Here is a 72089-nt window from a genome sequence, read left to right as displayed (position 1 = left end):
AATCCTTCTTTGTCATTCCCTTTTTCTGGTTGCAATGCCTCATAACATGGACAATGACCTGCTTCAGACCCTTATCGTCCCCTTTTTCTTTCATTAGTCACATTATACATTTAGGATTAGTAAATTAATTTCAATATAAATGATATAAGGAGTAAATGACTTCAGGAAGGGGCATATGCCAAAGGAAAATACATAGTACCCCTATCTCTCTCCCTACACTATCCAACACCTCTAATATATCTACAAAAGTGAAAATAAAGAAGTATATAAAAAATTAAAAGGCACCCCTTCCCTACCACTCCGTTGTTCTTTCAGGAAAGGTTTCACAGAATAGTCTCTTCTAGGTCAAAGTCGTCTAGTTCGTCCAGTCCAGGGCCCACAGTGTATCCGTGAGCATATCCAATGTCAACTCCGGTTGGTTTTACTGATATGCTTAGCATCTGTTTGGCTGCAGCACTGGCTAGCATGGATCTGATGAAAGGTATAACACAACAAAACAGTACAAAAAACACAACAATAGCAATAGCTATTACGATGCCCACCTTAATCAACCACCCTTTCCAAGACCCAAAAATTGAATTTAACCAGTCTCCAATCTGCAGATCTGCTCCAGCATTCAAGGTCACTTCTTCTCTCAGATTTTTCAGTTTGTCCATCGCTTGGGTGAATGATCCATCTGGCGCTGTATTATTTGGGATATAGGTACAACAGTCAGAACCAAACATCACACAAACTCCCCCTTTCTCTGCCAATAGCCAATTCAACGCTTGTCTATTTTGCCATGTCATTTTGCTTGTTGCATCTAATTGCTCTCCAAGAGCACTTAAGGCATCATTGGTGTAATTAATGAACCTCTGCTGATTATAGTAAATGTAATTAATCCATTCAGTGTTTTTGTTGGTGGCTATCCATATAAGTATAGACTCAAAGCCAGACTTTACCTCACTTCTCGCTTTAAATTTTTCTGGTATTCCTCTAGGTTGGCCAATTGCATCTAAATATACATCTGGATCTGGAGCATACGCTCTCTTTGCTCTGCTTCCTTGTGGTTTGGGGTTCTTTACACTATCTATGTCTCCTTCAATTATTGTTATTCCTTGCAACAATCTTACTCTGGTACAGATACCTTTCCAATCTTTTGGGAGTGTGGCTCGCAATCTTTTTCCTCCACACATCCAATAGTAATCTGCCACTGTTTCCGTTTGATCCATTAAATAATAAATAACAGGAAAGTGAATTGTAGCTGCTGCACAATTGTCTATTAATCTCACAATTGTCATATTTGTTTTTACAGTTGCGGTAGCATACATTATACTATCGAACTTGACTACATGTGGATCTCGAAACATAAATACATCCATATGCCAAGTTACCGCACAGTTGCCCCTAAATTCTCCCACATTCTGTTTTCCGTTGGTTCTGTTGAAGCATTCAAAATCTAATGTGTAATCAATATCATAGGCTGATGGGATCTCTCTTTTATTTTCAGCAACTCTAATGTTCATCTGATTACACTCTTTTCCTACTCTTATTTTGCCAAAATCTCTATAGAGGCCCTTATTTCCTAACATAAGTAAACATTCTGCTGGACAATATGTGGCATTTAGATAACGTACCCCTTTAGCTTTGGTGTCTTTACAATATTGAGAATAATGTTTACCACATTGGATGAAATCATAGGGACTTGGCACTACTGTTAATTTTTCGAGAGGGGATGGAGAACAAAACACACAACTAGCCATTCCCGCTCCTTTTGCAGTGAATTCTGCCCATTTGAACCACTCATTGTCATGGGCTGCTCCTAGCAGTCCTTCTTTCTTTAAATCTGATGTTTTGGCATTATTTTCATTATCGTGAACCCTCCTTGCTGATCTCTTTCTAACATGTTCGTTTGCATAAATACCTGATTTCTGATCAGTCACTCTAAGGGAATAGTTCAGCAATGGTGTTTGGATCAAGCGTGAGGAATTCATCAGGTTGATATCTGGGTTGAGCACTAGTTGATGGCTGTGGTTCGAATGGTCTTGTGGATTGCCCCGCGTCTTGGGCAATCTCTGCAGCAGATATATCATCACCAAGATCACGATCAGTTTCACCCTGACCTTCATGTTCCACTTCTGGAGGCTGCACCCCATCTTCAGTCAGTGCTGCGGCCTCTGCGCGCTCTGTTTCCCTGAAATGAGGTTCATCAGCATTACTTTCTTCCCCCTTGCCATAACTTTCAGGACTCTGCTCTCTTGGAGGGGGTTCTACTTGCCCATTTTCTTCCTCATCTACTATCTGTTCTTCTCGTCTTCTAGGTCTCAATCTGGGTACTCTAGTACAATGATTTAAATGGTACCAAGTTGTGCTACCTTCCACCTGTACTGCTGTTGGGGTTGCTCTTTCTACAGTGTATGGTCCTTCCCTTCTTGGCTCATTCCATTTTCATCTAAAGACCCTCAAATATACCTGATCCCCAGGTTGTATAGCACTAGGTGTTTCCTCTTCATCTCTTGGACCTCTATTCTGTTCTTGTGTATGGATGGCTTCATGAATTCTCGTCAGTTGTTTCATATATGCCTTTAACTCCATTTGCAACTGCTCAAGGGGCGGTCCCTCATATGGACCTCTCAGATATGGGACTGGCATTGGTCTACCTGTCAACATTTCATGTGGGGTTAAGTTTGTTATCCTATTTGTTTGCATACGGTAACTCATCAAGGCCAAAGGTAATGCATCTACCCAATTCAATTTTGTATCAGCGCAAATTTTGTTAAATTTTGCCTTGAGAGTCCCGTTAACCCGTTCAACGATCCCTTGCGATTGTGGATGGTAGACGCACCCTAGACGTTGCTTTACTCTTAACTGTTGTATTACTGCCTTTACTGTTCTTTGAATGAATGCTGATCCATTGTCTGAACTAATTTGGGATGGTATTCCAAATCTGGGAATTACTTCTCTGGTCAAAAATTTAATCACTGTTTGAGCCCCTTGGTCTGCTGATGGAACAGCTTCCACCCATCTACTAAATCTGTCAATTATCACCAGTAAATATCTTTTACCTCTGATAGTTCTTATCATGTCTGCATAGTCCATTACAAGATGTTTGAAGGGCCCTTCTGGGACTGGAATGTGACCTACTGGAGCCGTTGTTCCCTTTCTTACATTATTTTGGGCACAGACGTCACACTCAGACAGATACTCATCCACCATTGCTTGTAAATAAGGTGACCAAAAACCTTGGCGTTTTACCTTTCTAATCACTTCCCCCCTCGCGCAATGGTCAAAACCATGCGCGTCAGAGATCAGGATTGTAAGCAAAGGTGTAGGAGCTATCATCTGTCCTTCATGTGACCGCCAAAGCCCATTTGCATCTCTTGTCGCTCCTCTCTGTTGCCACACACTGAGTTCATATGGGGTAGCTTGTTGTTGCATCCGTGCTACATCTGCTAATTGAGGCTGAGGTTGAATTAGAACAGAAGGAGCCATTATTGCTGTAGTGCAACCAGAAGCTTGTCTAGCATATTTATCTGCTTCATTATTGCCCCTAATCACAAAGTCATTGCCCTTCTTGTGTGCCTGGCATTTAATGATGGCCAATCTCTTTGGATGCATCATAGCTGTTATTAGATCAATTATCTGATCGCCATGTTGTATTGGTGTGCCATCACTTTTCCTAAATCCCCTTTGTTTCCAAACTGCTCCAAAAAGATGACATACACCATGAGCATATGCAGAATCGGTATAAATATTTGCTGATATGCCTTTAGCTAGTTTACAGGCTTCAGTAAGAGCTTTCAACTCTGCCAGTTGTGCTGAGCATGGTTGTTCACAATGCTGCACCACCACTGGAATAAAGTTATTGCTGTCATGTCTAACAATTGCAAATCCAGCATGATTACCTAAATGGTCTCTGAAACATGATCCATCCACAAAGTAATCAACATGTGCCTCAGAGATGGGTGTTGACTCCAAGTCTGGTCTTAATCTGGTGAATGCTAAGGAGTCAGCTACACATTCGTGAGGTGTTCCCTCATCTTGCAAGGGCATGTGATTGGCTGGATTGACTGTCGTGCATCTCTTTATCGTTATATCTGGAAAGGTCAATAATGTTGAATATGCCAGACACCTAGAAGGGGTAAGAACGAATTTACCCTGTTCCCACAATTCCACTATCTTATGATGTGTATGTATTATGACTGGATAACCCATAGTTATTGTAGAGGCTTTTTCATATGCAAAGTATACTGCCGCTAATCCTTGCTGATAACATGGTGGGTATCCTTCAGCCACACTGTCTAATTTTGTGCTGTAGTAGGCAATTGGTTGTTTTTTCCTCCCACTACAAGTCTCTTGCATAAGTACTGCAGATGCATAGCCATCTTTTCTGTTTGCAACATATAAATGAAATGTTTGGTCATATGCTGGAGTTGCTAATGCAGGTGCAGTCTGCAATTCTCTTTTCAATGATTCAAATGGTATTAATGCATCTGTTGTCCATGTCAATGGTGCCCTAAGATTCTGATGACCCATTTGTTTCATTAAGGCTCTTAACGGGGCTGTCTTAATGGCATAGTCTTCAATCCAATCTGAACTAAAACCTGTCATTCCCAAAAAAGTCATCATTTGCCCTACTGTTTGGGGTTGGGGCACTTTGCTAATGCCCTCTAATTGACTAGGTGATATCGCTTTCATCCCATGTGATATTGTGCGTCCTAAATACTCAACCTGTGGCAGACAATATTGGAGCTTGTCTTTGGAAACCTTATGTCCTCCCTCCGCTAATTTAGTGAGCACTTTAATTGAGTCCTGATGACACTGTTCCAGAGTTGCAGAAGCAAGAAGCAAATCATCTACGTACTGTATTAAGGTACTATCGAGTCTGAGATCTTCTAGATCTATCTTCAATACCTGATTAAAAATATGGGGCGAGTGTTTGAAGCCCTGGGGCATTCGTGTATAGCTTAATTTTTTACCTTGATAGGTGAACGCAAACAATGGTCTGCTTTCCTCTGACAGGGGAACACTGAAAAAGGCAGAACAAAGATCAATCACAGTGTAATAATTAGCAGTAGATGGAACATTGGTTAGCAGCGTATGCGGATTTGGAACCTCCGCAGGCCAGTCCTCCACAATCTCATTTACTGCTCTCAGGTCATGCACCAGACGCCACTTGGATTTATCTACTTTAGCTACTGGCAATATTGGAGTGTTGCTAGGGCTATTGATTTCAATTAGTACTCCTGCTGTCATTAACCCCTCAATTGTCTTTTTTATTCCTTCTACAGCTTCTGGTTTCAAAGGGTATTGTTTTTTCCTAGGTACTGTAGCTCCAGGCCTAAGTATTATTCTAATCGGGTTGGCTGACTTTACTAGCCCTACATCAGTATCATGTTGTGACCATAGTTCTGATGGCACTTGCCTCTCCATTTCTTTTATTAATTCAGTCTGTTTTGTTTGATGTTCCTCAACCTTTGGTTTGTTTTCTGTATTTACAATCATTCTAGGACCTCCCATCATTGGAGTTGCACATAAAATCTTAAGATACAGGTTATCTGTTGATTGAAATATTAGAGGATTTTCTGTAGCTTCCCATTCACTTTTTTCTGCTTCTTTCATCATGGGGCCTAAGTCTTTGGAAACACAGTCTTTATTTACATACAGAGTAACATGGGGAACTGAATTAGGCACGTCAAACCATTCATCAATGAATTCTTCTCTATCTATCTGCAGAGCTGCGCCTTTTGGTCCTATCACTATATATTGTGACATCATGGGGATGGTTAGTCCTTTTGTGTCTTTCAGCCATCTTTCTTCAAATTCTGGGTCTTTGCTTTCATCATACTTCATAGTACAATGAAATTCAGTTTTTGGTAGACTTGGTTCACAAAGTTGTTCTCTTATGTATCTTCCCCATTTGCTAAGTGTTTTTTCTACGTCTTCATTCAAATCCCCTAACCAATATATGTTAGCACATGGCTCTTGTGTTTGTTGTAAATCTGTCAGATTCATTTGTCTCACTGCCCTATCATTTATATAAATTCCATCTGGAGTACACCATATTTGCATTTTTAATTTACATATAGCATCCCTACCCAACAAATTGACAGGTGTATGTTCTGAAACTAAAATTGGTAATCTTATTTCTGTGTCTTCTAAGCTTATGCTTACAGGGGCCGTCATAGGAAGTAGCTGGGTTACTCCCGAGAATCCTACTGTCTTTATATATTTTCCAGACATGGGGAGGTGCGAGGCATATCTTGGATTTAAGCACGAGTACGATGCCCCTGTGTCAAGAATGAGAGTTATTGGTTTTCCTTCGATATTAACTCGCAACATTGGTTCTTGATCAGCATCCAAAGATATCATTGGAAGTTGGTTCCTCCCCTCAGGATTCTCTGGGCAGCCCTAGTAACCTTGATCAGGACCACGCCACGGGTTGACAGGTCCTTGAGCTCGGGTCTGTACTGGTTGTTGTTCATAATTAACCCCTGATGTCATCAGTTGGTCTTGCATCCAAGGATTGGAGGGACAGTCTCTTTTAAGATGTCCAGGCTGATTGCATCCCCAACATATTCCTGGTCTCTGTTGATTGTTGTTAAATCTGCCTCTACCACGTCCTCCTTGTTGCGGTCTGTTCCAATTCCTGTTGTTTGCTTGTTCTGGCTTGAGATATATGACCACTGGTGGTTGTCCTTGTGGTGCATTCCCTGGTCCAGCAGGTGGCGCCTGTGCTGTCACAATCTGATTTGCTGGTGCAGCCACATTCATTGGTGCTGGTGGATTAACTGGCACTGAAGTGTTGACAGGTGCCATAACAGCTGAGGCGTCTTCCTTTTGTACTGCTTGGATCTTTTTCTTCTTGTTCAGGAGCTCTTCAAGTTGCATTTGGGTCAGCTTTCTTTTTAGTTCTTTTTCTTGGTTTCTCATCTTCAGTTCTTGCTTTCTGTATTGTTCCACAGCATGAACCACATGGTCTCTGAATTCTTTGTGTGACTTTGAATTCAGACCTACCACATCTTCCAGCTTCAGCTTTACTGATGCAGGCATGGCTTCCACAATTGCAGTCCTGAAGAGTGCTGTCAGTACTCTGTCTTGTTCAGGATCTCTTTCCAGTTCTTCTTTCCATCGTCTCAGTTGTTTCTGAATGTAAGTGGTGGGATTCTCTGTTTCTCCCATTGGCTCCCCCTTCAGGCAGCTTGGGTCAGTTTGCATTGGGTACTCAGCTCTCAGCACCCTCCAAATATCACGTCGATGTTTGTCAAAGGAGGTTCCATCTGCTTCAGGTCTGTCCACTGCATGCAGAAGGCCAGACTGCTTTAGGATGTCATTCATCTTGGAGGCTCCTAGGCACTTTACAAGCAATGCGTTGATGTCACCCAGTGCCAAAAGCTTTCCAGTTGTTTCTTCTTCCACTGTTTTGATCCATTTTCCTTCATGAATATCTGGGAGGCGGGATACTAGAGAGGCCAAGTCTTGACTTGCCCAAGGTATATACTGGGCATGCCCTTGCTTGATGAGAATAGGGCACTGATGCCTTGATTCACCATCCTTGGCTTCTTCTGTTGTTCTTGTTGGAGATCTCATCGTCCGTGCTGATCTGTATACTTCTTCATTCCTTTGCCTTTGCACTTGATGCTGATCTTCCAGTGGCTCTATGTCTTGCATGGTCAGTATCCCCTCAATTTGTTTGTACTGTTTCCGCTGGACAGGGTAACGTAGACTTGAATGAGGCTGCTTTGACTGAAGATGCAGTAATTCATCTGCTTCTTGTTGTAGCGATCTCTCTACTTGATCATATTCTTCTCTTGTCATGTTGATAGCTTGCTTGATTTTCTCTCTTGTCCTGTTGCATCTTTCCTCCATCTCAGCCAGTTGTTCCTGTATGGAGTCAGCAGAGGGCGCTCCTCACTCAGATGATCTTTCAGACTCACTCTCCTCACTTCTCTCGCTGTCTCCACCTGCTGCTGTTTCGTGCTTATAACGCTCTTCCATATCCTTTAACATTGCTTTAAGATTACGATGTGTGAGAGGCTCACCTGATTTCTTTTTCTCCTTGTAGTCTCTGGCCCCCCTTCCTTCAATTCTTGACTTTTCTTTGTAGGTTGCTCTCTCTTTCTCTCGTCTTGGCTGTGGCGCTGGTGTAGATGTCCACTGCCCCTCCTCCTGTGGCTCCAGCCCCTCCTTCACGACCCTGCAAGCATATTCTTCCTCCCTACTTCCTAATGACAATGGTTCTGGGCAGCTCTGCTCTTCTATTTCTTCTTCTGAGCTTGTGTCATGTACATACCCCTCAAATTCTATGGGCCCTTTTATATCTATTTTTCCCTGTAATAGAGGCATCTGGTTAATAACCTGGTCACAGCAAGGAGCATACGGAGGTGGTCTTTCTTCTTTTAATTCATTCTTTTTGTTTCCCCTTTCCAATTTCCATAATTTAATTCCATATTGTTTGAATAAATTCAACACCCCTAATTCTTGTTCCCTTTTTTCATTTCGTTTTTTAGATTTGTCATTGGTCTTGTGATTTTTAATCAGCACTTCCATTTCTTTACACATAGCCACATTAAATGTTCCCTCCACCGGCCACTTGGTGGCCAATTTCTTTGTTCTCTTTGCCCACTTTTTTGAGAGCTCCCCTATTTTTTCTTTACATGCTGGATTTTCAGAGGCCAATAACTCTACTCGAGTAGACATTATGAAATTTTTCCCTATCGATTTGTTTAGCAACTTGTTTTTATCTAATTATTCCTCTCTTTATTAGGTGATTTACCTCTATAATCCCAGTGGTTCAAAACTTAATAGCTAATCTTCACCAAGCTCATCAGACGAGGACCACTAAAAGTATCCGACCCCTGATTACACCTGGACTTGTACTGGGCTGAGGACTTTATCACCTTTTTAAGAAATCTGGTTAGTGTGTCTCAAATATTTTAGAATAATCACAATGTGTTTTCGGGTTAATGGCTTAAAAGGTAACCCAGAGCCCTTTGTTTCTTTTATCTGAAGATTGGTTTTTGTCCAAATGATGTGTTCCCCCAAGCTGAAAGCTTCAAAACTCCACAGTCTCCTCTCATGAAATTTGCGACCTGTTGCTGTCAATCCTCCTGTCCAAATTGAGTAATTGAGAGATGGCATTAATTCTATACAAAATTCTTCTATCCTAATTATACTGATATTCAATTCATTTCTTGTGCACCACATTGGATACAGGGGTTCCATGTAATCAATCAATAAGCTTTTTTCCTGCATTGTTAAAATTTTTCTACCTCTTTTTCCCCTTCTCTTTTTCCCCCTTACTTCAACCTCTGCCATCTTTTCTTCTTTCTTATCTTTTTTCTAACTTAATTGAGTGTTTTTCTTAGCAATCCGTACTGTGATGACTCTGCTTTCTCCTGTTCCCCGTGAATCTCCACCCACACGTGACGAATGCACTGAGGCTGAAGCCTCTGCTCAATCGTCACTAGTAGACGTCTCAGAGTTCTGCCAGTCACAAAGAGCGGCTGCGCACTTCCTGTCTCTGGCGACCCGAACAGCACTCTGGACGTCCAAATTACCTCTCTTGTCTCAGCTTCCACTCTGAGATGGATGTTATCAAGGATTGTAGCTCCTTCTTCGAGCACCGGCCAGGGTGCCCAATTATTTTTAATATAAGGTGCTACAACTGATTCAACTGGAATGTCAATTGCATTTAACTCAGCTCCCATCCAAGGAAGAGCTGCATCCCAAAGTCTAAACAAATTGTATTTCAATTGCCGAATCGTTATGTGCTTAAATACCACATCTTCCCACTTTATTCCTGGCCATTCAGCTGATTTTTCTCCCAAATTTGTAATCTTAATCAATTTTCTGAAGAATACATTTTTCTTGTATTCTGTCAATTTTTGTTCCTGCCCATACAAATCAATAAAACTGGATTCCAACCAAAAGTGGTTGCGAATGCCTTGTGTTTGTGCTAACACTGCCTGAAATTGATTTTCTCCTTCAGTGTCAGGGTCATTTGATTCAATATGTCTCGTCTTCTCCGTTCGTTTCATACTTTTTGTATGCGACAGGCTCAAAACAACAGAATCCCTCTTTCTCTCCTTCCTTCTCACACACACACACACACTGCTCGAGCACTCACATACACACACTCTTATCAGTTCACACAGAAAGCCCCCACCTTTGCCGCTCTCCCTCTCTGCTGCTTAGCAGTGAGAGTCAAGAGCTCAAACTGTCTCCTCTCTTTCCCCAAAGATTAATCAATTCTTCTTTCTTTTTATCAACAATTTAGTTTCACAGTTTGGATCACAGCGTCGACACTGTGGAGAATGTCCAAACAATCGACACAGCCAATTCCTTGGAGTATTTTTTGTTCTTTCAATTTTTAATATCCCATTAACATACTCCATTCAATATGCTCTCTTTCAATTTTTAAAGTGATTTTTCTCTGCAGTTTTATCAAATAACCGTGCAATTGCAATTTTAGACAAACATATATTGCTCAAGCGTACCAACACTCACATATAACATATAACGAACAAAGACTAACAGTTTCGCATTGAAACAACCTGTCCGAGCAGCACCCTCTCTCCCAGGGCCGGTAACCACAGGTCATATGCCTCTCAACTAGGCATTTGCCGGCATTTGGCGTCCTTCTTAACTAGACGCACACAGTTGCCCTTCTTCACTAGGCTTTTCACTGCTACTTTATATTGGCACCATCTGTGCTCTTTTAACTAATGGGCGTATTCTTTAACACTTGAAACTCAATCAATCTATATGCACCTTTTTACTTTAATATTCTTAAATTCGTTGATTGGTGAGGCCCTATCCTAAACCACCATCACAGGCACAACCCTAGTCAACCACGCAAACAATCTTATATCCAATATATATATAAGCAAAACTTGCTTACCTGAGGCCTCTTAATTTCGGATTGTTTGCGTGTCAACCCAGGCCTGCAACGGCCCTTCAGGACGCCGGGCCCCAGTCCAATCCTGTTCGTGACGCCAAGCTCTGTCGTGGCACGCCGGAGTTGTCTAGTCTGGATCTCAGTTGGTGCAATTAGAAATGCTCAAAACAGCAGTGTTTCAAATGTGAAAGAAAAGACTTTATTAATAACAAAGCCGAGAACACAGCCGCCACATCAAACTGCTTCTGAGTTTTCAAGTGTTGGTACCTTACTTTATATACCTTTCTCTTATCTATGTTAGACCCTTCTATTTTTTATTTGCTATACCTGGTCGGTTTGCCACCATTATCTCATAGCCCACTTTGCTTATTATCTAATTGTGGAATATGGCTGCCGTTGCTCTTTTTTAAAAACATGCATAGCCTTTATTATCTTGAGGTGACTCAACCGTCAACGGTCCTAGTTTTACATATTCTTCAAATATGGTATGGAAATTTCCAACTAGCTCTCCCTCTTTCCAACTAGCTCTCCCTCTGAGTGCCTCTCACATGAACTTATTATGAACTCACTGCACATAGACAGGCATTCATTCTCAGGCTATTTTAACACAGTATTTAGTATGTTGATTGCTTCCATGATTTACTTTTTCTTGTTAGTATAACCTATATTCTAGGGCAAAATTATACAATAACTTCTGTGGGCTTTAACGTCCGCATGACCTTTCTGCACACTTTAGAGCTAAAGGCACATTCCCACTCCCCTCAAAGTCTAGTGTCGACCTACGATGTGGAATATCAACCAGGCTATATCACCCACTGGGTGCTCCTTTGTGGTCAACCCGTCAAAGCTAAATGTAGAAAATCTTTTAGAGGAAACACAACGTGCCAATCAACAATTCCCTTCAAGTCTAAAAGCACGTTCCCACTCCCCTCAAAGTCTAGTGTCGACCTACGATGTGGAATATCAACCAAAAATTCCCTTCAAGTCTAAAAACTATTTCTCTGCAAGGCTCTCTAAAAATCTGTTTAAAAGATGAGTATTTCAGAATCTTGACGTCAGTTGCACTCTTGCACATAGTGATGGGCGCTTTTGAAGCACTGATTTGTGAAGCTTGGAAACCTTTGTGAGTCATTGGTTTGGAACCAGTGAATTGGAGTACGCATCAAACTGGGGAAGTCACGAAATTTCAGGAAAGGAGCCATTGCTGCTTCATAACAGTTCCGAAATCTTTGGAAATTTCAATGATCCGCCGCTAGGGATGTTCGCTGTAAATCCATGAACCAGTGTCTGCTTGGGCTTTACCTGATCTCAGTTGAACTGGTTAATTTTATCGAGATTTCAGACACATTTGTGCTATAAAAAAAATTGTAATAGTTCATAGTCTCTTATTGTCCTCATCAACCAAGCTCTCCATACGAAAAAAAAAATAAACAATAAATAACACATTATGCATACAAGTAATATTTTTTGCTTTTAGATGATTTGTACATTGCAGTAATAGATTGCACTTTCAAGCAAATATTTGCCACTAGCGTGCAAAAGGTGTTTCCAGGCACGTTTGAGCTGACTTTCAGTTGCCTTTACACCACTCTGACCAGCAGCTGTCAACACCGTGCAAATATTTTTAACAATTTATTTTACGACGCAAATGGTTTAACTCATTTAAAGTTTCAAAAAGCTTTGTCTGAAAGCTAATTGGTATCTGAAACAATGTTGAGCTTTGATTTATGATCTGAAAAAAAGCTCTTTGTCACACCATGGAAAGACTCTCATCAATGTTTACAATCAAAATCACTTCTACTATAAACTGCATTAATACCACTCAGATCATACCCCTTTCGTCAATATTGCAAAAAGCAATAGAGAACGATCATCAACGACAGAGCTTGAAACCAAAGCCACAGCTCTGTCTTTGATTCACTCTCAGAAAGGAGCATTACAGCTCAGCATCGTGGGTTGGGAGACAAATGCTTTCGAAACACATTTCCAAGTAAAGAACTATAGAAATGATCCCTGAAAATATAGTCTTAAACTTTGATTGCAAAACAAACATATTTCTATTCTGAAGCGCCAATCCTCTCAGATGGTTTTGTTTTGTTGACTTCTGTGGGCTTTAACGTCCGCACGACCTTTCTGCACACTTTAGAGCTAAAGGCACATTCCCACTCCCCTCAAAGTCTAGTGTCGACCTACGATGTGGAATATCAACCAGCCTATATCACCCACTGGGTGCTCCTTTGTGGTCAACCCGTCAAAGCTAAATGTAGAAAATCTTTTAGAGGAAACACAACGTGCCAATCAGCAATTCCCTTCAAGTCTAAAAGCAGGTTCCCACTCCCCTCAAAGTCTAGTGTCGACCTACGATGTGGAATATCAACCAAAAATTCCCTTCAAGTCTAAAAACTATTTCTCTGCAAGGCTCTCTAAAAATCTGTTTAAAAGATGAGTATTTCAGAATCTTGACGTCAGTTGCACTCTTGCACATAGTGATGGGCGCTTTTGAAGCACTGCTTTGTGAAGCTTGGAAACCTTTGTGAGTCATTGGTTTGGAACCAGTGAATTGGAGTACGCATCAAACTGGGGAAGTCACGAAATTTCAGGAAAGGAGCCATTGCTGCTTCATAACAGTTCCGAAATCTTTGGAAATTTCAATGATCCGCCGCTAGGGCTGTTCGCTGTAAACCCTCGAACCAGTGTCTGCTTGGGCTTTACCTGATCTCAGTTGAACTGGTTAATTTTATCGAGATTTCAGACACATTTGTGCTATAAAATTTGGTCACACTTTATATTAGGTGGCCTTAACTACTATGTACTTAAATGAACAAATATGTACAATGTACTTACTGTGGTCATATTGTATTGCAACACACTTTTGCTGCCATTGAGGTGAGATATGGGTAAGGTTAGGGACAGGCTTGGTGGTATGGGTAGGTTTAAGGGTGGGTTAAGTTGTAAGGGATGGATCAACAGTGTAATTATAAATGTAATTACAGAAGTTAATTACAGATGTAAATACATATAGGTTTTTTTTTTTATATAAGTACAATGTAAGAACATATACGTACTCAATAAGTGCATTGTATCAAATTATTAATTTATATGTAAGTATATAGTAGTTAAGGCCACCTAATATAAAGTGGGACCAATAACACATTATGCATACACGTAATATTTATTGCTATTAGATGATTTGTACATTGCATGTAATAGATTGCACTTTCAAGCAAATATTTGCCACTAGCTTGCAAAAAGTGTTTCCAGGCATGTTTGAGCTGACTTTCAGCTTTACATCACTCTGACCAGTAGCTGTCAACATTGTGCAGAAAGTTTAAGCAAATTATTTTACAAGGCAAATGGTTTAACCCATTTAAAGTTTCAAAAAGCTTTGTGTGAAAGCTAACTGGTGTCTGAAACAATGTTGAGCTTTGATTTATGATCTGAAAAAAATCTCTTTGTTACACCATTGAAAGAGTCTCAGATTCTCATCAATGTTTGCAATCAAAATCACTTCTACTATGAACTGCGTTAGATGTTTTAGATGTTGATCTAAAAGATGTTTAGACTTTAGATGTTGTTTTAGTTTTGTTTGAATTACCATTCTCAAGGTCAGTGTTTCCTTTAGTTGGGCTCTTGACTCTTAACTTAAAATATTACAATTACTTTGGCTGGTATAGCTGTGTGTTTGTTTAGACATGTTAGTTATGGCAAAAAAAGCCAAGAGAAAATGTAATCAGGTGTTGGTTATGTTTGAGTAAAAACATAATCAGCACATAGTGGCTTGAGTAACTGATTCAATTAGAAATCTAATCTCTGGTAAATGTAGAAGTTAATTTTGTTATTGATCTTATGATACACACTCACTGGCCGCTTTGTTAGTTACACCTTTCTAACACCGGGTTTGACCCCCTTTTGCCTTCAGAACTGTCTTAATTCTTCGTGGCATAGATTCAACAAGGTGTTGGAAATATTCCTCAGAGACTTTGGTCCATATTGACATGATAGCATCATGTAGTGACTGCAGATTTGTCGGCTGCACATCCATGATGCGAATCTCCCGTTCTACCACATCCCAAAGGTGCTCTATTGGATTGAGATCTGGTGACGGTGGAGGCCATTTTAGTAAAGTGAACTCATTGTCATGTTCAAGAAAACAGTCTGAGATGATTTGAGCTTTGTGACATGGTGCATTATCTTGCTGGAAGTAGCCATCAGAAGATGGGTACACTTAGTCATAAAGGGATGAACATTGTCAGCAACAACACTCAGGTAGGCTGTGGCATTTAAACAATGCTCAATTGGTACTAAGGAGCCCAAAGAGTGCCAAGAAAATATCCCCCACACCATTACACCACCACCAGTAGCCTGAACCGTTGAGACAAGGCAGGATGGATCCATGCTTTCATGTTGTTAAGTCAAATTCTGACCCTACCATCTGAATGTAGAAATCGAGACTCATCAGACCAGGCAACATTTTTCCAATATTCTATTGTCCAATTTTGGTGAGCCTGTGTGAATTGTAGCCTCAGTTTCCTGTTCTTAGCTGACAGGAGCGGCACCCGGTGTTGTCTTCTGCTGCTGTAGCCCATCTGCTTCAGGGTTCGACGTATTGTGCGTTCAGAGATGGTATTCTGCCTACCTTGATTGTAATCGGTTACTTGCGTTACTGTTGTCTTTCTATCATCTCTAACCAGTCTGCCCATTCTCCTCTGACCTCTGACATCAACAAGGCATTTTCGCCCACACAACTGCTGCTTACTGAATATTTTCTCTTTTTTGGACCATTCTCTGTAAACCCTACACTGTAAAAAGATTACTGTAAATTTTACAGTAACTTACTGGCAGCTGGATGCCAGTAAAATACTTTAAAAAGGTTTACAGTATTATTACTGTAATTGCATTTACAGTATAATAATGGATTAACTGTATTTTCATTTACAGTATTATTACTGTATTTTCATTTACAGTATCATTACTGTATTTTCATTTACAGTATTATTACCGTATTTTCATTTACAGTATCAGTGCTGTAGTGTTTATTTCCATGTAGTTTAAACATTTTTTACCAGTAAAAAAACAATCAAATTGTGGTACAGCACTGTAATACATGCTTTTTACCACTCCATAAAAATCGCAATAACTCATGAGCATTAGTTCTGATAATATTCTTTTTAATTGTTGAACATTTTCTTTTTAAAAGTACAAATTACAAGTCATGGTCTCTAGGATGAACTAGCTGAAAAAAGGGCATCCCCACAGCCCCCTGGGCACTTTGTATCATGGCAAAACATACACATATTGAAAATCAAAACAAACAAGTACACTAACAGTCAAAAGTTTTTGAACAGTAAGATTTTTTATGTTTTTAAAGAATTCTCTTCTGCTCACCAAGCCTGCATTTCTTTGATCCAAAATACAGCAAAAGCAGTAATACTGTGAAATATATTTACTATTTAATATAACAGCTTTCTATTTGACTAAATTTAAAATATAATTTATTTCTGTGATCAAAGCTAAATTTTCAGCATCATTAGTTCAGTCTTCAGTGTCACATGATCCTTCAGAAATCATTCTAATATATTTACATTTACATTTAGATATTTAGCAGATGCTTTTATCCAAAGTGACTTACAAAAGAGGACAATAGAAGCAATCAAAACCAACAAAAGATCAACAACATGCAAGCCATATGACAAGTCTCAGTTAGCCTAACGCAGTGCAGATAGCAAGGTTTTTTTTTTAAGAAAACAAGTAGATAGAATACAGAATTTTTTTTTTTTAAGTAGATAGAATATAAAAAGCTAGTGTTCATTTTTAAAGAAAAATTATTTTAAATAAAAAAGATGACAGATAGATAAAATAGAATTAGAATAGAGAGTGATAGAGTTAGAGGGTCAAATAAAGATGGAAGAGATGTGTTTTTAGCCGTTTTTTGAAGATGGCTAAGGACTGCTTGGATTGAGTTCATTCCACCAGGAGGGAACAGTTAATAAAAAAAGTCTGTGAAAGTGATTTTGTGGCTTTTTGGGATGGCACAATAATGCGTCGTTCACTTGCAGAATGCAAGCTTCTAGAAGGTATAGATCTGAAGTACTGAATTTAGGTAAAGGAATGCAGAGCAAGAGGTGGTTTTGTAGGCAAACATCAATGCCTTGAATTTTATGCGAACAGCTATAGGTAGCCAGCGCAAATTGATGAACAGAGGTGTGACGTACAATCTTTTCGGTTCATTAAAGATTAATCTTGCAGCGGCATTTTGGATTAGGCATGCTGATAAACATTTATTATTATTATTATTGTTATCATCATCATAAATATTTAAAACCATTGAGTACATTTTTCATGATTCTTTGATGAATAGAAAGATCCAAAGATCCAACATTTATCTGAAATAAAAAGATTTTGTAACATTATACACTATACCATTCAAAAGCTTGCATTACATTTTTTTGGGGGGTGGGGTATAGAAGTTATTACTTTTAGTTAACAAAAGGATACTTTAAATTTAAGATAAAGACATTAATTACAAAAGATTTCTATTTCAGATAAATGCTGTTCTTCTGAACTTTCTATTCATCAAGTAAACCTGAAAAAATTAGACTCGGCTATTTTCAACATAATAATAATAATAATAGTTTTTTTGAGCAGCAAATCATAATATTAGAATGATTTCTAAAGGATCATGTGACACTGAAGACTGGAGTAATGATGTAAAAAAATCAGCTTTTATGACTGGAATAAATTATATTTTAAAATATATTCAAATAGAAAACATTTATTTTAAATAGTAAAAATATTTCAAAATTTTACTGTTTTGCTGTACTTTGGATCAAATAAATGCAGGCGTGGTGAGCAGAAGAGACTTCTTTAAAAACATTAAAAACCTTTTGACTGGTAGTGTTAATAAAATGAAATAATACAGTAAAAATGAGTTTGTGTTGTTGTGTTAAATTTCAGTCATTTTGACCGTCAAAGTTGACAAGCTCTCCGATGAGAAACAGCAGGATGGGATTCAGGCAGATCCTTTTTCTTTGCACCCTCTTTCCAGAATTCCAACTGATCTGTGACTTTCAAAGAATTTGGTGCCACAAAGATTTACTGTCTGAATGAACCTGCAAGCACAAGAAAAAAAAAAAAACATTATTTTTTTTAAAGCAGTGTTTATAGAATTTGCCTCAACTGTCAGACTTGATGCTGTATGCACTTTGATGTTAATAAAAACGTTATATACTACATCTGAACGCACCTACAAGGGAAAGTACATAATTAGTTGATAATCCATCACATTCAAATTATTAAAGCTCCATTTTTTTTACAATGCATTCTCAATCAGTAGAGCAAAGTACTAGAATGCTGAATTAATGGGTTTGATTCCAGGGGCGGTTCTAGGGTTCTAGGGTTCCGGGGGTTAGCCCAGAGACTTTAATTTATGTATCAGAACACACGGGATACAAGTGAAATAAAAGTACAAGTCATGGCAGCAAGCCACTGTCTTAATGACTGAGCCATTTATTCAATCAGTTCATTAAAAACTACTGATTCATTCAGGAACGAAGAAACTGTTTTTATGAATGGATCAACGAATCACTGATTCAAGGCATTCAAAAAAAGGTCAATTCTTTCAGTAATGAAACACTGTTGTGTGAAGAGACGCACAACATGGCTTTGTTTAGAGCCGTTTTTGCGAAATAGAGCAAAAAGACAATATTTTCTTCACAATTTAAATCACTTAATATTAACTTCTTGTTTATTGTATTTGTTGCCCTGACATTTAGTAAAGTCTGCCACAGACCATATTAAATGCTAACCAATCTGTTCATATTTTCTAGTCATTCTAAATGTGTGTGTGTCCTAGAAAATCAGTGCTTATAATACCATGACTAAAAACATATTTGTTGCTATACGGTAACAGTAATCTAATTTTGTCAGATGGGGATATCGGTATTATGAATTTATAGGCTACAGTAAGTTAAAGATACCTAAAGCAGCAGCATTTTGCTGTTCAAGTGCTGGTTTAATAGAAATAATTGTAATGCGCATGACAATTCAATCTTTATGCGCACAAGGCATGGTAATAAAAACATTCAGGGCTTCAGCCCCCTTAGCCCACCCCTAGCGCCGCCCCTGTTTGATTCCCAGGGAATGAATAACTTCATAAAATGTGTAGGGGAGCGCAGGGCACAAACTTACATTGGTTAGTTGTAACACACATGGTTTAAATATTTCCACACATGCTAGCATAACCAAATTTACAGTATTTACTAGCTGCCATATCAACACTATAAAGAGAATAATGTGCACCAAAATAAAAAAAATCTTTTGAAGATGTCGCTGAATATTTATTCTACCAAAGTAGAAGTAAATTTCTGGCTAAAGTAAATTTGTCATCTCAGTTTTTAGTATTCATTTAAAATTAGACAAATCTGCTATTATTTTAATCTCCAATCTGTTATTTATCAGTTTAGATAGTTTTGTAATGCTTCGCTAACTAGCAGAAGACACTAACCAGTTTTAAATTCAAGTTGCACAGATGGGGAACGTTATAACACTGCGTTACTATGTGCCCTGCTATTATTAAACTATGCTATTCTATGATTTTAGCCATGCAATTTACACCATTTACTTTTATGAGTTTTAATGAGAATCCACAAGAAGCAGGTCAATAAAGACTGACAATCGATGTTTAATGTTCAGAAATTATTATTTTGGCTTGTTTATGTGTCTCATGTCCTATGACAGCTGTGTGTGGAGGGATCATTTATGAATGTGTTTATTCATCTGCACACACTGTTTTGAGCTACACTGTATATGTAGCTGTGTGTTGCGATCAGGGCCGTCCCAAGCATGGTTGCAATGTGTTCAGTGTCAAACTCCAAAATTAGATTATTTTTCATTTTTAAAAAACGTCATTATTTTATTTGAAAAAATTAATGATTTTATTTTATTGACAAAATATTTTAGTTTGTCTTGTATATTTTTTCATTAGACCCAATAATATTTTAAGCTGTCATATGGTTATGTTACAACATGCCCCTCACATGTTACAATGTACCCCACCTTTTATTCTTACTATTTCCTTTTGTTTTGCTATTTTGTTGTGACTTTTAGTAGCATGTTTTGGAATGTTCACAGTTGATCTGTTTATCTGAATATGTTGATTGTCACCATTGTTGAGATTCATTCGCTGATTCTTGATGTCTGTATGATAAAGCAGCTTTAAGATTTTACTGCCGATTTACTTTTAAAAGTATTTCAGATTAATCTTAAAACTGTTGGGTTAAGCTTTATATTCCATGTGAACAACATTAAGTACTAAACAATCAATGACAATGCTCTGAGTGAAATCAGGTATGAAAAGCATTAAACGCTGACGACTTTATTGAAACAAAACCATCAACACCCGATTGCCATAACTAACATGTCTAAACAAACACAGTTACGACAGCCAAAGTAGTTGTAATATTTTAAGTCAAGGGTCAAGAGCCCAACTAAAGCAAACACTGACCTCGATAATAGTAGTTCAAACAAAACTAAAACATCAACATCTAAAGTCAATCTGGTTCGTAATGCGTGAAGCTGGTAATGCTGTTTGTGGAGTAGTTTAATCATCTTCTGCCGAGATCTTGCGAGATTTAATGTCTTCTTTTATCTTGTGTTGATTTCATCTAAGGCTGTGGCTGAAGTCAGTTGTAGTTTTTGTATTTCTGCTCATCTAGTCTCTTTTTTTTTGTTCTTTTTCTTTCAACGGTTCAGTTTGTTAACAGCAGGTGTTCTTCATTAATGCTCAATCATCACTTAATTACTAAACTAATTATCTCATTAACTTTAACACTGCTTCAGTCTTACTTTTTTAAAACTCTGAGTGTGGATTATATATACACTGGGAGTGTTGATTTAACATTGGGGGTTTTACTGTGTACTAGTCATTTTCAGCGTGTGCAGCTCAAACCAGAAATGCAGAACATTAATAACTGTCATATACATAACATTATAATGAGAGCACTATTGTAAAAAAAACAATGTTGTGAATTCTTAGGGTTTCGTTGATGTTTATCTTTTAATCAAAACCTAAAACATTATTTACCCCGGTTGTATCTGCGAGTTGTCCGTTACACATTTTTCCAGTGTGTTAACGTCAGTAATTATGGCTGTGTCTGATTTGACTCTTGGTAATGTATTTTGCCCTGTCCCCAAACATATGATTTGACTCGAATATCGGCGAGATTAGAAAATTCTGATTTGACTTTGAAAATGTTTAGACGGGGACACCCCTACTGTTTTTAGTCGTTTTAATTCTACAATTGATTGTTTCTGTTGACCTCATTTGTAAGTCGCTTTGGATAAAAGCGTCTGCTAAATGACTAAATAAATAAAGACGCTATGCCTCATGTGAAGGGACTGGAAATACTGAATGACTGTGAGGAGAATAGGAAACTTGTGAGCAAACTTCCTGATTGGGCGGCTGCCTGCTGGAACCGCCAGGCCACACAAACACTGAGTGAAACGCAAGATTTTGCCCATTTCATGTCCATTGAAGATGAGGTAGCCTGCAACCCAGTCACTTCCTTTCATGTCCTTCATGATACTGAGCTAATAAGGAGAAACATAATCTCAAGGTTAGTGTTACGACCTGTGTTAGTTTGTTTTCTATTGCTTGTGTTCTTTTTCTTTTCTTGATTTCTCTAATCCAAAACAGGTTCTCCAATCATGGGATGTAAGCAGCCATTGGTTGCCTAGTCGGGGCGGGGTCTTTAAAAGGACGCTGCTGACACTCATCGAAGAGCTCATTCTTGGTTCGGTCGCACGTGGGTTGAGAGCTCCGGAATCCCTCCTCTGGCCGATGATCAAATTGTGTTTTAGAGATTTTGTTTTTCGTTTTAGTAAAATGTGCATCTTGTGTAAACTTCTGACCCGTTCTCCTATGTCTAAACCATTTTAACAATGTGGAGCGTAGGGGTGTCCTGCCTTGTTTATTTTGAAATTGTTTGATCTCTGTTTTTGGGCAATGAGTTAGGTAAGATAAATGTATTTTCTTTTGGTATTTAATTAGGTTATTAATTTTCCCCTCTTTTCTTTTTATATTCGTTTTGTTTGTTATTTTGGCCTTTTGGACACCCTGAAGATTTACTCTTTATTTCACTTGTTATTCTTTAATAAATTAATTACTTTTTGCTTCAATTTTGTGCATTTGTTTTTTTGGTTTTCGACCGGAGGGATGCGTGCTGGGATTCCATTTCCACAACCCAACCAATTATTTATTACGCCTCTTCAGTGTTTTATATCTTCCCTAGAGGCGGGGCGTAATAATTGGGGGCTCGTCCGTCCAATTCTATTTGTTTGATTTGGAAATTTGCCCGATCCAAATTGAGAAGTTTTCGGCTTTGCTGGTGAGTACCATTTATATATTTTTATGTTTTGATTGGCAGTTTTTTCATGCGTATTGGGGAAGTGGTAGGTTAATAGATGGAATTTAGTATGGAGGCGTTTAGACAGGCTCCTTCGTGTGATGTTTTGGAGTCCTGCCGGAAAATTGATTTATATTTAATCGCTGATTTCTATGATATTGCGATTAGTAAAACTGATAGAAAGAAGGAACTGAGAGACGTAATTCAAGCTGCACTGATTAAGCAGGGTATTTTGCAGTCTAGTTCTAACGTTGAGGTAACTGATGAAGATAGCGTTGATGTTGCGAGTTTAGATCCCGGGTTGCGCTCACTTAGTGGTGTAAACTCGGAGGATTTAAAATTAGCTATTCAGTTAAAGCAATTAGATCTTGAAATAAAACGTCAGGAACATACCACTCAATTGTTACGTTTTAGGCAGTGCGAACTAGAAACGCATGCTGATGATCGTCGTTCCAGTTCAGTTAAGACTCATTTTGATGTATCTACTAGTGTTGACTATCACTCACCCTCTGTGCCTTTGTCTGTGGCTTCTGGTCATCCTGCTGATTTTGATGTTAGTCGTCATCTAACCTTGGTGCCTGCATTTAGAGATAGTGAGGTAGATTCATACTTTGGCGCATTTGAGCGTATAGCTGCTGCGTTGCGCTGGCCGAGAGAGGTTTGGTCTCTTTTGATACAGTGTAAATTAACTGGGAAAGCCCAAGAGGTTTGTTCTACCTTATCTGTGAGTGATAGTTTAGACTATGATAAATTGAAAGGTGCGGTACTAAGGGCGTACGAATTAGTGCCAGAGGCGTATAGGCAGAAGTTTCGTGCACATGTTAAAAATGCCTCTCAAACTTATGTGGAATACGCACGGGAGAAAACTGTGCTTTTTGATAGATGGTGTCATTCCAGCAGAGTCGTTAATTTTGAAAGTCTCCGTGAGTTGATTTTGATTGAAGATTTTAAAAATTCATTGCCAGACAGAGTTGTTGTCTATTTGAACGAAAAGAGAGTTTTGACTCTTGCCGAGGCTGCAGTCTGTGCAGATGAGTTTACTCTGACTCATAAAAATGCGTTTGTTGTACGTCGCGAATTTAATTCTCCGTCTTCAGAGAAAAACCTTAAAATTTCGAAAGTAGGTTTGCCTAAGCAAGCAATGCCAGTTGAAGCCCGTGAATGTTTTTACTGCCACGGACTTGGTCACTTGATTGCGAATTGTCCTTCACTGAAAAATAAAAATAAAGGGAGGTCAGCCAAAAGTGTTGGTTTTGTTAAGAAAATTGGCAGTCAATTTAGTTCGAATATTGATGCCGCGTATGATCCTTTTGTGTGTCAGGGGATGATCTCTCTTAGTGGATCTGAGCGAGACTTAGTTCCTGTAACTATGTTGCGGGATACAGGGGCCAATCAGTCGTTTGTGCTGGCTAGCATGTTGCCATTTTCTGAGAAAAGTTATTGTGGATCTGATGTTCTCATTCAAGGAATTGAGTTGGGGGTGTTGAAAGTACCGTTACATAATGTGTACATTCGATCCGGTTTAGTAACTGGTTGTGTCAAATTGGCAGTACGGCACAAGTTACCTGTGAATGGCGTGGCCTTAATTATAGGTAACGATCTCGCTGGAGGGAAAGTACTCCCATTTCCCGAGGTCATTGAAAATCCCGTGTATGATTCCGTTACTTCCGGTGAGTTGGCATCAGAGTTTCCTTCAGTGTTTGCGGCGTGTGTAGTCACGCGGGCTCAATCGCGAAAATTTGGTGATTCGATTGATATTTCGGATACCTTTTTGGCAGCTGAGGACCAAGTTAAAGGTGAAGTTTGCATTGTACAACCTGAGCTGTCTGATCCTGAGTCGCTGTCCGCGACTAGTAGTGCTGAACTAGAATCAGCTGATTTGTCGTTGTCCATTAATAAAGATGTGATTTCTGTTGAACAGAAAAAAGACACTACTTTATTGCGTTGCAGGAATGCAGCGTTTAATTTAAAGGAGATTGAGAATAAATCGATAGGCTATTTTTGGGACAACGAGGTGTTAAAGAGGAAGTGGACTCCAGCAGGGTCTGATGGTTTAGGTTGGGATATTGTTTTTCAACTGGTCGTGCCTAAATGTTTTCGAAAACAAGTTCTGAGTGTGGCCCATGATAATGTAGCAGGACATCTGGGTATTACCAAAACCTATCTTCGCATTTTGCGCTATTTTTTCTGGCCTGGAATTAAATCTGATGTTGCGCGGTATTGTCGCTCGTGCCACGTGTGTCAGGTCGTAGGAAAACCTAACCAGATTATACATCCTGCACCACTTAAACCTATCCCTGTTATGGGAGAGCCATTTGAACGAGTAATCTTGGACTGTGTTGGACCGCTACCGCGAACAAGATCTGGACATGTTTATCTGCTTACGCTTATGTGCGCGACAACTCGCTATCCGGAGGCAGTTCCGTTGCGTTCATTAAAAGCGAAGGCTGTGGTGAAAGCCCTAATCACGTTCTTCTCTACCTTTGGCTTTCCACAGGTGATCCAAACGGATCAGGGGACTAATTTTATGTCACGATTATTTAAACAGGTACTGTCCCAACTGAAAATTAAGCACATTACATCTAGTGCTTATCACCCAGAGTCCCAAGGTGCTCTCGAAAGGTTCCATCAAACTTTGAAGTCCATGCTGGGTAAATATTGTGTCGAGTCAGAGAAAGACTGGGATGAGGGGTTACCTTTTCTGATGTTTGCTGTCCGTGAGAGTGTTCAGGAGTCATTAGGATTTAGTCCTGTAGAACTGGTTTTTGGACACATGGTAAGGGGCCCACTCAAAATGTTGAGAGAGAACTGGCTGACTGAGCAAAAATCGGATTGTAATCTACTAGAATATGTCAGTGCTTTTAGAGAGCGATTACATAATGCTTGTAAAATGGCTCAGACTGCATTGGAAAGTACCCAAGTGAAAATGAAAAAGCGTTTTGACAAGAATGCCGTTTCTCGTTCGTTCTCTGAGGGGGACAAGGTCTTGGTTTTATTGCCAATCCAGGGTGCCGCATTACAGGCTAGATTCTCTGGTCCGTATGTCATTGATAAGAAGCTGAATGAGACGAATTATGTTGTTCGGACTCCCGATCGGCAAAGAAAAACTCGCATGTGTCATGTAAACATGCTGAAGCTGTATGTGAGTCGTGGGGAAGATATGGAGTTAAAAACCTCTGTTATCACTCCAGTTGCCTCGATCGTGAATGCTTCTGACAGTGAGGTTGATGAAGATGGACTGAATCTACAGAGTACCCTGATGTTGGGTGGCAGATTGAATAATTCCATGATTTTGGAGAATTTAAATTCTCATCTGGCGCATTTATCTGACTCTCAGCGCACTGATATAGTAAAGTTGATTAATTCATTTTTGGGGTTGTTTTCAGACGTTCCTACCCGCACTCAGGTACTAAAGCATGATATTGACGTAGGTGATCATTCACCTATTAAGCAACGTGCTTATAAAGTGAATCCAGTTAAACGTAAAGTTATGGAGGCCGAGGTAAAATATTTAGTTGCAAATGGATTTGCAGTTCCGAGTTTCAGCGCCTGGAGTTCACCCTGTTTATTAGTCCCGAAATCGGACGGAACACAGCGGTTCTGCACGGATTATAGAAGAGTGAATGCCGTGACAAAACCAGATTCGTTTCCCCTCCCGCTTATGGAGGATTGTATTGATAACGTAGGGTCTGCGCGCTTCGTCACGAAACTCGACATGCTAAAGGGGTACTGGCAAGTTCCCTTGACGGAGCGCGCGGCCGAAATATCTGCGTTTGTTACTCCTGATGATTTCCTGAATTATAGGGTGATGGCGTTCGGACTGCGCAACGCTCCGGCTACGTTTCAGCGCTTGATGAGTCAAGTGCTGGGCGGGGTTTCAAACTGTAAAGCTTACCTCGATGATATTGTTGTTTATTCGAATACATGGGATGAGCACTTGACAACGTTAAGTACTGTTTTTAATCGTTTACTGGATGCATCTCTCACTCTTAATTTGTCTAAGTGCGAGTTTGGCAAAGCGACAATTACCTACCTAGGGAAACAGGTGGGGCAAGGGCAGGTTCGACCTGTTGCTTTGAAAGTGCAAGCGATTACAGAATTTGCAGTGCCTCGTACGAAACGTGAACTTAGGAGATTCCTAGGAATGTCTGGCTATTATCGGGGATTTTGTAAAAATTTCTCAGATGTTGTGTTGCCTCTAACAAATCTGCTTCGCGTATCACAAGTTTTTGAGTGGACTGAGGAATGCCAGACTGCATTTGATTCTGTTAAAAACTTTTTGAGTAGTGGTCCTGTTTTAACGGCTCCAAATTATTCATGTGCATTTCAGTTGGATGTTGATGCAAGTGCTAATGGTGGTGGTGCTGTCCTTCTGCAGGATGATGGAAATGGGATTGAGCATCCTGTTGGGTACTTCTCAAAGAAATTCCTGAAACATCAGTTAAATTACAGCACCATTGAGAAGGAGGCGTTAGCCTTTTTAATGGCTTTACAACACTTTGAGGTGTACATTGGTTCTAGTTCTATTCCGGTAGTTGTATATACAGACCACAACCCATTAGTTTTTTTGTCTCGGATGAAAAATTCAAATCAACGAATTATGCGCTGGTCTCTCTTTGTCCAGGATTTTAACCTGGAAATTCGCTTTAAGAAAGGCAAGGATAACGTGTTGGCTGATGCACTGTCACGGTCGTTTGATTCTGAGTAAATCTACTGTACTTTACTGTATGTAGATTCTTTGTGTGTGAGGGTGTTACGACCTGTGTTAGTTTGTTTTCTATTGCTTGTGTTCTTTTTCTTTTCTTGATTTCTCTAATCCAAAACAGGTTCTCCAATCATGGGATGTAAGCAGCCATTGGTTGCCTAGTCGGGGCGGGGTCTTTAAAAGGACGCTGCTGACACTCATCGAAGAGCTCATTCTTGGTTCGGTCGCACGTGGGTTGAGAGCTCCGGAATCCCTCCTCCGGCCGATGATCAAATTGTGTTTTAGAGATTTTGTTTTTCGTTTTAGTAAAATGTGCATCTTGTGTAAACTTCTGACCCGTTCTCCTATGTCTAAACCATTTTAACAATGTGGAGCGTAGGGGTGTCCTGCCTTGTTTATTTTGAAATTGTTTGATCTCTGTTTTTGGGCAGGGAGTTAGGTAAGATAAATGTATTTTCTTTTGGTATTTAATTAGGTTATTAATTTTCTCCTCTTTTCTTTTTATATTCGTTTTGTTTGTTATTTTGGCCTTTTGGACACCCTGAAGATTTACTCTTTATTTCACTTGTTATTCTTTAATAAATTAATTACTTTTTGCTTCAATTTTGTGCATTTGTTTTTTTGGTTTTCGACCGGAGGGATGCGTGCTGGGATTCCATTTCCACAACCCAACCAATTATTTATTACGCCTCTTCAGTGTTTTATATCTTCCCTAGAGGCGGGGCGTAATAGTTAGTTAGAACAAGGCCAGTGTCTTACGAAGATAGTCACACAACATGAGAATCCAAAGCCCACTGGTAAAATCACTAAACCATGTTTGTTCTGTCAAGGCAGTGAACATCAAATTCATGATTGCTCTAAATTCTCTGCAAGATCTCCTGAGGAGCGAAGACAGTTCATAAAGGATACGAAGCTGTGCTACTGATGTTTGAAGCTCGGTCACAGTGCCAGAGACTGTTGCTCCAGACATACCCAGGTTAAAAACAAGTACCCTTCCATAATGTACTTAATGTGCTCTATTTTCACGTACTACTTTTGTACTTGTAGGGAAGGTGTAATGGGTTATCCCATCCTTTGGGGGGAGCTGTGTGTTGTTTCCTATTAGGGGAGTGAGCCCTTCTTTTCACTCACAGTTCTATTTTCATTGTGAAAGTTAAGGAGGGTTATCATGTTGCTCCACTATATCCATTAAAATGTATCTAATTATAGTAGCCATCCATGTTATTAGGAGAAATATATTGTTGATGAGAGGTTGGTTTATGCGTATCAGACATTATTTTTGATAGGTTGTTGTGTATTTCTGATATTATTGCACATTTCCTATGTTCCATGTGGCTGAGCATATTTTCATGTGTATTATATTGTTTAAGGCCTACTTGTATATTTTATGGTCTAATTCTCCCCATTTTGATTACATCTAGCATTTATCTTTGTCTGTCATATGCTGTAGTCTATCTTTCCTGTGTTTTAGTGAGTTTGTGAATGGTGCACTTACTATTAAGTTAGCTGCAGTCTCTACTTCATTATTTCCTGTTATAAATCATTATGTATTGTAATTTTGAGGTTATTTGAAATGAACACAGTTCTATTTTCATTGTGAAAGGCTGTCACCATTCTGTTATGCTGTGAGAGTGTGACTGTGTAGAGAAAGGAGCCTAATAAAAGGAAGCTGCTCTGTTTGACTCAACGATTTTGGTGTCCTCCTCATTTACTCCTCACCTCAACACAACGCAGAGACATTTGGGGGAGCACACCGACGAAGAGGGTTACATCTTTGGTGCCGTGACCCGGATCGTTGTTTTTTTCACATCAACGGAAGTAAGCTTTTGCATAAATAGTGTGAATAGAGTGGAGATAAAGTAAATTAAAAAAAAGAAAAAAAAAAGAGGAAAAAATTATAATAATAATTACTCCACCTCGCCTTTCTTTTGTTTTAAAGTGGCATTGTTAAATGTATTTTTGGACTGAACTGAGTTTTGCTTAAGGAGTATTTTTTTCCCTTTCTGTTTCTGAACTCTTGATATTGTGCAGTAGGAGTGTTAATTTGTTCTTCTGAGCAACAAATATGTAAGTTGATGTGCTTTTTGAAACCATATCCTTTTTCTTGTGCATTTGATTAGTAGTTGAGTATATTTAAAGTGCTTAAAAAAAGTGGGTAATTTTTTTTTTTTTTTCTTTTATTTACCTTAATTCTCGATAAAGCGCTTTGTGGATAGAGGAAAAATAAGAAACAAGTAACGCATACACTTGCTGCATTAATTTGCATTTGTCTACATTTTTCATAAAATTACCTTTGATAACATTGCACATAGTGCATTGCACACTACATACACATTGTGTGTTGCACAGGCAAAAAGAGTCAAAGAAGTGAAAAGAGAAATGCAGATGCTTCCTGAAACCACCCCTCATCGACCACCTCCCCGTCCCCAAGTACCACTAAGGCAGCCCTTCCAGGCCACCCCATGGTCACCAGTAAAGCAAGACAAACTCCAACAGTTTGAAATAAGCATGCCTGTCAATTTGAGCATTGAGACTATGTCCCAGCCAGACAATAGCTCTCAACAATCTGTCAGGCCAAAGTCGGAGCAGTTAGTAGCGCACACATAGAATGTACCTCCATCTGCAGTGAGCTGGCATCAGTTGGGAACCTGTCCCACATCCTCCGCTCAACATCAGCCCTCAGCTCATCCACAAGCCTCTGATAACGCCCCCTCTGGACTTCCAACCACTGTGCACGTCTTCTCTTAGCCACCACCCACCTAATGTGCCAAATGCCTCATCACAAACTAACATGCATGACAATGCCACTACCATTCATGTTTCACCAAACATGGCCAGCAGAATGCCAACTGACACTCCCACTTCTCCAAATGACTCTCACATGCCCCAAGCATCGACTATGCCACCTAAAGCCCACATTCCTACTTATCCCGACATGTACTCATCTCCATATGGCCTGCATATTCCTGCTGCAACTGTTGTCTCATCCAAAACTAACTTGACTGGCCATCCAATGACTGTTCCGGCCCCTGTATCTTCCTGCTATGGTATAACAAATGCTATGTACTCGAGACCTTCTGACTCATTTCTGCCGCCAGCACCTCCTGTCTTGTCTGGAACCAGCTTTCCTCACGAAACAGCACACCAAACCTTCAATGATCAGCAGCACATTTTACATTCAAGTTGTGCCACTATGCCAACCCCCCCAACTCCTGTGTATGCTCCTATGACAGTGCCGTTATATCGTGGTTCAAATATGTATACACAACAACCGTTCCTCAGGCAACTACCTCAGATTGCACCTCCACGGGTGGCTTATCAGCAAAACACAATCTCCCATAGCTCTGCGATGAACATGCCACAACCCAGTTTTACACAGACACACCAAGTAAGAGATGTGCAACTATTCAGCGGTGGTCCTGACTGCAGGATACTTATTGAACACTGGATACGGGATATGCAGTATCTACTTGATGCTGGAGGGATGCCTGCCAATCTGGGTTTTGCTACGGTGGTGCGACATTTGAGTGGCGAAGCCAGGAGGCTAGTTCTGAATCTCCCACCTAATGAGCAGACTACTGGCAGGGCTTTTGAAGAACTACGGGCTGAGTATAGTGATATGCAAACTTCTCTGGACCCATTAGCAGACTTCTATGAGAGATGTCAGCGCCATGGTGAATCAGTGTGTTCATATGCCATCGCCCTGGAGGCCACTTTACGTTCAGTAGAAGAGGCACAGTATGGAGGCCAACCTTTTCCAGACCGTGATAGCAAACTGACTCATCAGTTCTTGAGGGGATTGAGTCATGAAGAGGTTTATCATAGGCTTGCGCCAATGAAGCCGAGGCTTCTAAGTTTTCGTGAGCTTCAAGCGGAACTTCGTAACCTGACTCGGGAAACAAAGAAGTTTCAGTCACAGCAAAAGGCTAAAAAGACTTATGCTCAGTCTCAGTTTACAACTGTCAGTTTTGACCAGAGTGGAGAGAACGCAAGAACAGACAAAGCAAACAAATTGAACTCAGATATGTCTGAACTCACAGCCATGGTAAAGAAACCGATGAGTTGCCAAGAAGATCAGATCAATAGGCTGATTCAGTTAGAGGCTCGAGTTGGAGCCTCACCACACGCTGTACTTCCTCAGCCCCAGAGATCTCAAGGGAGTAGTGACACTGAAGTAAGGGGCGTAGTATGCTATCGTTGTGGAAAACCTGGACACATTGCACGTCTGTGTCGGACGTTGATGATGGATGAGGTGGCCCCAGCTGAAAATGGAGCAGAGACCAGGCAGGATTTAAATGTGTAAAGCCTGTGGTTACCGGGGCAACCACAGGCATGCAACAGAGTCCCCAGCAACATGAGATGGCCACATCTAAACCAGCTGACACACCGCTGGTAGGTCCGTGTAATGAAGGGGTGGTTGAAGTGAATGGAGAGATTTGTAAGGCTCTCATTGACTCTGGGTCTCAAGTAACCACAATTACTGATGCGTTTTGGCGACGGCATCCTGTCCTTTGTACTCAGGAATTTCAGCCATCAGACGTCCCCATTGAAGGTGCCGCTGGCCAACCTGTATCTTATGTTGGTGTGCTTTGGATCAACCTAAAGTTTTTGGGAAGGGTCTACTTTAATGTTCCTGCTTTCGTTGTCCCTGTGACAGAGTACCGGTCCAGTGTTCCATTGCTTATTGGGACTAATGTAATAAGGGTTTCCAGAAATGACCTTCAAGCATCATATGGCAAAAAAAATCTGGCCAGAGTAAAGATGACTAATCCTGAGTGGCACTCCTCATTCTTGGCTGTTCGTAAAACTGAACCTGTTGGAGCTGAGGGTAAAGTGGGTCAAGTACAGTATGCTGGCCACAGAATAAGAATATCTGCTGGTAAGGAGCAGGATGTTGTCGGCAGAGTTATGGGTGGACCAAAGAGAGCACCGTACACAGTTCTGGTGGAAAGTGATTCTTCCAAACGGCTACCAGAAGGCCTTATAGTTGCCAGGCTGCTTGCTAATGTGAAGGAAGGTTGTGTGCCAGTCCGCCTCTTGAATCTGTCTGAAAAGGATGTAGTCTTCAGTCCAAAGACACTACTTGCAGATGCTTTCCTCGTCAAGAATGTTGTTGAGGAAGGAGAAAAGTGCCAAATGCCCCGTCAGAACCAGTTCATGTGCCAAAATCAGTGTGGAAGTTCAGTGACGGTGTCTTTTCAAAGTCATCAGCAGACTACTAGCGTTGAGTCTGATGGTATGATTTGTGGAGTTGATCTTGGTGCTGCAGCAGTGGAAGGTGAGGAGCAGTTGACATTGCTCCAGGATTTGTTGAGGAGAAATGTGGATGTCTTCTCCAAACACTCTATGGACTATGGACATACCACCACTGTGCAACATGAGATACCCCTCATAGACCCGAAACCTTTTCGCCTCCCTTATCGGAAAATACCCCCATCTCAGTATCAGGAGGTACGGAAGGCCATATCACAGATGGAAGATGCTGGAGTCATTCGTCCAAGCAAAAGCCCATATGCATCTCCGATTGTTGTTGTCTCAAAAAAAGATGGCTCCTTGTGGATCTGCATGGACTACAGGAAACTGAATTCCTGCAGTACCAGAGATGCTTTTCCTCTACCAAGAATAGAGGAAGCATTGGAAGCTTTGGGACAGGCAAGGTTCTTCTCTACTCTAGATCTTACATCTGGCTATTGGCAGGTTGAAGTGGCTGAACATGACAAGCACAAAACTGCATTCAGCACACCGATGGGGTTATATGAGGCCAACAGGATGCCGTTTGGCCTGCAGAATGCCCCATCCACCTTCCAAAGGTTGATGACCTGCTGTTTTGGTGATTTGAATTTTGATAGCCTCCTGATCTACCTTGATGATATAATTATCTTCTCTAGGACCTTTGAAGAACACCTTGAGCAGTTGGAAGTAGAGTTCACCCAGCTCCGTAAACATGGTTTGAAGCTGAAGCCTCCAAAGTGCAGTCTGCTGAGGAAAGAAGTTCAGTATCTGGGACACGTTGTGTCTGCAGAGGGTATTCATACGGATCCTGAGAAGATAAGTAGAGTCAGGGACTGGAAGCAGCCGTCGAATGTGAAGGAAGTGCTGGGGTTTGTTGGTTTTGCAGGGTACTACAGGCGGTTTATCAACGGATACGCAACATTAGTGGCACCCCTGTATAGACTTACCTCTGGTGACCCAAAGAAAAAGAAAAGAGGAGTGAGAGGAACTTCTGGACCTGCAAAGCCGTTTGAGTGGTCAGAGGAATGCGAGAAAGCATTTGAAGCTTTGAAAGAGAGATTAATTACGGCACCAGTTCTGGGCTACCCCAACTACAGTTTACCGTTTGTACTGCAAACTGATGCTTCAGGTGAGGGTCTTGGGGCGGTCCTTGCGCAAGTTCAAGATGGTGTGGAAAAGGTGATTGCTTACACAAGCAGAGGTTTGAGACCTCCTGAAATCCGTTATCCCGCACACAAGTTAGAGTTTTTAGCTCTAAAGTGGGCGGTTACAGAAAAGTTCTATGACCACCTCTATGGACATACATTTTCTGTGCTGACTGATAACAATCCTCTTAAATATGTGATGAGCACCGCAAAGTTGGATGCCACAGGTCAACGCTGGGTATCACAACTTGCTATGTTTGACTTTGACATTGAGTACAGGCGAGGGAAGTCTAATGCTAATGCTGATGCACTCTCGAGGATGTCAAGGCAAGAAGTTACAGAAACTCTTCAGTCATGCCCACAGTGTATTCCCTCCACTCAGCAAGTCCAGTCCTGTGGAGATGATACAGGGGGAAATGAAGCAGATGTTAGTGAGCAAGCGGAGAGAACTATTGCATGCAAAGAGGGAGAGTTTCTGGACAGTGTGCCAGCTTACCCATTTGATGGAGCGGGAACTGATGCACTGCCTGTAATGACAAAATTAGAGATCAGAGGATGTCAAAAAGAGGACCCTGTCATTGGGCCTGTCTTGCACTATAAAACACTTAACAGAAAGCCAAGACGTGGAGAAAGATTGGAGAAAGGTAAAGATGTGCTGCTTCTATTAAAAGAATGGAGGAGGCTGGTGGTCAAAGATGGGATTCTCTACAGGCAGTTTAAAGATGTTAAGGGACAGTTTGTTGCTCAGCTGGTCCTACCAGAGAAAATTAGGCTTCTGATTAAAACGAGTCTTCATGATGATTCTGGTTATTTAGGATTTGATCGTACCTTGAATCTGTTCCGGGAACGATTCTTTTGGCCAAGAATGCATAATGAAATAAAATCCTGGTGTGAGCAGTGCGAAAGATGTTGTCTGAGGAAGACTCCCACAGCTGGAAACAGGGCTCCACTGGTTAACATTCACACTAATGCCCCTATGGAGCTAATCTGCATGGATTTTCTAGTCCTGGAAAAGTCTAAGGGAGGAATAGAGAATGTCCTGGTGGTAACCGATCATTTCTCGAGATTCGCCCAGGCTTACCCCACAAAAGACCAAAAGGCTGTCACTGTGGCGAAGGTGCTGTGGAAGAATTTCTTCTGTCGATTTGGGTTCCCAGCAAGACGCCACGCAGATCAGGGCAGAAATTTTGAGAGTACAGTGGTCAAGGAGCTGTGCAAGTTGACTGGAATCACAAGGAGCCCCTACCACCCACAGGGCAATGGGATCACAGAGAGATTTAACAGAACTCTGATGAATATGTTGGGCACTCTTGATCCTGATCAAAAACCCAAGTGGCATGAATACGTTGACGCACTGACACATGCGTACAACTGCACTCAACATGATTCGACTAGTTTCTCCCTGTACTTCTTGATGTATGGCAGACATCCACGACTGCCTGTTGATCTCCTTTTTGGTTTGTCATCTGCAAAAGAGCCATGTGAGTACAGTGAATATGTCCAGACGCTGCGTGAGTGCTTGACTTATGCCTATGGTGAGGCAGACAAAATGTCGAGGCATGCTAAGGACCTTCAAAAGAAGCACTATGATAAGAAAGCCAAGAGTAGTGTGTTGGAGCCTGGTGATAGAGTGATGGTGAAACTGTGTTATGTTGATGGGAAACACAAGCTGGCTGACAGGTGGGAACCACGTCCATATATTTTGGTGAAGAAACAGCCAGGGATTCCAGTGTATGTGGTTCATTCAGAAGATGGAGACAGGGAAAGAGTCATCCATCGCAATCTTCTGGCCCAGTGTATGTTTTTCCCAGTGGGTTCCAAGCACCTAGCTGGAGAAGAGTCTGACATGGAGGAAGTGTCTGGAATGGACTCAAGTGTTTCAGAGGGAGAAGAGGAAGTAATGGAGGCAATTGAGAGTGGAGACAGTGGCGTGATTACACAGTGTCCAAGTGTGGAATTGCCAGATGTAGCGAGCGAAGAGTGTGAACAGGATGAGCATCAGCCGGACCTGATGGGATAACCGGCCGTGTTCTGAGGTCCTGCGCCGATCAGCTCGCTGGTTTGCTCACTTCTATCTTTAATGAGTCCCTTGCTACCGCCGTGGTTCCCACCTCATTCAAAAAATCCATCATTATCCCTGTGCCAAAGAACAATAAACCCTCTTTCCTGAATGACTATCGCCCAGTTGCCCTCACATCTATAGTCATGAAGGTTTTTGAGAGACTTGTAAAGAGCCACATTTGCTCCTCCATCCCTGATACTCTGGACCCTCTTCAGTTTGCCTATCGCCCAAACAGATCCACGGACGATGCCATTTCTCACGTTCTCCACTCTTCCCTCACACACTTGGATAGCAACAATGGAAATTATGTAAGGCTGCTATTCATTGACTATAGCTCAGCTTTCAACACTATAGTCCCCATCAAGCTGGCATCTAAACTCACAGACCTCGGCCTAAACTCCTCACTCTGTGACTGGATTCAAGACTTCCTCACCGGCAGACCTCAAGTGGTGAAAGTTGGCCAGTTCACCTCAAACTCCATCACTCTGAACATAGGAGCCCCACAGGGCTGTGTCCTGAGTCCCCTGCTCTACTCTCTCTACACGCATGACTGCGTGTCCTCTCACAGCTCCACATCTATTGTCAAATTCGCTGATGATACTGTGGTTCTGGGCCTCATCTCCAACAACGATGAGACCGCATACTTGGATGAGGTAGAGAGACTCACATCATGGTGCCAGGACAACTGTCTCTCTCTGAATGTGAGCAAAACTAAAGAGCTGATCATGGACTTTAGGAAGAGACAGCAGCAGCCCTACTCTCCTCTCAGGATCAGTGGGACCCCTGTGGAGAGGGTGAGCAGCTTCAAGTACCTCGGTGTAAACATCTCCGAGAACCTGACTTGGACTACACACATCCAAACACAGGTTAAGAAAGCCAGGCAAAGACTGTACCATCTGCGACAGCTGAGGAAATTCAGGGTCTCACCAGCAATCCTGAAAACGTTATATTCAGGGACCATAGAAAGTGTATTGACTCAGTGCATCTCAGTGTGGTATGGAAACAGCTCCAATCAGGACTGCAAAGCACTACAGAGAGTTGTGCGCTTAGCTGAGCGCATCTCAGGGTCTGCTCTCCCCTCTCTGCAGGACATCTACCTCAAACGCTGCAAAAATAGAGCTGTCAAAATAATCAAGGACTCAAATCACCCTGGTAACCGTCTATTCACTTTGCTTCCATCTGGTAAGCGCTTCCGTAGCCTGATGGCAAAAACTGAGAGACTTAGGAGGAGCTTCTTCCCCCAGGCCATCAGGCTCCTAAACTCTAACTCTGTGTCATAACATCACTTGACTCCATGTAAATATCACCATATCAATAAGCTATTCATAATTTTTCTCTACCTCATATTGCTGCTATTATATACCCTGTACAACTTTTTTGCACATTATTTTGCACATTCCTCTCAGTACTATTTAAGTCAATAACATACTGACCTGCACATTTATATTTATATTTTTTATCTTATCTTATCTTTTTATTTTATTTTATTCTTTTATTTTATTTTATTCTTTTATTTTATTTTATTTTTTCTACTTTTCTTCTCTTAATATTTGTATACTTTATAATTGCATTGTCCTTGGAGCGGACCTGACCTACATTTCACTGCTGGTTATACTCTGTATAATTGTGTATGTGACAAATAAAACTCTTGAATCTTGAATCTTGAAAGAGACTGAAAAGGAAAAGGAAGAGGATAAGGAGCAAACACCTTTTGCAAGGCGCCCACCAAATAGACTCTCATTGGAGATTCATGCCCTCCAAATTGAAAGTGACAAGGAGAAAGTAGAGAGAGGAAAGAAAGTGTGGGAAAAGGCTAAAGCAAAGAAGAACTGCCTTAGCAACACACTGAGTCATACACACTCCCCACACATACTTAAAAGATAATCGTAAAATTTTAAATTGTTCAATTATTTTGGGGTTTATCCTAAATTAAGTGATGACTGGGACGACATCATTCAAAGAGGGGGTGGATGTAGGGAAGGTGTAATGGTTTCTCCTATCCTTTGGGGGGAGCTGTGTGTTGTTTCCTATTAGGGGAGTGAGCCCTTCTTTTCACTCACAGTTCTATTTTCATTGTGAAAGGTAAGGAGGGTTATCGTGTTGCTCCACTATATCCATTAAAATGTATCTAATTATAGTAGCCATCCATGTTATTAGGAGAAATATATTGTTGATGAGAGGTTGGTTTATGCGTATCAGACATTATTTTTGATAGGTTGTTGTGTATTTCTGATATTATTGCACATTTCCTATGTTCCATGTGGCTGAGCATATTTTCATGTGTATTATATTGTTTAAGGCCTACTTGTATATTTTATGGTCTAATTCTCCCCATTTTGATTACATCTAGCATTTATCTTTGTCTGTCATATGCTGTAGTCTATCTTTCCTGTGTTTTAGTGAGTTTGTGAATGATGCGCTTACTATTAAGTTAGCTGCAGTCTCTACGTCATTATTTCCTGTTATAATTCATTATGTATTATCATTTTGAGGTTATTTGAAATGAACACAGTTCTATTTTCATTGTGAAAGGCTGTCACCATTCTGTTATGCTGTGAGAGTGTGACTGTGTAGAGAAAGGAGCCTAATAAAAGGAAGCTGCTCTGTTTGACTCAACGATTTTGGTGTCCTCCTCATTTATTCCTCACCTCAACACAACGCAGAGACATTTGGGGGAGCGCACCGACGAAGAGGGTTACATACTTAATATACTAAAAATTATCCTTTAGTACTTAAGATAAATTTAAGATCATGACACCGTTTTTGAGACACCATGAACATAAACTAAATGCGCTTTTAACATACTATCTTTGCATTTTAAAAATGTATTTAGCTACCACTTGTAGTACAATTGAGTGTACTAGAGAATGAAAGATGAGTTCAAGATGAGTGTTTTCTAGTGATGGTGAGATGAAGTTTCATGAATCATTAAGCTTTTCAGCCAAGTGGTTCACAAAAGGGTTCATTTCTGGAGGCTTCATTTGCTCACAATACCACCTGGTGTCCAAAGAGTGTAAAACAAGCAGATATATTACAGACAGATTTATATATGTCGCCCCACCCCATCGTCCAAACTGCACTCTGGAGTACTTGGGCCCAGAGGCCCAACTGCACACTCAGACCTGCACGTTCAGACCAGCACTCCCAGAACTATAGTTTTTTCAGACAGGGCTTCCTGCTGTTTGGAAGATTATCTAACCTGATTAGATGAGATTACCTTTTTTCTACTATAAAATATTACACTATGACTGAATGCATTATTATATAAAATATTACACATACTATGTTATGATTTAATGCATTAAGTCTGGTTTATTTTTATTAATTCCATTTGTAAATAGAAATTGTTCAGTTACTTAAATATTTTCAGTCATTTATTATTTTCCTAATTATTAAGGATTTATATTAGTATTGAATTATGGGATAAACATTAATTCTATATTTACATACAATAAATTATAGTGCTCATAGTCATTTCCTCACACCAAACTTTAGTTTTGTATTCTTTTTCATGAGGTCCTACAAGTCATTGACTTGTAAACAATGCAGAGAAAAATGGTGAAAAAAATTATTGGGTTAATAATTTATATATTACATATTAAATAACATCAGAATCAGAATGAGCTTTATTGGCCAAGTATGTTTACAAGTACAAGGAATTTGTTTTAGTGACAGAAGCTCCACAGTGCAACAGAAAGACAGCAACAGGACAGGACACAGATAATAAAAGACTAATACAAATATCCAAATAGGCAATGTACAAAACAGCAAAAACACAATATATAATATAGACAATTATGTGTGTACAGGTCTGATATGTGCAAATTTGAAATTAAAAAATTAGATAAAGTAATAATTTAGTTGTGTGTTCTGCGTTGTATTGTCAAATGTTCATGAGATGGATTGCCTGAGGGAAGAAACTGTTCCTGTGTCTGGTCGTTCTGGTTCTCAGAGCTCTGTAGCATCGACCAGACGATAACAGTTCAAAGAGGGAGTGTGCTGGATGTGAGGGGGCCAGAGTGATTTTACCAGCCCTTTTGCTCACTCTGGATAAGTACAGTTCTCGGAGAGTGGGGAGGGTTGTACCAATGATTCGCTCAGCAGTCCGGACTACTCTCCATAGTCTTCTGAGGTCAGATTTGGTAGCTGAGCTGAACCAGACAGTTATTGAAGTGCAGAGGATGGATTCAATGATGGCAGAGTAGAACTGTTTCAGCAAGTCCTGTGGTAGGTTGAACTTCCTCAGCTGGCGAAGAAAGTACAACCTCTGCTGGGCTTTTTTCAAAATAGAGCCAATGTGATTGTCCCACTTCAGGTCCTGAGAGATGGTGCTGCCCAGGAATCTGAATGACTCCACTGCAGTCACAGTGCTGTTCATGATGGTGAGTGGGGGGAGAGCAGGGGGTTTCTCCTGAAGTCCACTATCATCTCCACAGTTTTGAGCGTGATCAGCTCCAGGTTGTTAAGACTGCACCATACAGCCAGCTCCTTAACCTCCTGTCTGTAAGCAGACTCGTCACCATCCTGGATGAGGCCGATCAGTGTGGTGTCATCTGCAAACTTCAGGAGCTTGACACAGGGATCTTTAGATGTGCAGTCATTGGTGTAGAGGGAGAAGAGCAGTGGGGAGAGAACGTAGCCCTGAGGAGCTCCAGTGCTGATCGTATGGGTGCTGGATGTGTATTTACTAAGCTTTACTAGCTGCTGTCTGTCTGTCAGGATGCTGTTGATCCACTGGCAGACGGAGGTGGGGATGGAGAGCTGAGTTAGTTTATTCTGAAGGGTGTTTGTGATGATGGTGTTAAAAGCGGAGCTGAAGTCCACAAACAGGATCCTCACATAAGTCCCTGGTCTGTCCAGATGCTGCAGGATGAAGTGCAGTCCCATGTTGACTGCATCATCCACAGACCTGTTTGCTCTGTAGGCAAACTGCAGGGGGTCCAGTAAGGGTCCAGTGATGTCTTTCAGATAAGCCAAAACCAGTCTTTCAAATGATTTCATGGCCACAGATGTTAGAGCCACAGGTCTGTAGTCATTAAGTCCAGTAATTTTGGGTTTCTTTGGGACGGGGATGATGGTGGAGCGTTTGAAGCATGAGGGGACTTTGCACAGCTCCAGTGATCTGTTGAAGATTTGTGTGAAGATGGGGGCCAGCTGATCAGCACAGGTTAAAATAAAAATAAATGACATCAAATAAAATAAATGCTTTACATTCTTGTGGGGAGATTTTTCATTTCTCGAGCAATTCTTCTGTCAAATTCGTCAACTTCACTAAAAGAAAAGATAAATGCTGTTGTCAGAAATGTTGTGTAACACAAAAATCCAACAGTTTTTGTACAAACAAAAATTTAAAACATACCTTGAGTAATAAATGTGGCCCTGGAGGAACACCTCTTCAGCCTCCTGCCAAGACAAGCCCTGCAGCTCGCAAAGGCCATGAATGATGGCCTGTACAAATAAACCATCTGGGAAAAAAATACACAAGTCACACGCAAATTATTTAGACAACCCAACAGAGCTCATATTGTCAATTCTATGCAGATTACTTGATATTTTGATGAAAATAAACTCAAGGCCGCATTTTATTACAAAGATCTTATTTGTAATTATTTACAGAATCGCTTTAATAAAATTAATAACCTTACTCACGTGTCTGATGTTGCTACTTGCTAGCAGTTTTATAATGTTGGAAATTATTACGGAACACACTGCTACAAAACAAATGTCCATCCAAACAGCAGGAGGCACTATCTGAAAAAACGATAGTTCTGGGAGTGCTGGTCTGAGCGTGCAGGTCTGAGCGTGCAGTTGGGCCTCCGGGCCTGCAGCTTCACCCTACTCGTTTATTCCACCCATGAACTCAGCAGCTGAGTTCACCAGAGGAGGAACCAAGTGAATGTCTCAAGTCAAATCCCAAGTCCTCAAAGAGTTAAAGTTAATGAGATAATTAAGTGAATATTTAAATGATTGTGCGTTAGTGATGAACACCTGCTGTTATTGAGAATCACAGAGGACCAGATGTTGATGTTTAATTGGTTAAAATAATGTCACCATCATGGAGTTCAGTGTTTGCTTTAGTGGTGCTCTTGACCCTTGCCTCCTGTGTTTGATGTCTCTCTGTAGCAATGCGCATGGTGTTGGAAAGCAAAGAAATCAGTTCGTTACTGTGAACAGCTGCTGATTGCTCTTAAATATCTGAATAGTAATCAGGTGCTGGCCTGATGATATCCATAACAACTTTTTGTTTCACTTGTATGTTTAGATTTTGAATAGGTTTTTAGTGACTGATTACATAAAAAATTTTCCATTGACTCAACATATTATTTCTCATTGAGCCGATATTATCAGACTGTTGCCACAATTTATAAAATTCAGTTAGCAGAAATTAATTTGGGCCAATGGAAAAATTTAGATGGAATCAGCCACTAAACATTTTTGAATTGGGAGGTCTGAAAGTGTAGCCTTTGTTATTCACTCACATTATTGATGTAAAACATCATGCTTCACATAGGCTATGCAGAGTGAGGCGCTGGTCACACTGAACGGCAGAGACTGTAGCCTACTACGGACTATTTAAATTGAGCAGTGTAACTTTTTATGTTTATTTTATTTCGATAATGAACACTGCGATGTCAAGTTAGCAAAAATATGTTGTGTGTGCGTGTGAGGTGCCGACACGATCACTGCATTGCTTTCCCAACCGTTGCACCGTAATTTCCTCTAGCTATGGTGGTAGCTATGTTGGTTATGGCAAAACAGCAAGAGTATATGTGATTAGAGGATGCTGGTTACTTGCGGATGATAAAGATATAATCATCATGTAGTGATTTGGTTGTCTGATTTCTTCCAGTCTATCTATGGTATTAGTTGCACATTATTTATTAAAAACACTCAGTGGTTCTACTGACTGAGATCCAGCAGTGTTTTAATCAGATCACTTCAAGGATGTAGTAAAAAATCAAACAAACCAAAAAAAACCTTTTGCTATTAAGACAAACATCAAAGGTCAAGTTATGAATCTCAGCAATAGTGACATACTTAATGCTGCAATGCATTCTGGGTGCATCATACAAAATGGCTCCCAGAGTGCCTAAGCATTTGTTCATTCAAAAAGGTTTGTAAATTATGTGTTTTTAAAATTCAGATAAAAATACAGATCATATGGTTAAAACACATGGATCTCATGTTATTGAAGCGCATTACAGTCACTAAAATAAAATAATAGGTTGTAAACAGTTGATCATGTTTACAACCAAAACCACTTCTACTATAAACTGCATTAATACCACTCAGATCATACCCCTTTCGTCAATATTGCAAAAAGCAATAGAGAACGATCATCAACGACACAGCTTGAAACCAAAGCCACAGCTCTGTCTTTGATTCACTCTCAGAAAGGAGCATTACAGCTCATCATCGTGGGTTGGGAGACAAACGCTTTCAAAACACATTTCCAAATAAAGAACTATAGAAATGATCCCTGAAAATATAGTCTTAAACTTTGATTGCAAAACAAACAGATTTCTATTCTGAAGCGCCAATCCTCTCAGATGGTTTTGTTTTGTTGACTTCTGTGGGCTTTAACGTCCGCACGACCTTTCTGCACACTTTAGAGCTAAAGGCACATTCCCACTCCCCTCAAAGTCTAGTGTCGACCTACGATGTGGAATATCAACCAGCCTATATCGCCTACTGGGTGCTCCTTTGTGGTCAACCCGTCAAAGCTAAATGTAGAAAATCTTTTAGAGGAAAAACAACGTGCCAATCAGCAATTCCCTTCAAGTCTAAAAGCAGGTTCCCACTCCCCTCAAAGTCTAGTGTCGACCTACGATGTGGAATATCAACCAAAAATTCCCTTCAAGTCTAAAAACTATTTCTCTGCAAGGCTCTCTAAAAATCTGTTTAAAAGATGAGTATTTCAGAATCTTGACGTCAGTTGCACTCTTGCACATAGTGATGGGCGCTTTTGAAGCACTGATTTGTGAAGCTTGGAAACCTTTGTGAGTCATTGGTTTGGAACCAGTGAATTGGAGTACGCATCAAACTGGGGAAGTCACGAAATTTCAGGAAAGGAGCCATTGCTGCTTCATAACAGTTCCGAAATCTTTGGAAATTTCAATGATCCGCCGCTAGGGCTGTTCGCTGTAAACCCATGAACCAGTGTCTGCTTGGGCTTTACCTGATCTCAGTTGAACTGGTTAATTTTATCGAGATTTCAGACACATTTGTGCTATAAAAAAAATTGTAATAGTTCATAGTCTCTTATCGTCCTCATCAACCAAGCTCTCCATACGAAAAAAACAAAACAATAAATAACACATTATGCATACACGTAATATTTTTTGCTATTAGATGATCTGTACGATGCATTTAATAGATTGCACTTTCAAGCAAATATTTGCCACTAGCGTGCAAAAGGTGTTTCCAGGCATGTTTGAGCTGATTTTCAGTTGCCTTTACACCACTCTGACCAGCAGCTGTCAACACTATGCAGAAATTTTTAACAATTTATTTTACGATGCAAATGGTTTAACTCATTTAAAGTTTCAAAAAGCTTTGTCTGAAAGCTAATTGGTATCTGAAACAATGTTGAGCTTTGATTTATGATCTGAAAAAAAGCTCTTTGTCACACGATGGAAAGACTCTCATAAATGTTTACAATCAAAATCACTTCTACTATAAACTGCATTAATACCACTCAGATCATACCCCTTTCGTCAATATTGCAAAAAGCAATAGAGAACAATCATCAACGACAGAGCTTGAAACCAAAGCCACAGCTCTGTCTTTGATTCACTCTCAGAAAGGAGCATTACAGCTCATCATCGTGGGTTGGGAGACAAATGCTTTCGAAACACATTTCCAAATAAAGAACTATAGAAATGATCCCTGAAAATATAGTCTTAAATTTTGATTGCAAAACAAACAGATTTCTATTCTGAAGCGTCAATCCTCTCAGATGGTTTTGTTTTGTTGACTTCTGTGGGCTTTAACGTCCGCACGACCTTTCTGCACACTTTAGAGCTAAAGGCACATTCCCACTCCCCTCAAAGTCTAGTGTCGACCTACGATGTGGAATATCAAACAGCCTATATCGCCCACTGGGTGCTCCTTTGTGGTCAACCCGTCAAAGCTAAATGTAGAAAATCTTTTAGAGGAAACACAACGTGCCAATCAGCAATTCCCTTCAAGTCTAAAAGCAGGTTCCCACTCCCCTCAAAGTCTAGTGTCGACCTACGATGTGGAATATCAACCAAAAATTCCCTTCAAGTCTAAAAACTATTTCTCTGCAAGGCTCTCTAAAAATCTGTTTAAAAGATGAGTATTTCAGAATCTTGACGTCAGTTGCACTCTTGCACATAGTGATGGGCGCTTTTGAAGCACTGATTTGTGAAGCTTGGAAACCTTTGTGAGTCATTGGTTTGGAACCAGTGAATTGGAGTACGCATCAAACTGGGGAAGTCACGAAATTTCAGGAAAGGAGCCATTGCTGCATCATAACAGTTCCGAAATCTTTGGAAATTTCAATGATCCGCCGCTAGGGCTGATCGCTGTAAACCCATGAACCAGTGTCTGCTTGGGCTTTACCTGATCTCAGTTGAACTGGTTAATTTTATCGAGATTTCAGACACATTTGTGCTATAAAAAAAATTGTAATAGTTCATAGTCTCTTATTGTCCTCATCAACCAAGCTCTCCATACGAAAAAAAAAATAAACAATAAATAACACATTATGCATACAAGTAATATTTTTTGCTTTTAGATGATTTGTACATTGCAGTAATAGATTGCACTTTCAAGCAAATATTTGCCACTAGCGTGCAAAAGGTGTTTCCAGGCACGTTTGAGCTGATTTTCAGTTGCCTTTACACCACTCTGACCAGCAGCTGTCAACACCGTGCAAACATTTTTAACAATTTATTTTACGATGCAAATGGTTTAACTCATTTAAAGTTTCAAAAAGCTTTGTCTGAAAGCTAATTGGTATCTGAAACAATGTTGAGCTTTGATTTATGATCTGAAAAAAAGCTCTTTGTCACACCATGGAAAGACTCTCATCAATGTTTACAAACAAAATCACTTCTACTATAAACTGCATTAATACCACTCAGATCATACCCCTTTCGTCAATATTGCAAAAAGCAATAGAGAACGATCATCAACGACACAGCTCGAAACCAAAGCCACAGCTCTGTCTTTGATTCACTCTCAGAAAGGAGCATTACAGCTCATCATCGTGGGTTGGGAGACAAACGCTTTCAAAACACATTTCCAAGTAAAGAACTATAGAAATGATCCCTGAAAATATAGTCTTAAACTTTGAGTGCAAAACAAACAGATTTCTATTCTGAAGCGCCAATCCTCTCAGATGGTTTTGTTTTGTTGACATCTGTGGGCTTTAACGTCCGCACGACCTTTCTGCACACTTTAGAGCTAAAGGCACATTCCCACTCCCCTCAAAGTCTAGTGTCGACCTACGATGTGGAATATCAACCAGCCTATATCGCCTACTGGGTGCTCCTTTGTGGTCAACCCGTCAAAGCTAAATGTAGAAAATCTTTTAGAGGAAAAACAACGTGCCAATCAGCAATTCCCTTCAAGTCTAAAAGCAGGTTCCCACTCCCCTCAAAGTCTAGTGTCGACCTACGATGTGGAATATCAACCAAAAATTCCCTTCAAGTCTAAAAACTATTTCTCTGCAAGGCTCTCTAAAAATCTGTTTAAAAGATGAGTATTTCAGAATCTTGACGTCAGTTGCACTCTTGCACATAGTGATGGGCGCTTTTGAAGCACTGATTTGTGAAGCTTGGAAACCTTTGTGAGTCATTGGTTTGGAACCAGTGAATTGGAGTACGCATCAAACTGGGGAAGTCACGAAATTTCAGGAAAGGAGCCATTGCTGCTTCATAACAGTTCCGAAATCTTTGGAAATTTCAATGATCCGCCGCTAGGGCTGTTCGCTGTAAACCCATGAACCAGTGTCTGCTTGGGCTTTACCTGATCTCAGTTGAACTGGTTAATTTTATCGAGATTTCAGACACATTTGTGCTATAAAAAAAATTGTAATAGTTCATAGTCTCTTATCGTCCTCATCAACCAAGCTCTCCATACGAAAAAAACAAAACAATAAATAACACATTATGCATACACGTAATATTTTTTGCTATTAGATGATCTGTACGATGCATTTAATAGATTGCACTTTCAAGCAAATATTTGCCACTAGCGTGCAAAAGGTGTTTCCAGGCATGTTTGAGCTGATTTTCAGTTGCCTTTACACCACTCTGACCAGCAGCTGTCAACACTATGTAGAAATTTTTAACAATTTATTTTACGATGCAAATGGTTTAACTCATTTAAAGTTTCAAAAAGCTTTGTCTGAAAGCTAATTGGTATCTGAAACAATGTTGAGCTTTGATTTATGATCTGAAAAAAAGCTCTTTGTCACACGATGGAAAGACTGTCATAAATATTTACAATCAAAATCACTTCTACTATAAACTGCATTAATACCACTCAGATCATACCCCTTTCATCAATATTGCAAAAAGCAATAGAGAACGATCATCAACGACAGAGCTTGAAACCAAAGCCACAGCTCTGTCTTTGATTCACTCTCAGAAAGGAGCATTACAGCTCATCATCGTGGGTTGGGAGACAAATGCTTTCGAAACACATTTCCAAATAAAGAACTATAGAAATGATCCCTGAAAATATAGTCTTAAATTTTGATTGCAAAACAAACAGATTTCTATTCTGAAGCGTCAATCCTCTCAGATGGTTTTGTTTTGTTGACTTCTGTGGGCTTTAACGTCCGCACGACCTTTCTGCACACTTTAGAGCTAAAGGCACATTCCCACTCCCCTCAAAGTCTAGTGTCGACCTACGATGTGGAATATCAACCAGCCTATATCGCCTACTGGGTGCTCCTTTGTGGTCAACCCGTCAAAGCTAAATGTAGAAAATCTTTTAGAGGAAACACAACGTGCCAATCAGCAATTCCCTTCAAGTCTAAAAGCAGGTTCCCACTCCCCTCAAAGTCTAGTGTCGACCTACGATGTGGAATATCAACCAAAAATTCCCTTCAAGTCTAAAAACTATTTCTCTGCAAGGCTCTCTAAAAATCTGTTTAAAAGATGAGTATTTCAGAATCTTGACGTCAGTTGCACTCTTGCACATAGTGATGGGCGCTTTTGAAGCACTGATTTGTGAAGCTTGGAAACCTTTGTGAGTCATTGGTTTGGAACCAGTGAATTGGAGTACGCATCAAACTGGGGAAGTCACGAAATTTCAGGAAAGGAGCCATTGCTGCTTCATAACAGTTCCGAAATCTTTGGAAATTTCAATGATCCGCCGCTAGGGCTGTTCGCTGTAAACCCATGAACCAGTGTCTGCTTGGGCTTTACCTGATCTCAGTTGAACTGGTTAATTTTATCGAGATTTCAGACACATTTGTGCTATAAAAAAAATTGTAATAGTTCATAGTCTCTTATCGTCCTCATCAACCAAGCTCTCCATACGAAAAAAACAAAACAATAAATAACACATTATGCATACACGTAATATTTTTTGCTATTAGATGATCTGTACGATGCATTTAATAGATTGCACTTTCAAGCAAATATTTGCCACTAGCGTGCAAAAGGTGTTTCCAGGCATGTTTGAGCTGATTTTCAGTTGCCTTTACACCACTCTGACCAGCAGCTGTCAACGCTATGTAGAAATTTTTAACAATTTATTTTACGATGCAAATGGTTTAACTCATTTAAAGTTTCAAAAAGCTTTGTCTGAAAGCTAATTGGTATCTGAAACAATGTTGAGCTTTGATTTATGATCTGAAAAAAAGCTCTTTGTCACACGATGGAAAGACTGTCATAAATATTTACAATCAAAATCACTTCTACTATAAACTGCATTAATACCACTCAGATCATACCCCTTTCATCAATATTGCAAAAAGCAATAGAGAACGATCATCAACGACAGAGCTTGAAACCAAAGCCACAGCTCTGTCTTTGATTCACTCTCAGAAAGGAGCATTACAGCTCATCATCGTGGGTTGGGAGACAAATGCTTCCGAAACACATTTCCAAATAAAGAACTATAGAAATGATCCCTGAAAATATAGTCTTAAACTTTGATTGCAAAACAAACAGATTTCTATTCTGAAGCGTCAATCCTCTCAGATGGTTTTGTTTTGTTGACTTCTGTGGGCTTTAACGTCCGCACGACCTTTCTGCACACTTTAGAGCTAAAGGCACATTCCCACTCCCCTCAAAGTCTAGTGTCGACCTACGATGTGGAATATCAACCAGCCTATATCGCCCACTGGGTGCTCCTTTGTGGTCAACCCGTCAAAGCTAAATGTAGAAAATCTTTTAGAGGAAACACAACGTGCCAATCAGCAATTCCCTTCAAGTCTAAAAGCAGGTTACCACTCCCCTCAAAGTCTAGTGTCGACCTACGATGTGGAATATCAACCAAAAATTCCCTTCAAGTCTAAAAACTATTTCTCTGCAAGGCTCTCTAAAAATCTGTTTAAAAGATGAGTATTTCAGAATCTTGACGTCAGTTGCACTCTTGCACATAGTGATGGGCGCTTTTGAAGCACTGATTTGTGAAGCTTGGAAACCTTTGTGAGTCATTGGTTTGGAACCAGTGAATTGGAGTACGCATCAAACTGGGGAAGTCACGAAATTTCAGGAAAGGAGCCATTGCTGCTTCATAACAGTTCCGAAATCTTTGGAAATTTCAATGATCCGCCGCTAGGGCTGATCGCTGTAAACCCATGAACCAGTGTCTGCTTGGGCTTTACCTGATCTCAGTTGAACTGGTTAATTTTATCGAGATTTCAGACACATTTGTGCTATAAAAAAAATTGTAATAGTTCATAGTCTCTTATTGTCCTCATCAACCAAGCTCTCCATACGAAAAAAAAAAAAACAATAAATAACACATTATGCATACAAGTAATATTTTTTGCTTTTAGATGATTTGTACATTGCAGTAATAGATTGCACTTTCAAGCAAATATTTGCCACTAGCGTGCAAAAGGTGTTTCCAGGCACGTTTGAGCTGACTTTCAGTTGCCTTTACACCACTCTGACCAGCAGCTGTCAACACCGTGCAAACATTTTTAACAATTTATTTTACGATGCAAATGGTTTAACTCATTTAAAGTTTCAAAAAGCTTTGTCTGAAAGCTAATTGGTATCTGAAACAATGTTGAGCTTTGATTTATGATCTGAAAAAAAGCTCTTTGTCACACCATGGAAAGACTCTCATCAATGTTTACAATCAAAATCACTTCTACTATAAACTGCATTAATACCACTCAGATCATACCTCTTTCGTCAATATTGCAAAAAGCAATAGAAAACGATCATCAACGACACAGCTCGAAACCAAAGCCACAGCTCTGTCTTTGATTCACTCTCAGAAAGGAGCATTACAGCTCATCATCGTGGGTTGGGAGACAAACGCTTTCAAAACACATTTCCAAGTAAAGAACTATAGAAATGATCCCTGAAAATATAGTCTTAAACTTTGATTGCAAAACAAACAGATTTCTATTCTGAAGCGCCAATCCTCTCAGATGGTTTTGTTTTGTTGACTTCTGTGGGCTTTAACGTCCGCACGACCTTTCTGCACACTTTAGAGCTAAAGGCACATTCCCACTCCCCTCAAAGTCTAGTGTCGACCTACGATGTGGAATATCAACCAGCCTATATCGCCTACTGGGTGCTCCTTTGTGGTCAACCCGTCAAAGCTAAATGTAGAAAATCTTTTAGAGGAAAAACAACGTGCCAATCTGCAATTCCCTTCAAGTCTAAAAGCAGGTTCCCACTCCCCTCAAAGTCTAGTGTCGACCTACGATGTGGAATATCAACCAAAAATTCCCTTCAAGTCTAAAAACTATTTCTCTGCAAGGCTCTCTAAAAATCTGTTTAAAAGATGAGTATTTCAGAATCTTGACGTCAGTTGCACTCTTGCACATAGTGATGGGCGCTTTTGAAGCACTGATTTGTGAAGCTTGGAAACCTTTGTGAGTCATTGGTTTGGAACCAGTGAATTGGAGTACGCATCAAACTGGGGAAGTCACGAAATTTCAGGAAAGGAGCCATTGCTGCTTCATAACAGTTCCGAAATCTTTGGAAATTTCAATGATCCGCCGCTAGGGCTGATCGCTGTAAACCCATGAACCAGTGTCTGCTTGGGCTTTACCTGATCTCAGTTGAACTGGTTAATTTTATCGAGATTTCAGACACATTTGTGCTATAAAAAAAATTGTAATAGTTCATAGTCTCTTATTGTCCTCATCAACCAAGCTCTCCATACGAAAAAAAAAATAAACAATAAATAACACATTATGCATACAAGTAATATTTTTTGCTTTTAGATGATTTGTACATTGCAGTAATAGATTGCACTTTCAAGCAAATATTTGCCACTAGCGTGCAAAAGGTGTTTCCAGGCACGTTTGAGCTGACTTTCAGTTGCCTTTACACCACTCTGACCAGCAGCTGTCAACACCGTGCAAACATTTTTAACAATTTATTTTACGATGCAAATGGTTTAACTCATTTAAAGTTTCAAAAAGCTTTATCTGAAAGCTAATTGGTATCTGAAACAATGTTGAGCTTTGATTTATGATCTGAAAAAAAGCTCTTTGTCACACCATGGAAAGACTCTCATCAATGTTTACAAACAAAATCACTTCTACTATAAACTGCATTAATACCACTCAGATCATACCCCTTTCGTCAATATTGCAAAAAGCAATAGAGAACGATCATCAACGACACAACTCGAAACCAAAGCCACAGCTCTGTCTTTGATTCACTCTCAGAAAGGAGCATTACAGCTCATCATCGTGGGTTGGGAGACAAACGCTTTCAAAACACATTTCCAAGTAAAGAACTATAAAAATGATCCCTGAAAATATAGTCTTAAACTTTGATTGCAAAACAAACAGATTTCTATTCTGAAGCGCCAATCCTCTCAGATGGTTTTGTTTTGTTGACATCTGTGGGCTTTAACGTCCGCACGACCTTTCTGCACACTTTAGAGCTAAAGGCACATTCCCACTCCCCTCAAAGTCTAGTGTCGACCTACGATGTGGAATATCAACCAGCCTATATCGCCTACTGGGTGCTCCTTTGTGGTCAACCCGTCAAAGCTAAATGTAGAAAATCTTTTAGAGGAAAAACAACGTGCCAATCAGCAATTCCCTTCAAGTCTAAAAGCAGGTTCCCACTCCCCTCAAAGTCTAGTGTCGACCTACGATGTGGAATATCAACCAAAAATTCCCTTCAAGTCTAAAAACTATTTCTCTGCAAGGCTCTCTAAAAATCTGTTTAAAAGATGAGTATTTCAGAATCTTGACGTCAGTTGCACTCTTGCACATAGTGATGGGCGCTTTTGAAGCACTGATTTGTGAAGCTTGGAAACCTTTGTGAGTCATTGGTTTGGAACCAGTGAATTGGAGTACGCATCAAACTGGGGAAGTCACGAAATTTCAGGAAAGGAGCCATTGCTGCTTCATAACAGTTCCGAAATCTTTGGAAATTTCAATGATCCGCCGCTAGGGCTGTTCGCTGTAAACCCATGAACCAGTGTCTGCTTGGGCTTTACCTGATCTCAGTTGAACTGGTTAATTTTATCGAGATTTCAGACACATTTGTGCTATAAAAAAATTTTTAATAGTTCATAGTCTCTTATCGTCCTCATCAACCAAGCTCTCCATACGAAAAAAACAAAACAATAAATAACACATTATGCATACACGTAATATTTTTTGCTATTAGATGATCTGTACGATGCATTTAATAGATTGCACTTTCAAGCAAATATTTGCCACTAGCGTGCAAAAGGTGTTTCCAGGCATGTTTGAGCTGATTTTCAGTTGCCTTTACACCACTCTGACCAGCAGCTGTCAACACTATGTAGAAATTTTTAACAATTTATTTTACGATGCAAATGGTTTAACTCATTTAAAGTTTCAAAAAGCTTTGTCTGAAAGCTAATTGGTATCTGAAACAATGTTGAGCTTTGATTTATGATCTGAAAAAAAGCTCTTTGTCACACCATGGAAAGACTCTCATCAATGTTTACAAACAAAATCACTTCTACTATAAACTGCATTAATACCACTCAGATCATACCCCTTTCGTCAATATTGCAAAAAGCAATAGAGAACGATCATCAACGACAGAGCTTGAAACCAAAGCCACAGCTCTGTCTTTGATTCACTCTCAGAAAGGAGCATTACAGCTCATCATCATGGGTTGGGAGACAAATGCTTTCGAAACACATTTCCAAATAAAGAACTATAGAAATGATCCCTGAAAATATAGTCTTAAATTTTGATTGCAAAACAAACAGATTTCTATTCTGAAGCGTCAATCCTCTCAGATGGTTTTGTTTTGTTGACTTCTGTGGGCTTTAACGTCCGCACGACCTTTCTGCACACTTTAGAGCTAAAGGCACATTCCCACTCCCCTCAAAGTCTAGTGTCGACCTACGATGTGGAATATCAACTAGCCTATATCACCCTCTGGGTGCTCCTTTGTGGTCAACCCGTCAAAGCTAAATATAGAAAATCTTTTAGAGGAAACACAACGTGCCAATCAGCAATTGCCTTCAAGTCTAAAAGCAGGTTCCCACTCCCCTCAAAGTCTAGTGTCGACCTACGATGTGGAATATCAACCAAAAATTCCCTTCAAGTCTAAAAACTATTTCTCTGCAAGGCTCTCTAAAAATCTGTTTAAAAGATGAGTATTTCAGAATCTTGACGTCAGTTGCACTCTTGCACATAGTGATGGGCGCTTTTGAAGCACTGATTTGTGAAGCTTGGAAACCTTTGTGAGTCATTGGTTTGGAACCAGTGAATTGGAGTACGCATCAAACTGGGGAAGTCACGAAATTTCAGGAAAGGAGCCATTGCTGCTTCATAACAGTTCCGAAATCTTTGGAAATTTCAATGATCCGCCGCTAGGGCTGATCGCTGTAAACCCATGAACCAGTGTCTGCTTGGGCTTTACCTGATCTCAGTTGAACTGGTTAATTTTATCGAGATTTCAGACACATTTGTGCTATAAAAAAAATTGTAATAGTTCATAGTCTCTTATTGTCCTCATCAACCAAGCTCTCCATACGAAAAAAAAAATAAACAATAAATAACACATTATGCATACAAGTAATATTTTTTGCTTTTAGATGATTTGTACATTGCAGTAATAGATTGCACTTTCAAGCAAATATTTGCCACTAGCGTGCAAAAGGTGTTTCCAGGCACGTTTGAGCTGACTTTCAGTTGCCTTTACACCACTCTGACCAGCAGCTGTCAACACCGTGCAAACATTTTTAACAATTTATTTTACGATGCAAATGGTTTAACTCATTTAAAGTTTCAAAAAGCTTTGTCTGAAAGCTAACTGGTATCTGAAACAATGTTGAGCTTTGATTTATGATCTGAAAAAAAGCTCTTTGTCACACCATGGAAAGACTCTCATCAATGTTTACAAACAAAATCACTTCTACTATAAACTGCATTAATACCACTCAGATCATACCCCTTTCGTCAATATTGCAAAAAACAATAGAGAACGATCATCAACGACACAGCTCGAAACCAAAGCCACAGCTCTGTCTTTGATTCACTCTCAGAAAGGAGCATTACAGCTCATCATCGTGGGTTGGGAGACAAATGCTTTCGAAACACATTTCCAAATAAAGAACTATAGAAATGATCCCTGAAAATATAGTCTTAAATTTTGATTGCAAAAGAAACAGATTTCTATTCTGAAGCGTCAATCCTCTCAGATGGTTTTGTTTTGTTGACTTCTGTGGGCTTTAACGTCCGCACGACCTTTCTGCACACTTTAGAGCTAAAGGCACATTCCCACTCCCCTCAAAGTCTAGTGTCGACCTACGATGTGGAATATCAACCAGCCTATATCGCCTACTGGGTGCTCCTTTGTGGTCAACCCGTCAAAGCTAAATGTAGAAAATCTTTTAGAGGAAACACAACGTGCCAATCAGCAATTCCCTTCAAGTCTAAAAGCAGGTTCCCACTCCCCTCAAAGTCTAGTGTTGACCTACGATATGGAATATCAACCAAAAATTCCCTTCAAGTCTAAAAACTATTTCTCTGCAAGGCTCTCTAAAAATCTGTTTAAAAGATGAGTATTTCAGAATCTTGACGTCAGTTGCACTCTTGCACATAGTGATGGGCGCTTTTGAAGCACTGATTTGTGAAGCTTGGAAACCTTTGTGAGTCATTGGTTTGGAACCAGTGAATTGGAGTACGCATCAAACTGGGGAAGTCACGAAATTTCAGGAAAGGAGCCATTGCTGCTTCATAACAGTTCCGAAATCTTTGGAAATTTCAATGATCCGCCGCTAGGGCTGTTCGCTGTAAACCCATGAACCAGTGTCTGCTTGGGCTTTACCTGATCTCAGTTGAACTGGTTAATTTTATCGAGATTTCAGACACATTTGTGCTATAAAAAATTTTTTTAATAGTTCATAGTCTCTTATTGTCCTCATCAACCAAGCTCTCCATACGAAAAAAAAAAAAACAATAAATAACACATTATGCATACAAGTAATATTTTTTGCTTTTAGATGATTTGTACATTGCAGTAATAGATTGCACTTTCAAGCAAATATTTGCCACTAGCGTGCAAAAGGTGTTTCCAGGCACGTTTGAGCTGACTTTCAGTTGCCTTTACACCACTCTGACCAGCAGCTGTCAACACCGTGCAAACATTTTTAACAATTTATTTTACGATGCAAATGGTTTAACTCATTTAAAGTTTCAAAAAGCTTTGTCTGAAAGCTAATTGGTATCTGAAACAATGTTGAGCTTTGATTTATGATCTGAAAAAAAGCTCTTTGTCACACCATGGAAAGACTCTCATCAATGTTTACAATCAAAATCACTTCTACTATAAACTGCATTAATACCACTCAGATCATACCCCTTTCGTCAATATTGCAAAAAGCAATAGAAAACGATCATCAACGACACAGCTCGAAACCAAAGCCACAGCTCTGTCTTTGATTCACTCTCAGAAAGGAGCATTACAGCTCATCATCGTGGGTTGGGAGACAAACGCTTTCAAAACACATTTCCAAGTAAAGAACTATAGAAATGATCCCTGAAAATATAGTCTTAAACTTTGATTGCAAAACAAACAGATTTCTATTCTGAAGCGCCAATCCTCTCAGATGGTTTTGTTTTGTTGACTTCTGTGGGCTTTAACGTCCGCACGACCTTTCTGCACACTTTAGAGCTAAAGGCACATTCCCACTCCCCTCAAAGTCTAGTGTCGACCTACGATGTGGAATATCAACCAGCCTATATCGCCTACTGGGTGCTCCTTTGTGGTCAACCCGTCAAAGCTAAATGTAGAAAATCTTTTAGAGGAAAAACAACGTGCCAATCTGCAATTCCCTTCAAGTCTAAAAGCAGGTTCCCACTCCCCTCAAAGTCTAGTGTCGACCTACGATGTGGAATATCAACCAAAAATTCCCTTCAAGTCTAAAAACTATTTCTCTGCAAGGCTCTCTAAAAATCTGTTTAAAAGATGAGTATTTCAGAATCTTGACGTCAGTTGCACTCTTGCACATAGTGATGGGCGCTTTTGAAGCACTGATTTGTGAAGCTTGGAAACCTTTGTGAGTCATTGGTTTGGAACCAGTGAATTGGAGTACGCATCAAACTGGGGAAGTCACGAAATTTCAGGAAAGGAGCCATTGCTGCTTCATAACAGTTCCGAAATCTTTGGAAATTTCAATGATCCGCCGCTAGGGCTGATCGCTGTAAACCCATGAACCAGTGTCTGCTTGGGCTTTACCTGATCTCAGTTGAACTGGTTAATTTTATCGAGATTTCAGACACATTTGTGCTATAAAAAAAATTGTAATAGTTCATAGTCTCTTATTGTCCTCATCAACCAAGCTCTCCATACGAAAAAAAAAATAAACAATAAATAACACATTATGCATACAAGTAATATTTTTTGCTTTTAGATGATTTGTACATTGCAGTAATAGATTGCACTTTCAAGCAAATATTTGCCACTAGCGTGCAAAAGGTGTTTCCAGGCACGTTTGAGCTGACTTTCAGTTGCCTTTACACCACTCTGACCAGCAGCTGTCAACACCGTGCAAACATTTTTAACAATTTATTTTACGATGCAAATGGTTTAACTCATTTAAAGTTTCAAAAAGCTTTATCTGAAAGCTAATTGGTATCTGAAACAATGTTGAGCTTTGATTTATGATCTGAAAAAAAGCTCTTTGTCACACCATGGAAAGACTCTCATCAATGTTTACAAACAAAATCACTTCTACTATAAACTGCATTAATACCACTCAGATCATACCCCTTTCGTCAATATTGCAAAAAGCAATAGAGAACGATCATCAACGACACAGCTCGAAACCAAAGCCACAGCTCTGTCTTTGATTCACTCTCAGAAAGGAGCATTACAGCTCATCATCGTGGGTTGGGAGACAAACGCTTTCAAAACACATTTCCAAGTAAAGAACTATAAAAATGATCCCTGAAAATATAGTCTTAAACTTTGATTGCAAAACAAACAGATTTCTATTCTGAAGCGCCAATCCTCTCAGATGGTTTTGTTTTGTTGACATCTGTGGGCTTTAACGTCCGCACGACCTTTCTGCACACTTTAGAGCTAAAGGCACATTCCCACTCCCCTCAAAGTCTAGTGTCGACCTACGATGTGGAATATCAACCAGCCTATATCGCCTACTGGGTGCTCCTTTGTGGTCAACCCGTCAAAGCTAAATGTAGAAAATCTTTTAGAGGAAAAACAACGTGCCAATCAGCAATTCCCTTCAAGTCTAAAAGCAGGTTCCCACTCCCCTCAAAGTCTAGTGTCGACCTACGATGTGGAATATCAACCAAAAATTCCCTTCAAGTCTAAAAACTATTTCTCTGCAAGGCTCTCTAAAAATCTGTTTAAAAGATGAGTATTTCAGAATCTTGACGTCAGTTGCACTCTTGCACATAGTGATGGGCGCTTTTGAAGCACTGATTTGTGAAGCTTGGAAACCTTTGTGAGTCATTGGTTTGGAACCAGTGAATTGGAGTACGCATCAAACTGGGGAAGTCACGAAATTTCAGGAAAGGAGCCATTGCTGCTTCATAACAGTTCCGAAATCTTTGGAAATTTCAATGATCCGCCGCTAGGGCTGTTCGCTGTAAACCCATGAACCAGTGTCTGCTTGGGCTTTACCTGATCTCAGTTGAACTGGTTAATTTTATCGAGATTTCAGACACATTTGTGCTATAAAAAAAATTTTAATAGTTCATAGTCTCTTATCGTCCTCATCAACCAAGCTCTCCATACGAAAAAAACAAAACAATAAATAACACATTATGCATACACGTAATATTTTTTGCTATTAGATGATCTGTACGATGCATTTAATAGATTGCACTTTCAAGCAAATATTTGCCACTAGCGTGCAAAAGGTGTTTCCAGGCACGTTTGAGCTGACTTTCAGTTGCCTTTACACCACTCTGACCAGCAGCTGTCAACACCGTGCAAACATTTTTAACAATTTATTTTACGATGCAAATGGTTTAACTCATTTAAAGTTTCAAAAAGCTTTGTCTGAAAGCTAATTGGTATCTGAAACAATGTTGAGCTTTGATTTATGATCTGAAAAAAAGCTCTTTGTCACACCATGGAAAGACTCTCATCAATGTTTACAATCAAAATCACTTCTACTATAAACTGCATTAATACCACTCAGATCATACCCCTTTCGTCAATATTGCAAAAAGCAGTAGAAAACGATCATCAACGACACAGCTCGAAACCAAAGCCACAGCTCTGTCTTTGATTCACTCTCAGAAAGGAGCATTACAGCTCATCATCGTGGGTTGGGAGACAAATGCTTTCGAAACACATTTCCAAATAAAGAACTATAGAAATGATCCCTGAAAATATAGTCTTAAATTTTGATTGCAAAACAAACAGATTTCTATTCTGAAGCGTCAATCCTCTCAGATGGTTTTGTTTTGTTGACTTCTGTGGGCTTTAACGTCCGCACGACCTTTCTGCACACTTTAGAGCTAAAGGCACATTCCCACTCCCCTCAAAGTCTAGTGTCGACCTACGATGTGGAATATCAACCAGCCTATATCGCCCACTGGGTGCTCCTTTGTGGTCAACCCGTCAAAGCTAAATGTAGAAAATCTTTTAGAGGAAACACAACGTGCCAATCAGCAATTCCCTTCAAGTCTAAAAGCAGGTTCCCACTCCCCTCAAAGTCTAGTGTCGACCTACGATGTGGAATATCAACCAAAAATTCCCTTCAAGTCTAAAAACTATTTCTCTGCAAGGCTCTCTAAAAATCTGTTTAAAAGATGAGTATTTCAGAATCTTGACGTCAGTTGAACTCTTGCACATAGTGATGGGCGCTTTTGAAGCACTGATTTGTGAAGCTTGGAAACCTTTGTGAGTCATTGGTTTGGAACCAGTGAATTGGAGTACGCATCAAACTGGGGAAGTCACGAAATTTCAGGAAAGGAGCCATTGCTGCTTCATAACAGTTCCGAAATCTTTGGAAATTTCAATGATCCGCCGCTAGGGCTTATCGCTGTAAACCCATGAACCAGTGTCTGCTTGGGCTTTACCTGATCTCAGTTGAACTGGTTAATTTTATCGAGATTTCAGACACATTTGTGCTATAAAAAAAATTGTAATAGTTCATAGTCTCTTATTGTCCTCATCAACCAAGCTCTCCATACGAAAAAAAAAAATAAACAATAAATAACACATTATGCATACAAGTAATATTTTTTGCTTTTAGATGATTTGTACATTGCAGTAATAGATTGCACTTTCAAGCAAATATTTGCCACTAGCGTGCAAAAGGTGTTTCCAGGCACGTTTGAGCTGACTTTCAGTTGCCTTTACACCACTCTGACCAGCAGCTGTCAACACCGTGCAAACATTTTTAACAATTTATTTTACGATGCAAATGGTTTAACTCATTTAAAGTTTCAAAAAGCTTTGTCTGAAAGCTAATTGGTATCTGAAACAATGTTGAGCTTTGATTTATGATCTGAAAAAAAGCTCTTTGTCACACCATGGAAAGACTCTCATCAATGTTTACAATCAAAATCACTTCTACTATAAACTGCATTAATACCACTCAGATCATACCCCTTTCGTCAATATTGCAAAAAGCAATAGAAAACGATCATCAACGACACAGCTCGAAACCAAAGCCACAGCTCTGTCTTTGATTCACTCTCAGAAAGGAGCATTACAGCTCATCATCGTGGGTTGGGAGACAAACGCTTTCAAAACACATTTCCAAATAAAGAACTATAGAAATGATCCCTGAAAATATAGTCTTAAACTTTGATTGCAAAACAAACAGATTTCTATTCTGAAGCGCCAATCCTCTCAGATGGTTTTGTTTTGTTGACATCTGTGGGCTTTAACGTCCGCACGACCTTTCTGCACACTTTAGAGCTAAAGGCACATTCCCACTCCCCTCAAAGTCTAGTGTCGACCTACGATGTGGAATATCAACCAGCCTATATCGCCTACTGGGTGCTCCTTTGTGGTCAACCCGTCAAAGCTAAATGTAGAAAATCTTTTAGAGGAAAAACAACGTGCCAATCAGCAATTCCCTTCAAGTCTAAAAGCAGGTTCCCACTCCCCTCAAAGTCTAGTGTCGACCTACGATGTGGAATATCAACCAAAAATTCCCTTCAAGTCTAAAAACTATTTCTCTGCAAGGCTCTCTAAAAATCTGTTTAAAAGATGAGTATTTCAGAATCTTGACGTCAGTTGCACTCTTGCACATAGTGATGGGCGCTTTTGAAGCACTGATTTGTGAAGCTTGGAAACCTTTGTGAGTCATTGGTTTGGAACCAGTGAATTGGAGTACGCATCAAACTGGGGAAGTCACGAAATTTCAGGAAAGGAGCCATTGCTGCTTCATAACAGTTCCGAAATCTTTGGAAATTTCAATGATCCGCCGCTAGGGCTGTTCGCTGTAAACCCATGAACCAGTGTCTGCTTGGGCTTTACCTGATCTCAGTTGAACTGGTTAATTTTATCGAGATTTCAGACACATTTGTGCTATAAAAAAAATTGTAATAGTTCATAGTCTCTTATCGTCCTCATCAACCAAGCTCTCCATACGAAAAAAACAAAACAATAAATAACACATTATGCATACACGTAATATTTTTTGCTATTAGATGATCTGTACGATGCATTTAATAGATTGCACTTTCAAGCAAATATTTGCCACTAGCGTGCAAAAGGTGTTTCCAGGCATGTTTGAGCTGATTTTCAGTTGCCTTTACACCACTCTGACCAGCAGCTGTCAACACCGTGCAAACATTTTTAACAATTTATTTTACGATGCAAATGGTTTAACTCATTTAAAGTTTCAAAAAGCTTTGTCTGAAAGCTAATTGGTATCTGAAACAATGTTGAGCTTTGATTTATGATCTGAAAAAAAGCTCTTTGTCACACCATGGAAAGACTCTCATCAATGTTTACAAACAAAATCACTTCTACTATAAACTGCATTAATACCACTCAGATCATACCCCTTTCGTCAATATTGCAAAAAGCAATAGAGAACGATCATCAACGACAGAGCTTGAAACCAAAGCCACAGCTCTGTCTTTGATTCACTCTCAGAAAGGAGCATTACAGCTCATCATCATGGGTTGGGAGACAAATGCTTTCGAAACACATTTCCAAATAAAGAACTATAGAAATGATCCCTGAAAATATAGTCTTAAATTTTGATTGCAAAACAAACAGATTTCTATTCTGAAGCGTCAATCCTCTCAGATGGTTTTGTTTTGTTGACTTCTGTGGGCTTTAACGTCCGCACGACCTTTCTGCACACTTTAGAGCTAAAGGCACATTCCCACTCCCCTCAAAGTCTAGTGTCGACCTACGATGTGGAATATCAACTAGCCTATATCACCCTCTGGGTGCTCCTTTGTGGTCAACCCGTCAAAGCTAAATATAGAAAATCTTTTAGAGGAAACACAACGTGCCAATCAGCAATTGCCTTCAAGTCTAAAAGCAGGTTCCCACTCCCCTCAAAGTCTAGTGTCGACCTACGATGTGGAATATCAACCAAAAATTCCCTTCAAGTCTAAAAACTATTTCTCTGCAAGGCTCTCTAAAAATCTGTTTAAAAGATGAGTATTTCAGAATCTTGACGTCAGTTGCACTCTTGCACATAGTGATGGGCGCTTTTAAAGCACTGATTTATGAAGCTTGGAAACCTTTGTGAGTCATTGGTTTGGAACCAGTGAATTGGAGTACGCATCAAACTGGGGAAGTCACGAAATTTCAGGAAAGGAGCCATTGCTGCTTCATAACAGTTCCGAAATCTTTGGAAATTTCAATGATCCGCCGCTAGGGCTGTTCGCTGTAAACCCATGAACCAGTGTCTGCTTGGGCTTTACCTGATCTCAGTTGAACTGGTTAATTTTATCGAGATTTCAGACACATTTGTGCTATAAAAAAAATTTTAATAGTTCATAGTCTCTTATCGTCCTCATCAACCAAGCTCTCCATACGAAAAAAACAAAACAATAAATAACACATTATGCATACACGTAATATTTTTTGCTATTAGATGATCTGTACGATGCATTTAATAGATTGCACTTTCAAGCAAATATTTGCCACTAGCGTGCAAAAGGTGTTTCCAGGCATGTTTGAGCTGATTTTCAGTTGCCTTTACACCACTCTGACCAGCAGCTGTCAACACTATGTAGAAATTTTTAACAATTTATTTTACGATGCAAATGGTTTAACTCATTTAAAGTTTCAAAAAGCTTTGTCTGAAAGCTAATTGGCATCTGAAACAATGTTGAGCTTTGATTTATGATCTGAAAAAAAGCTCTTTGTCACACCATGGAAAGACTCTCATCAATGTTTACAATCAAAATCACTTCTACTATAAACTGCATTAATACCACTCAGATCATACCCCTTTCGTCAATATTGCAAAAAGCAATAGAGAACAATCATCAACGACAGAGCTTGAAACCAAAGCCACAGCTCTGTCTTTGATTCACTCTCAGAAAGGAGCATTACAGCTCATCATCGTGGGTTGGGAGACAAATACTTTCGAAACACATTTCCAAATAAAGAACTATAGAAATGATCCCTGAAAATATAGTCTTAAATTTTGATTGCAAAACAAACAGATTTCTATTCTGAAGCGTCAATCCTCTCAGATGGTTTTGTTTTGTTGACTTCTGTGGGCTTTAACGTCCGCACGACCTTTCTGCACACTTTAGAGCTAAAGGCACATTCCCACTCCCCTCAAAGTCTAGTGTCGACCTACGATGTGGAATATCAACCAGCCTATATCGCCTACTGGGTGCTCCTTTGTGGTCAACCCGTCAAAGCTAAATGTAGAAAATCTTTTAGAGGAAAAACAACGTGCCAATCAGCAATTCCCTTCAAGTCTAAAAGCAGGTTCCCACTCCCCTCAAAGTCTAGTGTTGACCTACGATGTGGAATATCAACCAAAAATTCCCTTCAAGTCTAAAAACTATTTCTCTGCAAGGCTCTTTAAAAATCTGTTTAAAAGATGAGTATTTCAGAATCTTGACGTCAGTTGCACTCTTGCACATAGTGATGGGCGCTTTTGAAGCACTGATTTGTGAAGCTTGGAAACCTTTGTGAGTCATTGGTTTGGAACCAGTGAATTGGAGTACGCATCAAACTGGGGAAGTCACGAAATTTCAGGAAAGGAGCCATTGCTGCTTCATAACAGTTCCGAAATCTTTGGAAATTTCAATGATCCGCCGCTAGGGCTGTTCGCTGTAAACCCATGAACCAGTGTCTGCTTGGGCTTTACCTGATCTCAGTTGAACTGGTTAATTTTATCGAGATTTCAGACACATTTGTGCTATAAAAATTTTTTTTAATAGTTCATAGTCTCTTATTGTCCTCATCAACCAAGCTCTCCATACGAAAAAAAAAAAACAATAAATAACACATTATGCATACAAGTAATATTTTTTGCTTTTAGATGATTTGTACATTGCAGTAATAGATTGCACTTTCAAGCAAATATTTGCCACTAGCGTGCAAAAGGTGTTTCCAGGCACGTTTGAGCTGACTTTCAGTTGCCTTTACACCACTCTGACCAGCAGCTGTCAACACCGTGCAAACATTTTTAACAATTTATTTTACGATGCAAATGGTTTAACTCATTTAAAGTTTCAAAAAGCTTTGTCTGAAAGCTAATTGGTATCTGAAACAATGTTGAGCTTTGATTTATGATCTGAAAAAAAGCTCTTTGTCACACCATGGAAAGACTCTCATCAATGTTTACAATCAAAATCACTTCTACTATAAACTGCATTAATACCACTCAGATCATACCCCTTTCGTCAATATTGCAAAAAGCAATAGAAAACGATCATCAACGACACAGCTCGAAACCAAAGCCACAGCTCTGTCTTTGATTCACTCTCAGAAAGGAGCATTACAGCTCATCATCGTGGGTTGGGAGACAAACGCTTTCAAAACACATTTCCAAGTAAAGAACTATAGAAATGATCCCTGAAAATATAGTCTTAAACTTTGATTGCAAAACAAACAGATTTCTATTCTGAGGCGCCAATCCTCTCAGATGGTTTTGTTTTGTTGACTTCTGTGGGCTTTAACGTCCGCACGACCTTTCTGCACACTTTAGAGCTAAAGGCACATTCCCACTCCCCTCAAAGTCTAGTGTCGACCTACGATGTGGAATATCAACCAGCCTATATCGCCTACTGGGTGCTCCTTTGTGGTCAACCCGTCAAAGCTAAATGTAGAAAATCTTTTAGAGGAAAAACAACGTGCCAATCTGCAATTCCCTTCAAGTCTAAAAGCAGGTTCCCACTCCCCTCAAAGTCTAGTGTCGACCTACGATGTGGAATATCAACCAAAAATTCCCTTCAAGTCTAAAAACTATTTCTCTGCAAGGCTCTCTAAAAATCTGTTTAAAAGATGAGTATTTCTGAATCTTGACGTCAGTTGCACTCTTGCACATAGTGATGGGCGCTTTTGAAGCACTGATTTGTGAAGCTTGGAAACCTTTGTGAGTCATTGGTTTGGAACCAGTGAATTGGAGTACGCATCAAACTGGGGAAGTCACGAAATTTCAGGAAAGGAGCCATTGCTGCTTCATAACAGTTCCGAAATCTTTGGAAATTTCAATGATCCGCCGCTAGGGCTGATCGCTGTAAACCCATGAACCAGTGTCTGCTTGGGCTTTACCTGATCTCAGTTGAACTGGTTAATTTTATCGAGATTTCAGACACATTTGTGCTATAAAAAAAATTGTAATAGTTCATAGTCTCTTATTGTCCTCATCAACCAAGCTCTCCATACGAAAAAAAAAATAAACAATAAATAACACATTATGCATACAAGTAATATTTTTTGCTTTTAGATGATTTGTACATTGCAGTAATAGATTGCACTTTCAAGCAAATATTTGCCACTAGCGTGCAAAAGGTGTTTCCAGGCACGTTTGAGCTGACTTTCAGTTGCCTTTACACCACTCTGACCAGCAGCTGTCAACACCGTGCAAACATTTTTAACAATTTATTTTACGATGCAAATGGTTTAACTCATTTAAAGTTTCAAAAAGCTTTGTCTGAAAGCTAATGGGTATCTGAAACAATGTTGAGCTTTGATTTATGATCTGAAAAAAAGCTCTTTGTCACACCATGGAAAGACTCTCATCAATGTTTACAAACAAAATCACTTCTACTATAAACTGCATTAATACCACTCAGATCATACCCCTTTCGTCAATATTGCAAAAAGCAATAGAGAACGATCATCAACGACACAGCTCGAAACCAAAGCCACAGCTCTGTCTTTGATTCACTCTCAGAAAGGAGCATTACAGCTCATCATCGTGGGTTGGGAGACAAACGCTTTCAAAACACATTTCCAAGTAAAGAACTATAGAAATGATCCCTGAAAATATAGTCTTAAACTTTGATTGCAAAACAAACAGATTTCTATTCTGAAGCGCCAATCCTCTCAGATGGTTTTGTTTTGTTGACATCTGTGGGCTTTAACGTCCGCACGACCTTTCTGCACACTTTAGAGCTAAAGGCACATTCCCACTCCCCTCAAAGTCTAGTGTCGACCTACGATGTGGAATATCAACCAGCCTATATCGCCTACTGGGTGCTCCTTTGTGGTCAACCCGTCAAAGCTAAATGTAGAAAATCTTTTAGAGGAAAAACAACGTGCCAATCAGCAATTCCCTTCAAGTCTAAAAGCAGGTTCCCACTCCCCTCAAAGTCTAGTGTCGACCTACGATGTGGAATATCAACCAAAAATTCCCTTCAAGTCTAAAAACTATTTCTCTGCAAGGCTCTCTAAAAATCTGTTTAAAAGATGAGTATTTCAGAATCTTGACGTCAGTTGCACTCTTGCACATAGTGATGGGCGCTTTTGAAGCACTGATTTGTGAAGCTTGGAAACCTTTGTGAGTCATTGGTTTGGAACCAGTGAATTGGAGTACGCATCAAACTGGGGAAGTCACGAAATTTCAGGAAAGGAGCCATTGCTGCTTCATAACAGTTCCGAAATCTTTGGAAATTTCAATGATCCGCCGCTAGGGCTGTTCGCTGTAAACCCATGAACCAGTGTCTGCTTGGGCTTTACCTGATCTCAGTTGAACTGGTTAATTTTATCGAGATTTCAGACACATTTGTGCTATAAAAAAAATTTTAATAGTTCATAGTCTCTTATCGTCCTCATCAACCAAGCTCTCCATATGAAAAAAACAAAACAATAAATAACACATTATGCATACACGTAATATTTTTTGCTATTAGATGATCTGTACGATGCATTTAATAGATTGCACTTTCAAGCAAATATTTGCCACTAGCGTGCAAAAGGTGTTTCCAGGCATGTTTGAGCTGATTTTCAGTTGCCTTTACACCACTCTGACCAGCAGCTGTCAACACTATGTAGAAATTTTTAACAATTTATTTTACGATGCAAATGGTTTAACTCATTTAAAGTTTCAAAAAGCTTTGTCTGAAAGCTAATTGGCATCTGAAACAATGTTGAGCTTTGATTTATGATCTGAAAAAAAGCTCTTTGTCACACCATGGAAAGACTCTCATCAATGTTTACAATCAAAATCACTTCTACTATAAACTGCATTAATACCACTCAGATCATACCCCTTTCGTCAATATTGCAAAAAGCAATAGAGAACGATCATCAACGACAGAGCTTGAAACCAAAACCACAGCTCTGTCTTTGATTCACTCTCAGAAAGGAGCATTACAGCTCATCATCGTGGGTTGGGAGACAAATGCTTTCGAAACACATTTCCAAATAAAGAACTATAGAAATGATCCCTGAAAATATAGTCTTAAATTTTGATTGCAAAACAAACAGATTTCTATTCTGAAGCGTCAATCCTCTCAGATGGTTTTGTTTTGTTGACTTCTGTGGGCTTTAACGTCCGCACGACCTTTCTGCACACTTTAGAGCTAAAGGCACATTCCCACTCCCCTCAAAGTCTAGTGTCGACCTACGATGTGGAATATCAACTAGCCTATATCACCCTCTGGGTGCTCCTTTGTGGTCAACCCGTCAAAGCTAAATATAGAAAATCTTTTAGAGGAAACACAACGTGCCAATCAGCAATTCCCTTCAAGTCTAAAAGCAGGTTCCCACTCCCCTCAAAGTCTAGTGTCGACCTACGATGTGGAATATCAACCAAAAATTCCCTTCAAGTCTAAAAACTATTTCTCTGCAAGGCTCTCTAAAAATCTGTTTAAAAGATGAGTATTTCAGAATCTTGACGTCAGTTGCACTCTTGCACATAGTGATGGGCGCTTTTAAAGCACTGATTTATGAAGCTTGGAAACCTTTGTGAGTCATTGGTTTGGAACCAGTGAATTGGAGTACGCATCAAACTGGGGAAGTCACGAAATTTCAGGAAAGGAGCCATTGCTTCTTCATAACAGTTCCGAAATCTTTGGAAATTTCAATGATCCGCCGCTAGGGCTGTTCGCTGTAAACCCATGAACCAGTGTCTGCTTGGGCTTTACCTGATCTCAGTTGAACTGGTTAATTTTATCGAGATTTCAGACACATTTGTGCTATAAAAAAAATTGTAACAGTTCATAGTCTCTTATCGTCCTCATCAACCAAGCTCTCCATACGAAAAAAACAAAACAATAAATAACACATTATGCATACACGTAATATTTTTTGCTATTAGATGATCTGTACGATGCATTTAATAGATTGCACTTTCAAGCAAATATTTGCCACTAGCGTGCAAAAGGTGTTTCCAGGCATGTTTGAGCTGATTTTCAGTTGCCTTTACACCACTCTGACCAGCAGCTGTCAACACTATGTAGAAATTTTTAACAATTTATTTTACGATGCAAATGGTTTAACTCATTTAAAGTTTCAAAAAGCTTTGTCTGAAAGCTAATTGGTATCTGAAACAATGTTGAGCTTTGATTTATGATCTGAAAAAAAGCTCTTTGTCACACCATGGAAAGACTCTCATAAATGTTTACAATCAAAATCACTTCTACTATAAACTGCATTAACACCACTCAGATCATACCCCTTTCGTCAATATTGCAAAAAGCAATAGAGAACGATCATCAACGACAGAGCTTGAAACCAAAGCCACAGCTCTGTCTTTGATTCACTCTCAGAAAGGAGCATTACAGCTCATCATCGTGGGTTGGGAGACAAATGCTTTCGAAACACATTTCCAAATAAAGAACTATAGAAATGATCCCTGAAAATATAGTCTTAAATTTTGATTGCAAAACAAACAGATTTCTATTCTGAAGCGTCAATCCTCTCAGATGGTTTTGTTTTGTTGACTTCTGTGGGCTTTAACGTCCGCACGACCTTTCTGCACACTTTAGAGCTAAAGGCACATTCCCACTCCCCTCAAAGTCTAGTGTCGACCTACGATGTGGAATATCAACCAGCCTATATCGCCCACTGGGTGCTCCTTTGTGGTCAACCCGTCAAAGCTAAATGTAGAAAATCTTTTAGAGGAAACACAACGTGCCAATCAGCAATTCCCTTCAAGTCTAAAAGCAGGTTCCCACTCCCCTCAAAGTCTAGTGTCGACCTACGATGTGGAATATCAACCAAAAATTCCCTTCAAGTCTAAAAACTATTTCTCTGCAAGGCTCTCTAAAAATCTGTTTAAAAGATGAGTATTTCAGAATCTTGACGTCAGTTGCACTCTTGCACATAGTGATGGGCGCTTTTAAAGCACTGATTTATGAAGCTTGGAAACCTTTGTGAGTCATTGGTTTGGAACCAGTGAATTGGGGTACGCATCAAACTGGGGAAGTCACGAAATTTCAGGAAAGGAGCCATTGCTGCTTCATAACAGTTCCGAAATCTTTGGAAATTTCAATGATCCGCCGCTAGGGCTGATCGCTGTAAACCCATGAACCAGTGTCTGCTTGGGCTTTACCTGATCTCAGTTGAACTGGTTAATTTTATCGAGATTTCAGACACATTTGTGCTATAAAAAAAATTGTAATAGTTCATAGTCTCTTATTGTCCTCATCAACCAAGATCTCCATACGAAAAAAAAAAATAAACAATAAATAACACATTATGCATACAAGTAATATTTTTTGCTTTTAGATGATTTGTACATTGCAGTAATAGATTGCACTTTCAAGCAAATATTTGCCACTAGCGTGCAAAAGGTGTTTCCAGGCACGTTTGAGCTGACTTTCAGTTGCTTTTACACCACTCTGACCAGCAGCTGTTGTAGAAGATTTTTATTAGTCAAAATATGAGTTAACCAAGTATAATTAATGTGAATTTAACCACTTGTGTATTAAGCTATATTTCCAATATAAGCATATGCCTGTGTGTTAAGGGCTCGCATGGATGGAAGGTTCAGACCCTTATGATGGAAAACATATGTGGAAATACAAAGAAGGCTTCTTTCCTTGTACACGTCTGGGAGCCCCTTCTCTCTAGGGAAAGAACATATGTATAAATATTGCCAAAAAAGGAAATATGCACATGTATGAAATGTTCTGAACACGCCTAGAAACTAGACTATATAAAGAGAAACTCAGAAAACATCGAGAGGGTTGTTCTGCAGAAGAATTCCTCGGCTTTATTGTCTTGTTATAATAAAGTCTATTTTCTGGCATCAAAACCCCACAAGGCTCTGAGCGTGATTCTTCAGAAAGAACGGAAACCACCACAATTGGCGTCACGAACAGGATTGGAAAGGAGCAGAAGGTGAAGGACCACGCTGGGCTTTGCTTGACAAACAACACAAATTGAGTGGCCACTACCAGGTAAGCAGTTTTTGCTTATATAATTGGTTTGTGTTGTTTGCTAGGCTGCCCTTGGTGGTAAGGTCACTTAAGAATTGCTCTTCCAAATTTAAAGAACAAAGAAAAAAAAAAGGGGTTTTGATTCCAGAATAACTAATTGCATGTAATAATCTGTGTTTATTGTTAATGGGCCTTGAGGATAACATTAAACGTTAAGCAGATAAAGTAGAGAAAAGCGCGCAAAGTCCTTAAGATAAGGCAAAAATCCTGCAGGGAGCTGTTTTTTCTGTGTTGAGGAAGTGCATCAGAAAAGAAGTGAGCAGTTCAGACGCAGGTCGTTCAAGAGGAGCGAAGTGTAGTTTTGTCTGTGTCTGTGTCTATGTTTGTGTCTGAGTGAATGATTGAGGTTGAATGAAAAATAAATAAATTCCGTATTGGGTGTGCAGGAGCTGCGCCCCCCTTCAGGAAATTCCCTTGAGGGGGACGAGGCTGGTGCGCGCCTGAGAGGAATGGTTGACTGCATGAACCCTATAAAAATAAAGGGGCATAGAATTAAATAATGAACCCTATAAAAATAAAGGGGCATATAATTAAACAATGAACCCTATATAAATAAAGGGACACTGAATGAAAGAATGAACCCTGAGAAATAAAGGGACTAGAAGGAGTGAATGTGATTAGGAAACATTTGTATCAATAAAGATCTTTTATATGTTTGTACGTTTTAGAGCTCTGTGTGATTGAAAAAGTGAACATTTCTGAGATCAAAGCAGCAGAAGTAAGATCTAGGCATTATGTAAAACATTAAAAAATGAAATAAAATCAAATAAAAATCAACCTGCAGGGGTGGACAAAAGAATTGAAGGAAAAATAAAAATAAATATTATTTTTAGTAGTTTTTGATATTGAGTGAATATATAATAGAGCTGAAACTATTAACTCATACAGAAAGTGTACATGCATCAGAAAGAATAAAAAAACTAAGTTTAAGGATGCAGGTCACAAAATAAAGAGGAGAGTATTGGATAAAATAGTTAGATTAAGTGGGAAAAATAGTAAGTTAATTAGCTATAAAAAAATATATATATATAGAATCTTAACTATTGGATTGTAAAATTATAGAAAAGTATGGCAGCCACTCCGGTGGAATTATTAGGATTAAAATATCCATTGTGTAAAGAATTGATAACTAAGGTCTCAAACAAATGGCAGAAGAGAACTAAGAATATGATGACAAAATGGCCAAAGGAAGGGACATTTGATGTAGCATTGTGTGAGGAAATGGAAACTCTGATAAAAAACTATAAAACTAAAAGTATCAGTAAAAAAAGAGAAACGAGAGAAGCAAAAAGGGAAAAAGAGAACGAAGTGTTAGCCATGTTTAAAAAGGAAGGGAATGATGCATTGAAAAGTATAAAACAGGCAAGGAGGATGCTTAAGGAGGCAGACAAAGAAACAAAGAAAAAGGAAATGTTGTTTTCTAAACCTCCCCCATATCTGCCCCCAAAGGGACAGCTACCTATTCTTAAGGGTACGGTAGAAGTGTTAGGAGAAATGCAGATGGAAGGGCAAGTAGAATTGGAAGAAAAAGAAGAACCAGATGTAAAGACTAAGAGGCGAAAGGGAAAAGAGAGTGAAGGATATTTACCGATGGATTGTTATAGACAGGCACGCATAGCATTAGAAATGATGAAAACAAACCAGGAAGGCAAAACAGAATATGAGGACGTGATAGAAGAGATGAGGAGAAAGGATTGGGAAATGGGAGCAGAAGCAAAGGTTATGAAAGAAGAAATAGAGGAGAAAATTAAAGAATCAGGAAAAAAGATTCGAGAGGTAACTAAAGTGAATAGAGGGAGAAATAAGCTGTTTGACAGCAGTGAGGATGTGAATGAAGATGAGGAGTCATTTGATAAAGGAAAATGGAGCAGAGAAAGAGGGGCTCTGAGACCACTGGCTGCACAATTTCCAATTTTAATCAAGGGTGCACAGGGACAGTATGTCCCCTGGGCCACACAGGACCTCGAGGGGCTGGTCACTCGCCTCCCAGATATTCATGAGGGGGCTGGAAAGTGGATTAAGGTGTTCGAAGAAGAAACTATGGGCAAACTTTTAGCTGTGGGGGACATTAAAGCCCTTCTGGCAAGAATAATGGGAGGGGCAAAGATGGAAGAAATTCTTCAAGCATCTAATCTAAACAGAGCTGTGGACTCTCATTACATGGATGGAACTGTTTTTGATGCATTCCGTCCAGCAGTATGGCAAGCACTGCGAGCAGAGTACCCG

Source organism: Barbus barbus, assembly GCF_936440315.1.
Source record: "Barbus barbus genome assembly, chromosome: 14".
In the NCBI taxonomy this organism is placed as follows: Eukaryota; Metazoa; Chordata; class Actinopteri; order Cypriniformes; family Cyprinidae; genus Barbus; species Barbus barbus.
The sequence above is the reverse complement of the archived record's forward strand: the minus strand, read 5'-3'. Positions refer to the sequence as shown.